Here is a 69,964-nt window from a genome sequence, read left to right on the forward strand (position 1 = left end):
GTAACACTTGTTCAGAAGGAAAGAAAGCACAGAGCCCCAGATTTTATGTTGTCCTGGAGAGCTTGCAGAGCACTGGGGAAAGGCAGGCAGAGAATTCCCTGCTAGCACCTTCTCTGTGCCTGTTCACATTGCTTCGCAGAATCGCTTTTGTGCAGAAAACAGTAACACTTGTTCAGAACGAAAGAAAGCACAGAGCCCCAGATTTGCTGTTGTCCTGGAGAGCTTGCAGAGCACTGGGGAAAGGCAGGCAGAGAATTCCCTGCTAGCACCTTCTCTGTGCCTGGGAAGCAGAAGTGTTCACATTGCTTCGCAGAATCGCTTTTGTGCAGAAAACACTAACACTTGTTCAGAAGGAAAGAAAGCACAGAGCCCCAGATTTTATGTTGTCCTGGAGAGCTTGCAGAGCACTGGGGAAAGGCAGGTAGAGAATTCCCTGCTAGCACCTTCTCTGTGCCTGGGAAGCAGAAGTGTTCACATTGCTTCGCAAGAATCGCTTTTGTGCAGAAAACACTAACACTTGTTCAGAAGGAAAGAAAGCACAGAGCCCCAGATTCTATGTTGTCCTGGAGAGCTTGCAGAGCACTGGGGAAAGGCAGGCAGAGAATTCCGTGATAGCACCTTCTCTGTGCCTGGGAAGCAGAAGTGTTCACATTGCTTCGCAAGAATCGCTTTTGTGCAGAAAACAGTAACACTTGTTCAGAAGGAAAGAAAGCACAGAGCCCCAGATTTTATGTTGTCCTGGAGAGCTTGCAGAGCACTGGGGAAAGGCAGGCAGAGAATTCCCTGATAGCACCTTCTCTGTGCCTGTTCACATTGCTTCGCAGAATCGCTTTTGTGCAGAAAACAGTAACACTTGTTCAGAACGAAAGAAAGCACAGAGCCCCAGATTTTATGTTGTCCTGGAGAGCTTGCAGAGCACTGGGGAAAGGCAGGCAGAGAATTCCCTGCTAGCACCTTCTCTGTGCCTGGGAAGCAGAAGTGTTCACATTGCTTCGCAGAATCGCTTTTGTGCAGAAAACACTAACACTTGTTCAGAAGGAAAGAAAGCACAGAGCCCCAGATTTTATGTTGTCCTGGAGAGCTTGCAGAGCACTGGGGAAAGGCAGGTAGAGAATTCCCTGCTAGCACCTTCTCTGTGCCTGGGAAGCAGAAGTGTTCACATTGCTTCGCAAGAATCGCTTTTGTGCAGAAAACACTAACACTTGTTCAGAAGGAAAGAAAGCACAGAGCCCCAGATTCTATGTTGTCCTGGAGAGCTTGCAGAGCACTGGGGAAAGGCAGGCAGAGAATTCCGTGATAGCACCTTCTCTGTGCCTGGGAAGCAGAAGTGTTCACATTGCTTCGCAAGAATCGCTTTTGTGCAGAAAACAGTAACACTTGTTCAGAACGAAAGAAAGCACAGAGCCCCAGATTTTATGTTGTCCTGGAGAGCTTGCAGAGCACTGGGGAATGGCAGGCAGAGAATTCCCTGATAGCACCTTCTCTGTGCCTGTTCACATTGCTTCGCAGAATCGCTTTTGTGCAGAAAACAGTAACACTTGTTCAGAAGGAAAGAAAGCACAGAGCCCCAGATTTTATGTTGTCCTGGAGAGCTTGCAGAGCACTGGGGAAAGGCAGGCAGAGAATTCCCTGCTAGCACCTTCTCTGTGCCTGTTCACATTGCTTCGCAGAATCGCTTTTGTGCAGAAAACAGTAACACTTGTTCAGAAGGAAAGAAAGCACAGAGCCCCAGATTTTATGTTGTCCTGGAGAGCTTGCAGAGCACTGGGGAAAGGCAGGCAGAGAATTCCCTGCTAGCACCTTCTCTGTGCCTGTTCACATTGCTTCGCAGAATCGCTTTTGTGCAGAAAACAGTAACACTTGTTCAGAACGAAAGAAAGCACAGAGCCCCAGATTTGCTGTTGTCCTGGAGAGCTTGCAGAGCACTGGGGAAAGGCAGGCAGAGAATTCCCTGCTAGCACCTTCTCTGTGCCTGGGAAGCAGAAGTGTTCACATTGCTTCGCAGAATCGCTTTTGTGCAGAAAACACTAACACTTGTTCAGAAGGAAAGAAAGCACAGAGCCCCAGATTTTATGTTGTCCTGGAGAGCTTGCAGAGCACTGGGGAAAGGCAGGTAGAGAATTCCCTGCTAGCACCTTCTCTGTGCCTGGGAAGCAGAAGTGTTCACATTGCTTCGCAAGAATCGCTTTTGTGCAGAAAACACTAACACTTGTTCAGAAGGAAAGAAAGCACAGAGCCCCAGATTCTATGTTGTCCTGGAGAGCTTGCAGAGCACTGGGGAAAGGCAGGCAGAGAATTCCGTGATAGCACCTTCTCTGTGCCTGGGAAGCAGAAGTGTTCACATTGCTTCGCAAGAATCGCTTTTGTGCAGAAAACAGTAACACTTGTTCAGAACGAAAGAAAGCACAGAGCCCCAGATTTTATGTTGTCCTGGAGAGCTTGCAGAGCACTGGGGAAAGGCAGGCAGAGAATTCCCTGATAGCACCTTCTCTGTGCCTGTTCACATTGCTTCGCAGAATCGCTTTTGTGCAGAAAACAGTAACACTTGTTCAGAAGGAAAGAAAGCACAGAGCCCCAGATTTTATGTTGTCCTGGAGAGCTTGCAGAGCACTGGGGAAAGGCAGGCAGAGAATTCCCTGATAGCACCTTCTCTGTGCCTGTTCACATTGCTTCGCAGAATCGCTTTTGTGCAGAAAACAGTAACACTTGTTCAGAACGAAAGAAAGCACAGAGCCCCAGATTTTATGTTGTCCTGGAGAGCTTGCAGAGCACTGGGGAAAGGCAGGCAGAGAATTCCCTGCTAGCACCTTCTCTGTGCCTGTTCACATTGCTTCGCAGAATCGCTTTTGTGCAGAAAACAGTAACACTTGTTCAGAACGAAAGAAAGCACAGAGCCCCAGATTCTATGTTGTCCTGGAGAGCTTGCAGAGCACTGGGGAAAGGCAGGCAGAGAATTCCCTGATAGCACCTTCTCTGTGCCTGTTCACATTGCTTCGCAGAATCGCTTTTGTGCAGAAAACAGTAACACTTGTTCAGAACGAAAGAAAGCACAGAGCCCCAGATTTTATGTTGTCCTGGAGAGCTTGCAGAGCACTGGGGAAAGGCAGGCAGAGAATTCCCTGCTAGCACCTTCTCTGTGCCTGGGAAGCAGAAGTGTTCACATTGCTTCGCAAGAATCGCTTTTGTGCAGAAAACAGTAACACTTGTTCAGAACGAAAGAAAGCACAGAGCCCCAGATTTTATGTTGTCCTGGAGAGCTTGCAGAGCACTGGGGAAAGGCATGCAGAGAATTCCCTGATAGCACCTTCTCTGTGCCTGTTCACATTGCTTCGCAGAATCGCTTTTGTGCAGAAAACAGTAACACTTGTTCAGAAGGAAAGAAAGCACAGAGCCCCAGATTCTATGTTGTCCTGGAGAGCTTGCAGAGCACTGGGGAAAGGCAGGCAGAGAATTCCCTGCTAGCACCTTCTCTGTGCCTGGGAAGCAGAGGTGTTCACATTGCTTCGCAGAATCGCTTTTGTGCAGAAAACACTAACACTTGTTCAGAAGGAAAGAAAGCACAGAGCCCCAGATTTTATGTTGTCCTGGAGAGCTTGCAGAGCACTGGGGAAAGGCAGGTAGAGAATTCCCTGCTAGCACCTTCTCTGTGCCTGGGAAGCAGAAGTGTTCACATTGCTTCGCAAGAATCGCTTTTGTGCAGAAAACACTAACACTTGTTCAGAAGGAAAGAAAGCACAGAGCCCCAGATTCTATGTTGTCCTGGAGAGCTTGCAGAGCACTGGGGAAAGGCAGGCAGAGAATTCCGTGATAGCACCTTCTCTGTGCCTGGGAAGCAGAAGTGTTCACATTGCTTCGCAGAATCGCTTTTGTGCAGAAAACAGTAACACTTGTTCAGAACGAAAGAAAGCACAGAGCCCCAGATTCTATGTTGTCCTGGAGAGCTTGCAGAGCACTGGGGAAAGGCAGGCAGAGAATTCCCTGATAGCACCTTCTCTGTGCCTGTTCACATTGCTTCGCAGAATCGCTTTTGTGCAGAAAACAGTAACACTTGTTCAGAACGAAAGAAAGCACAGAGCCCCAGATTCTATGTTGTCCTGGAGAGCTTGCAGAGCACTCGGGAAAGGCAGGCAGAGAATTCCCTGATAGCACCTTCTCTGTGCCTGTTCACATTGCTTCGCAGAATCGCTTTTGTGCAGAAAACAGTAACACTTGTTCAGAAGGAAAGAGAGCACAGAGCCCCAGATTTTATGTTGTCCTGGAGAGCTTGCAGAGCACTGGGGAAAGGCAGGCAGAGAATTCCCTGATAGCACCTTCTCTGTGCCTGTTCACATTGCTTTGCAGAATCGCTTTTGTGCAGAAAACAGTAACACTTGTTCAGAACGAAAGAAAGCACAGAGCCCCAGATTTGCTGTTGTCCTGGAGAGCTTGCAGAGCACTGGGGAAAGGCAGGCAGAGAATTCCCTGATAGCACCTTCTCTGTGCCTGTTCACATTGCTTCGCAGAATCGCTTTTGTGCAGAAAACAGTAACACTTGTTCAGAAGGAAAGAAAGCACAGAGCCCCAGATTTGCTGTTGTCCTGGAGAGCTTGCAGAGCACTGGGGAAAGGCAGGCAGAGAATTCCCTGCTAGCACCTTCTCTGTGCCTGGGAAGCAGAAGTGTTCACATTGCTTCGCAGAATCGCTTTTGTGCAGAAAACACTAACACTTGTTCAGAAGGAAAGAAAGCACAGAGCCCCAGATTTTATGTTGTCCTGGAGAGCTTGCAGAGCACTGGGGAAAGGCAGGTAGAGAATTCCCTGCTAGCACCTTCTCTGTGCCTGGGAAGCAGAACTGTTCACATTGCTTCGCAAGAATCGCTTTTGTGCAGAAAACACTAACACTTGTTCAGAAGGAAAGAAAGCACAGAGCCCCAGATTCTATGTTGTCCTGGAGAGCTTGCAGAGCACTGGGGAAAGGCAGGCAGAGAATTCCGTGATAGCACCTTCTCTGTGCCTGGGAAGCAGAAGTGTTCACATTGCTTCGCAAGAATCGCTTTTGTGCAGAAAACAGTAACACTTGTTCAGAACGAAAGAAAGCACAGAGCCCCAGATTTTATGTTGTCCTGGAGAGCTTGCAGAGCACTGGGGAAAGGCAGGCAGAGAATTCCCTGCTAGCACCTTCTCTGTGCCTGTTCACATTGCTTCGCAGAATCGCTTTTGTGCAGAAAACAGTAACACTTGTTCAGAAGGAAAGAAAGCACAGAGCCCCAGATTTTATGTTGTCCTGGAGAGCTTGCAGAGCACTGGGGAAAGGCAGGCAGAGAATTTCCTGATAGCACCTTCTCTGTGCCTGTTCACATTGCTTCGCAGAATCGCTTTTGTGCAGAAAACAGTAACACTTGTTCAGAACGAAAGAAAGCACAGAGCCCCAGATTCTATGTTGTCCTGGAGAGCTTGCAGAGCACTGGGGAAAGGCAGGCAGAGAATTCCCTGCTAGCACCTTCTCTGTGCCTGGGAAGCAGAACTGTTCACATTGCTTCGCAAGAATCGCTTTTGTGCAGAAAACAGTAACACTTGTTCAGAAGGAAAGAAAGCACAGAGCCCCAGATTTTATGTTGTCCTGGAGAGCTTGCAGAGCACTGGGGAAAGGCAGGCAGAGAATTCCCTGCTAGCACCTTCTCTGTGCCTGGGAAACAGAAGTGTTCACATTGCTTCGCAGAATCGCTTTTGTGCAGAAAACACTAACACTTGTTCAGAAGGAAAGAAAGCACAGAGCCCCAGATTTTATGTTGTCCTGGAGAGCTTGCAGAGCACTGGGGAAAGGCAGGTAGAGAATTCCCTGCTAGCACCTTCTCTGTGCCTGGGAAGCAGAACTGTTCACATTGCTTCGCAAGAATCGCTTTTGTGCAGAAAACACTAACACTTGTTCAGAAGGAAAGAAAGCACAGAGCCCCAGATTCTATGTTGTCCTGGAGAGCTTGCAGAGCACTGGGGAAAGGCAGGCAGAGAATTCCGTGATAGCACCTTCTCTGTGCCTGGGAAGCAGAAGTGTTCACATTGCTTCGCAAGAATCGCTTTTGTGCAGAAAACAGTAACACTTGTTCAGAACGAAAGAAAGCACAGAGCCCCAGATTTTATGTTGTCCTGGAGAGCTTGCAGAGCACTGGGGAAAGGCAGGCAGAGAATTCCCTGATAGCACCTTCTCTGTGCCTGTTCACATTGCTTCGCAGAATCGCTTTTGTGCAGAAAACACTAACACTTGTTCAGAACGAAAGAAAGCACAGAGCCCCAGATTTTATGTTGTCCTGGAGAGCTTGCAGAGCACTGGGGAAAGGCAGGCAGAGAATTCCCTGCTAGCACCTTCTCTGTGCCTGTTCACATTGCTTCGCAGAATCGCTTTTGTGCAGAAAACAGTAACACTTGTTCAGAAGGAAAGAAAGCACAGAGCCCCAGATTTTATGTTGTCCTGGAGAGCTTGCAGAGCACTGGGGAAAGGCAGGCAGAGAATTCCCTGATAGCACCTTCTCTGTGCCTGTTCACATTGCTTCGCAGAATCGCTTTTGTGCAGAAAACAGTAACACTTGTTCAGAACGAAAGAAAGCACAGAGCCCCAGATTCTATGTTGTCCTGGAGAGCTTGCAGAGCACTGGGGAAAGGCAGGCAGAGAATTCCCTGCTAGCACCTTCTCTGTGCCTGGGAAGCAGAAGTGTTCACATTGCTTCGCAAGAATCGCTTTTGTGCAGAAAACAGTAACACTTGTTCAGAAGGAAAGAAAGCACAGAGCCCCAGATTTTATGTTGTCCTGGAGAGCTTGCAGAGCACTGGGGAAAGGCAGGCAGAGAATTCCCTGATAGCACCTTCTCTGTGCCTGTTCACATTGCTTCGCAGAATCGCTTTTGTGCAGAAAACAGTAACACTTGTTCAGAACGAAAGAAAGCACAGAGCCCCAGATTTGCTGTTGTCCTGGAGAGCTTGCAGAGCACTGGGGAAAGGCAGGCAGAGAATTCCCTGCTAGCACCTTCTCTGTGCCTGGGAAGCAGAAGTGTTCACATTGCTTCGCAAGAATCGCTTTTGTGCAGAAAACACTAACACTTGTTCAGAAGGAAAGAAAGCACAGAGCCCCAGATTCTATGTTGTCCTGGAGAGCTTGCAGAGCACTGCGGAAAGGCAGGCAGAGAATACCCTGCTAGCACCTTCTCTGTGCCTGGGAAGCAGAAGTGTTCACATTGCTTCGCAGAATCGCTTTTGTGCAGAAAACAGTAACACTTGTTCAGAACGAAAGAAAGCACAGAGCCCCAGATTCTATGTTGTCCTGGAGAGCTTGCAGAGCACTGGGGAAAGGCAGGCAGAGAATTCCCTGATAGCACCTTCTCTGTGCCTGTTCACATTGCTTCGCAGAATCGCTTTTGTGCAGTAAACAGTAACACTTGTTCAGAACGAAAGAAAGCACAGAGCCCCAGATTCTATGTTGTCCTGGAGAGCTTGCAGAGCACTGGGGAAAGGCAGGCAGAGAATTCCCTGATAGCACCTTCTCTGTGCCTGTTCACATTGCTTCGCAGAATCGCTTTTGTGCAGAAAACAGTAACACTTATTCAGAAGGAAAGAAAGCACAGAGCCCCAGATTTTATGTTGTCCTGGAGAGCTTGCAGAGCACTGGGGAAAGGCAGGCAGAGAATTCCCTGCTAGCACCTCTCTGTGCCTGTTCACATTGCTTCGCAGAATCGCTTTTGTGCAGAAAACAGTAACACTTGTTCAGAACGAAAGAAAGCACAGAGCCCCAGATTCTATGTTGTCCTGGAGAGCTTGCAGAGCACTGGGGAAAGGCAGGCAGAGAATTCCCTGATAGCACCTTCTCTGTGCCTGTTCACATTGCTTCGCAGAATCGCTTTTGTGCAGTAAACAGTAACACTTGTACAGAACGAAAGAAAGCACAGAGACCCAGATTCTATGTTGTCCTGGAGAGCTTGCAGAGCACTGGGGAAAGGCAGGCAGAGAATTCCCTGATAGCACCTTCTCTGTGCCTGTTCACATTGCTTCGCAGAATCGCTTTTGTGCAGAAAACAGTAACACTTGTTCAGAAGGAAAGAAAGCACAGAGCCCCAGATTTTATGTTGTCCTGGAGAGCTTGCAGAGCACTGGGGAAAGGCAGGCAGAGAATTCCCTGCTAGCACCTCTCTGTGCCTGTTCACATTGCTTCGCAGAATCGCTTTTGTGCAGAAAACAGTAACACTTGTTCAGAAGGAAAGAAAGCACAGAGCCCCAGATTTTATGTTGTCCTGGAGAGCTTGCAGAGCACTGGGGAAAGGCAGGCAGAGAATTCCCTGATAGCACCTTCTCTGTGCCTGTTCACATTGCTTCGCAGAATCGCTTTTGTGCAGAAAACAGTAACACTTGTTCAGAACGAAAGAAAGCACAGAGCCCCAGATTTGCTGTTGTCCTGGAGAGCTTGCAGAGCACTGGGGAAAGGCAGGCAGAGAATTCCCTGCTAGCACCTTCTGTGTGCCTGGGAAGCAGAAGTGTTCACATTGCTTCGCAAGAATCGCTTTTGTGCAGAAAACAGTAACAGTTGTTCAGAAGGAAAGAAAGCACAGAGCCCCAGATTTTATGTTGTCCTGGAGAGCTTGCAGAGCACTGGGGAAAGGCAGGCAGAGAATTCCCTGATAGCACCTTCTCTGTGCCTGTTCACATTGCTTCGCAGAATCGCTTTTGTGCAGAAAACAGTAACACTTGTTCAGAAGGAAAGAAAGCACAGAGCCCCAGATTTGCTGTTGTCCTGGAGAGCTTGCAGAGCACTGGGGAAAGGCAGGCAGAGAATTCCCTGCTAGCACCTTCTCTGTGCCTGGGAAGCAGAAGTGTTCACATTGCTTCGCAAGAATCGCTTTTGTGCAGAAAACACTAACACTTGTTCAGAAGGAAAGAAAGCACAGAGCCCCAGATTCTATGTTGTCCTGGAGAGCTTGCAGAGCACTGGGGAAAGGCAGGCAGAGAATTCCTTGCTAGCACCTTCTCTGTGCCTGTTCACATTGCTTTGCAGAATCGCTTTTGTGCAGAAAACACTAACACTTGTTCAGAACGAAAGAAAGCACAGAGCCCCAGATTCTATGTTGTCCTGGAGAGCTTGCAGAGCACTGGGGAAAGGCAGGCAGAGAATTCCTTGCTAGCACCTTCTCTGTGCCTGGGAAGCAGAAGTGTTCACATTGCTTCGCAAAAATCGCTTCTGTGCAGAAAACAGTAACACTTGTTCAGAAGGAAAGAAAGCACAGAGCCCCAGATTTTATGTTGTCCTGGAGAGCTTGCAGAGCACTGGGGAAAGGCAGGCAGAGAATTCCCTGATAGCACCTTCTCTGTGCCTGGGAAGCAGAACTGTTCACATTGCTTCGAAGAATCGCTTTTGTGCAGAAAACAGTAACACTTGTTCAGAAGGAAAGAAAGCACAGAGCCCCAGATTCTATGTTGTCCTGGAGAGCTTGCAGAGCACTGGGGAAAGGGAGGCAGAGAATTCCCTGCTAGCACCTTCTCTGTGCCTGTTCACATTGCTTCGCAGAATCGCTTTTGTGCAGAAAACACTAACACTTGTTCAGAAGGAAAGAAAGCACAGAGCCCCAGATTTGCTGTTGTCCTGGAGAGCTTGCAGAGCACTGGGGAAAGGCAGGCAGAGAATTCCCTGATAGCACCTTCTCTGTGCCTGTTCACATTGCTTCGCAGAATCGCTTTTGTGCAGAAAACACTAACACTTGTTCAGAACGAAAGAAAGCACAGAGGCCCAGATTCTATGTTGTCCTGGAGAGCTTGCAGAGCACTGGGGAAAGGCAGGCAGAGAATTCCCTGCTAGCACCTTCTCTGTGCCTGGGAAGCAGAAGTGTTCACATTGCTTCGCAGAATCGCTTTTGTGCAGAAAACAGTAACAGTTTTTCAGAACAAAAGAAAGCACAGAGCCCCAGATTTGCTGTTGTCCTGGAGAGCTTGCAGAGCACTGGGGAAAGGCAGGCAGAGAATTCCCTGCTAGCACCTTCTCTGTGCCTGGGAAGCAGAAGTGTTCACATTGCTTCGCAGAATCGCTTTTGTGCAGAAAACACTAACACTTGTTCAGAAGGAAAGAAAGCACAGAGCCCCAGATTCTATGTTGTCCTGGAGAGCTTGCAGAGCACTGCGGAAAGGCAGGCAGAGAATACCCTGCTAGCACCTTCTCTGTGCCTGGGAAGCAGAGGTGTTCACATTGCTTCGCAGAATCGCTTTTGTGCAGAAAACACTAACACTTGTTCAGAAGGAAAGAAAGCACAGAGCCCCAGATTTTATGTTGTCCTGGAGAGCTTGCAGAGCACTGGGGAAAGGCAGGCAGAGAATTCCCTGCTAGCACCTTCTCTGTGCCTGGGAAGCAGAAGTGTTCACATTGCTTCGCAGAATCGCTTTTGTGCAGAAAACAGTAACACTTGTTCAGAACGAAAGAAAGCACAGAGCCCCAGATTCTATGTTGTCCTGGAGAGCTTGCAGAGCACTGGGGAAAGGCAGGCAGAGAATTCCCTGATAGCACCTTCTCTGTGCCTGTTCACATTGCTTCGCAGAATCGCTTTTGTGCAGTAAACAGTAACACTTGTTCAGAATGAAAGAAAGCACAGAGCCCCAGATTCTATGTTGTCCTGGAGAGCTTGCAGAGCACTGGGGAAAGGCAGGCAGAGAATTCCCTGATAGCACCTTCTCTGTGCCTGTTCACATTGCTTCGCAGAATCGCTTTTGTGCAGAAAACAGTAACACTTGTTCAGAAGGAAAGAAAGCACAGAGCCCCAGATTTTATGTTGTCCTGGAGAGCTTGCAGAGCACTGGGGAAAGGCAGGCAGAGAATTCCCTGCTAGCACCTCTCTGTGCCTGTTCACATTGCTTCGCAGAATCGCTTTTGTGCAGAAAACAGTAACACTTGTTCAGAACGAAAGAAAGCACAGAGCCCCAGATTCTATGTTGTCCTGGAGAGCTTGCAGAGCACTGGGGAAAGGCAGGCAGAGAATTCCCTGATAGCACCTTCTCTGTGCCTGTTCACATTGCTTCGCAGAATCGCTTTTGTGCAGTAAACAGTAACACTTGTACAGAACGAAAGAAAGCACAGAGACCCAGATTCTATGTTGTCCTGGAGAGCTTGCAGAGCACTGGGGAAAGGCAGGCAGAGAATTCCCTGATAGCACCTTCTCTGTGCCTGTTCACATTGCTTCGCAGAATCGCTTTTGTGCAGAAAACAGTAACACTTGTTCAGAAGGAAAGAAAGCACAGAGCCCCAGATTTTATGTTGTCCTGGAGAGCTTGCAGAGCACTGGGGAAAGGCAGGCAGAGAATTCCCTGCTAGCACCTCTCTGTGCCTGTTCACATTGCTTCGCAGAATCGCTTTTGTGCAGAAAACAGTAACACTTGTTCAGAAGGAAAGAAAGCACAGAGCCCCAGATTTTATGTTGTCCTGGAGAGCTTGCAGAGCACTGGGGAAAGGCAGGCAGAGAATTCCCTGCTAGCACCTTCTCTGTGCCTGTTCACATTGCTTCGCAGAATCGCTTTTGTGCAGAAAACAGTAACACTTGTTCAGAACGAAAGAAAGCACAGAGCCCCAGATTTGCTGTTGTCCTGGAGAGCTTGCAGAGCACTGGGGAAAGGCAGGCAGAGAATTCCCTGCTAGCACCTTCTGTGTGCCTGGGAAGCAGAAGTGTTCACATTGCTTCGCAAGAATCGCTTTTGTGCAGAAAACAGTAACAGTTGTTCAGAAGGAAAGAAAGCACAGAGCCCCAGATTTTATGTTGTCCTGGAGAGCTTGCAGAGCACTGGGGAAAGGCAGGCAGAGAATTCCCTGATAGCACCTTCTCTGTGCCTGTTCACATTGCTTCGCAGAATCGCTTTTGTGCAGAAAACAGTAACACTTGTTCAGAAGGAAAGAAAGCACAGAGCCCCAGATTTGCTGTTGTCCTGGAGAGCTTGCAGAGCACTGGGGAAAGGCAGGCAGAGAATTCCCTGCTAGCACCTTCTCTGTGCCTGGGAAGCAGAAGTGTTCACATTGCTTCGCAAGAATCGCTTTTGTGCAGAAAACACTAACACTTGTTCAGAAGGAAAGAAAGCACAGAGCCCCAGATTCTATGTTGTCCTGGAGAGCTTGCAGAGCACTGGGGAAAGGCAGGCAGAGAATTCCGTGATAGCACCTTCTCTGTGCCTGGGAAGCAGAAGTGTTCACATTGCTTCGCAAGAATCGCTTTTGTGCAGAAAACAGTAACACTTGTTCAGAACGAAAGAAAGCACAGAGCCCCAGATTTTATGTTGTCCTGGAGAGCTTGCAGAGCACTGGGGAAAGGCAGGCAGAGAATTCCCTGCTAGCACCTTCTCTGTGCCTGTTCACATTGCTTTGCAGAATCGCTTTTGTGCAGAAAACACTAACACTTGTTCAGAACGAAAGAAAGCACAGAGCCCCAGATTCTATGTTGTCCTGGAGAGCTTGCAGAGCACTGGGGAAAGGCAGGCAGAGAATTCCTTGCTAGCACCTTCTCTGTGCCTGGGAAGCAGAAGTGTTCACATTGCTTCGCAAAAATCGCTTCTGTGCAGAAAACAGTAACACTTGTTCAGAAGGAAAGAAAGCACAGAGCCCCAGATTTGCTGTTGTCCTGGAGAGCTTGCAGAGCACTGGGGAAAGGCAGGCAGAGAATTCCCTGATAGCACCTTCTCTGTGCCTGGGAAGCAGAACTGTTCACATTGCTTCGCAGAATCGCTTTTGTGCAGAAAACAGTAACACTTGTTCAGAAGGAAAGAAAGCACAGAGCCCCAGATTCTATGTTGTCCTGGAGAGCTTGCAGAGCACTGGGGAAAGGGAGGCAGAGAATTCCCTGCTAGCACCTTCTCTGTGCCTGTTCACATTGCTTCGCAGAATCGCTTTTGTGCAGAAAACACTAACACTTGTTCAGAAGGAAAGAAAGCACAGAGCCCCAGATTTGCTGTTGTCCTGGAGAGCTTGCAGAGCACTGGGGAAAGGCAGGCAGAGAATTCCCTGATAGCACCTTCTCTGTGCCTGTTCACATTGCTTCGCAGAATCGCTTTTGTGCAGAAAACACTAACACTTGTTCAGAACGAAAGAAAGCACAGAGGCCCAGATTCTATGTTGTCCTGGAGAGCTTGCAGAGCACTGGGGAAAGGCAGGCAGAGAATTCCCTGCTAGCACCTTCTCTGTGCCTGGGAAGCAGAAGTGTTCACATTGCTTCGCAGAATCGCTTTTGTGCAGAAAACAGTAACAGTTTTTCAGAACAAAAGAAAGCACAGAGCCCCAGATTTGCTGTTGTCCTGGAGAGCTTGCAGAGCACTGGGGAAAGGCAGGCAGAGAATTCCCTGCTAGCACCTTCTCTGTGCCTGGGAAGCAGAAGTGTTCACATTGCTTCGCAGAATCGCTTTTGTGCAGAAAACACTAACACTTGTTCAGAAGGAAAGAAAGCACAGAGCCCCAGATTCTATGTTGTCCTGGAGAGCTTGCAGAGCACTGCGGAAAGGCAGGCAGAGAATACCCTGCTAGCACCTTCTCTGTGCCTGGGAAGCAGAGGTGTTCACATTGCTTCGCAGAATCGCTTTTGTGCAGAAAACACTAACACTTGTTCAGAAGGAAAGAAAGCACAGAGCCCCAGATTTTATGTTGTCCTGGAGAGCTTGCAGAGCACTGGGGAAAGGCAGGCAGAGAATTCCCTGCTAGCACCTTCTCTGTGCCTGGGAAGCAGAAGTGTTCACATTGCTTCGCAGAATCGCTTTTGTGCAGAAAACAGTAACACTTGTTCAGAACGAAAGAAAGCACAGAGACCCAGATTCTATGTTGTCCTGGAGAGCTTGCAGAGCACTGGGGAAAGGCAGGCAGAGAATTCCCTGATAGCACCTTCTCTGTGCCTGGGAAGCAGAAGTGTTCACATTGCTTCGCAGAATCGCTTTTGTGCAGAAAACACTAACACTTGTTCAGAACGAAAGAAAGCACAGAGCCCCAGATTCTATGTTGTCCAGGAGAGCTTGCAGAGCACTGGGGAAAGGCAGGCAGAGAATTCCCTGCTAGCACCTTCTCTATGCCTGGGAAGCAGAAATGTTCACATTGCTTCGCAGAATCGCTTTTGTGCAGAAAACAGTAACACTTGTTCAGAAGGAAAGAAAGCACAGAGCCCCAGATTTTATGTTGTCCTGGAGAGCTTGCAGAGCACTGGGGAAAGGCAGGCAGAGAATTCCCTGCTAGCACCTTCTCTGTGCCTGTGAAGCAGAAGTGTTCACATTGCTTCGCAGAATCGCTTTTGTGCAGAAAACACTAACACTTGTTCAGAACGAAAGAAAGCACAGAGCCCCAGATTTTATGTTGTCCTGGAGAGCTTGCAGAGCACTGGGGAAAGGCAGGCAGAGAATTCCCTGCTAGCACCTTCTCTGTGCCTGGGAAGCAGAAGTGTTCACATTGCTTCGCAGAATCGCTTTTGTGCAGAAAACACTAACACTTGTTCAGAACGAAAGAAAGCACAGAGCCCCAGATTTTATGTTGTCCTGGAGAGCTTGCAGAGCACTGGGGAAAGGCAGGCAGAGAATTCCTTGCTAGCACCTTCTCTGTGCCTGTTCACATTGCTTCGCAGAATCGCTTTTGTGCAGAAAACACTAACACTTGTTCAGAACGAAAGAAAGCACAGAGCCCCAGATTTGCTGTTGTCCTGGAGAGCTTGCAGAGCACTGGGGAAAGGCAGGCAGAGAATTCCCTGCTAGCACCTTCTCTGTGCCTGGGAAGCAGAAGTGTTCACATTGCTTCGCAAGAATCGCTTTTGTGCAGAAAACAGTAACACTTGTTCAGAACGAAAGAAAGCACAGAGCCCCAGATTTTATGTTGTCCTGGAGAGCTTGCAGAGCACTGGGGAAAGGCAGGCAGAGAATTCCCTGATAGCACCTTCTCTGTGCCTGTTCACATTGCTTCGCAGAATCGCTTTTGTGCAGAAAACAGTAACACTTGTTCAGAACGAAAGAAAGCACAGAGCCCCAGATTCTATGTTGTCCTGGAGAGCTTGCAGAGCACTGGGGAAAGGCAGGCAGAGAATTCCCTGCTAGCACCTTCTCTGTGCCTGGGAAGCAGAAGTGTTCACATTGCTTCGCAAGAATCGCTTTTGTGCAGAAAACACTAACACTTGTTCAGAAGAAAAGAAAGCACATAGCCCCAGATTTTATGTTGTCCTGGAGAGCTTGCAGAGCACTGGGGAAAGGCAAGCAGAGAATTCCCTGCTAGCACCTTCTCTGTGCCTGTTCACATTGCTTCGCAGAATCGCTTTTGTGCAGAAAACACTAACACTTGTTCAGAAGGAAAGAAAGCACAGAGCCCCAGATTTGCTGTTGTCCTGGAGAGCTTGCAGAGCACTGGGGAAAGGCAGGCAGAGAATTCCCTGATAGCACCTTCTCTGTGCCTGTTCACATTGCTTCGCAGAATCGCTTTTGTGCAGAAAACACTAACACTTGTTCAGAACGAAAGAAAGCACAGAGGCCCAGATTCTATGTTGTCCTGGAGAGCTTGCAGAGCACTGGGGAAAGGCAGGCAGAGAATTCCCTGCTAGCACCTTCTCTGTGCCTGGGAAGCAGAAGTGTTCACATTGCTTCGCAGAATCGCTTTTGTGCAGAAAACAGTAACAGTTTTTCAGAACAAAAGAAAGCACAGAGCCCCAGATTTGCTGTTGTCCTGGAGAGCTTGCAGAGCACTGGGGAAAGGCAGGCAGAGAATTCCCTGCTAGCACCTTCTCTGTGCCTGGGAAGCAGAAGTGTTCACATTGCTTCGCAGAATCGCTTTTGTGCAGAAAACACTAACACTTGTTCAGAAGGAAAGAAAGCACAGAGCCCCAGATTCTATGTTGTCCTGGAGAGCTTGCAGAGCACTGCGGAAAGGCAGGCAGAGAATACCCTGCTAGCACCTTCTCTGTGCCTGGGAAGCAGAAGTGTTCACATTGCTTCGCAGAATCGCTTTTGTGCAGAAAACACTAACACTTGTTCAGAAGGAAAGAAAGCACAGAGCCCCAGATTTTATGTTGTCCTGGAGAGCTTGCAGAGCACTGGGGAAAGGCAGGCAGAGAATTCCCTGCTAGCACCTTCTCTGTGCCTGGGAAGCAGAAGTGTTCACATTGCTTCGCAGAATCGCTTTTGTGCAGAAAACAGTAACACTTGTTCAGAACGAAAGAAAGCACAGAGCCCCAGATTCTATGTTGTCCTGGAGAGCTTGCAGAGCACTGGGGAAAGGCAGGCAGAGAATTCCCTGATAGCACCTTCTCTGTGCCTGTTCACATTGCTTCGCAGAATCGCTTTTGTGCAGTAAACAGTAACACTTGTTCAGAACGAAAGAAAGCACAGAGCCCCAGATTCTATGTTGTCCTGGAGAGCTTGCAGAGCACTGGGGAAAGGCAGGCAGAGAATTCCCTGATAGCACCTTCTCTGTGCCTGTTCACATTGCTTCGCAGAATCGCTTTTGTGCAGAAAACAGTAACACTTGTTCAGAAGGAAAGAAAGCACAGAGCCCCAGATTTTATGTTGTCCTGGAGAGCTTGCAGAGCACTGGGGAAAGGCAGGCAGAGAATTCCCTGCTAGCACCTCTCTGTGCCTGTTCACATTGCTTCGCAGAATCGCTTTTGTGCAGAAAACAGTAACACTTGTTCAGAACGAAAGAAAGCACAGAGCCCCAGATTCTATGTTGTCCTGGAGAGCTTGCAGAGCACTGGGGAAAGGCAGGCAGAGAATTCCCTGATAGCACCTTCTCTGTGCCTGTTCACATTGCTTCGCAGAATCGCTTTTGTGCAGTAAACAGTAACACTTGTACAGAACGAAAGAAAGCACAGAGACCCAGATTCTATGTTGTCCTGGAGAGCTTGCAGAGCACTGGGGAAAGGCAGGCAGAGAATTCCCTGATAGCACCTTCTCTGTGCCTGTTCACATTGCTTCGCAGAATCGCTTTTGTGCAGAAAACAGTAACACTTGTTCAGAAGGAAAGAAAGCACAGAGCCCCAGATTTTATGTTGTCCTGGAGAGCTTGCAGAGCACTGGGGAAAGGCAGGCAGAGAATTCCCTGCTAGCACCTCTCTGTGCCTGTTCACATTGCTTCGCAGAATCGCTTTTGTGCAGAAAACAGTAACACTTGTTCAGAAGGAAAGAAAGCACAGAGCCCCAGATTTTATGTTGTCCTGGAGAGCTTGCAGAGCACTGGGGAAAGGCAGGCAGAGAATTCCCTGCTAGCACCTTCTCTGTGCCTGTTCACATTGCTTCGCAGAATCGCTTTTGTGCAGAAAACAGTAACACTTGTTCAGAACGAAAGAAAGCACAGAGCCCCAGATTTGCTGTTGTCCTGGAGAGCTTGCAGAGCACTGGGGAAAGGCAGGCAGAGAATTCCCTGCTAGCACCTTCTGTGTGCCCGGGAAGCAGAAGTGTTCACATTCCTTCGCAAGAATCGCTTTTGTGCAGAAAACAGTAACAGTTGTTCAGAAGGAAAGAAAGCACAGAGCCCCAGATTTTATGTTGTCCTGGAGAGCTTGCAGAGCACTGGGGAAAGGCAGGCAGAGAATTCCCTGATAGCACCTTCTCTGTGCCTGTTCACATTGCTTCGCAGAATCGCTTTTGTGCAGAAAACAGTAACACTTGTTCAGAAGGAAAGAAAGCACAGAGCCCCAGATTTGCTGTTGTCCTGGAGAGCTTGCAGAGCACTGGGGAAAGGCAGACAGAGAATTCCCTGCTAGCACCTTCTCTGTGCCTGGGAAGCAGAAGTGTTCACATTGCTTCGCAAGAATCGCTTTTGTGCAGAAAACACTAACACTTGTTCAGAAGGAAAGAAAGCACAGAGCCCCAGATTCTATGTTGTCCTGGAGAGCTTGCAGAGCACTGGGGAAAGGCAGGCAGAGAATTCCCTGCTAGCACCTTCTCTGTGCCTGGGAAGCAGAAGTGTTCACATTGCTTCGCAAGAATCGCTTTTGTGCAGAAAACAGTAACACTTGTTCAGAACGAAAGAAAGCACAGAGCCCCAGATTTTATGTTGTCCTGGAGAGCTTGCAGAGCACTGGGGAAAGGCAGGCAGAGAATTCCCTGCTAGCACCTTCTCTGTGCCTGTTCACATTGCTTTGCAGAATCGCTTTTGTGCAGAAAACACTAACACTTGTTCAGAACGAAAGAAAGCACAGAGCCCCAGATTCTATGTTGTCCTGGAGAGCTTGCAGAGCACTGGGGAAAGGCAGGCAGAGAATTCCTTGCTAGCACCTTCTCTGTGCCTGGGAAGCAGAAGTGTTCACATTGCTTCGCAAAAATCGCTTCTGTGCAGAAAACAGTAACACTTGTTCAGAAGGAAAGAAAGCACAGAGCCCCAGATTTTATGTTGTCCTGGAGAGCTTGCAGAGCACTGGGGAAAGGCAGGCAGAGAATTCCCTGATAGCACCTTCTCTGTGCCTGGGAAGCAGAACTGTTCACATTGCTTCGCAGAATCGCTTTTGTGCAGAAAACAGTAACACTTGTTCAGAAGGAAAGAAAGCACAGAGCCCCAGATTCTATGTTGTCCTGGAGAGCTTGCAGAGCACTGGGGAAAGGGAGGCAGAGAATTCCCTGCTAGCACCTTCTCTGTGCCTGTTCACATTGCTTCGCAGAATCGCTTTTGTGCAGAAAACACTAACACTTGTTCAGAAGGAAAGAAAGCACAGAGCCCCAGATTTGCTGTTGTCCTGGAGAGCTTGCAGAGCACTGGGGAAAGGCAGGCAGAGAATTCCCTGATAGCACCTTCTCTGTGCCTGTTCACATTGCTTCGCAGAATCGCTTTTGTGCAGAAAACACTAACACTTGTTCAGAACGAAAGAAAGCACAGAGGCCCAGATTCTATGTTGTCCTGGAGAGCTTGCAGAGCACTGGGGAAAGGCAGGCAGAGAATTCCCTGCTAGCACCTTCTCTGTGCCTGGGAAGCAGAAGTGTTCACATTGCTTCGCAGAATCGCTTTTGTGCAGAAAACAGTAACAGTTTTTCAGAACAAAAGAAAGCACAGAGCCCCAGATTTGCTGTTGTCCTGGAGAGCTTGCAGAGCACTGGGGAAAGGCAGGCAGAGAATTCCCTGCTAGCACCTTCTCTGTGCCTGGGAAGCAGAAGTGTTCACATTGCTTCGCAGAATCGCTTTTGTGCAGAAAACACTAACACTTGTTCAGAAGGAAAGAAAGCACAGAGCCCCAGATTCTATGTTGTCCTGGAGAGCTTGCAGAGCACTGCGGAAAGGCAGGCAGAGAATACCCTGCTAGCACCTTCTCTGTGCCTGGGAAGCAGAGGTGTTCACATTGCTTCGCAGAATCGCTTTTGTGCAGAAAACACTAACACTTGTTCAGAAGGAAAGAAAGCACAGAGCCCCAGATTTTATGTTGTCCTGGAGAGCTTGCAGAGCACTGGGGAAAGGCAGGCAGAGAATTCCCTGCTAGCACCTTCTCTGTGCCTGGGAAGCAGAAGTGTTCACATTGCTTCGCAGAATCGCTTTTGTGCAGAAAACAGTAACACTTGTTCAGAACGAAAGAAAGCACAGAGACCCAGATTCTATGTTGTCCTGGAGAGCTTGCAGAGCACTGGGGAAAGGCAGGCAGAGAATTCCCTGATAGCACCTTCTCTGTGCCTGGGAAGCAGAAGTGTTCACATTGCTTCGCAGAATCGCTTTTGTGCAGAAAACACTAACACTTGTTCAGAACGAAAGAAAGCACAGAGCCCCAGATTCTATGTTGTCCAGGAGAGCTTGCAGAGCACTGGGGAAAGGCAGGCAGAGAATTCCCTGCTAGCACCTTCTCTATGCCTGGGAAGCAGAAATGTTCACATTGCTTCGCAGAATCGCTTTTGTGCAGAAAACAGTAACACTTGTTCAGAAGGAAAGAAAGCACAGAGCCCCAGATTTTATGTTGTCCTGGAGAGCTTGCAGAGCACTGGGGAAAGGCAGGCAGAGAATTCCCTGCTAGCACCTTCTCTGTGCCTGTGAAGCAGAAGTGTTCACATTGCTTCGCAGAATCGCTTTTGTGCAGAAAACACTAACACTTGTTCAGAACGAAAGAAAGCACAGAGCCCCAGATTTTATGTTGTCCTGGAGAGCTTGCAGAGCACTGGGGAAAGGCAGGCAGAGAATTCCCTGCTAGCACCTTCTCTGTGCCTGGGAAGCAGAAGTGTTCACATTGCTTCGCAGAATCGCTTTTGTGCAGAAAACACTAACACTTGTTCAGAACGAAAGAAAGCACAGAGCCCCAGATTTTATGTTGTCCTGGAGAGCTTGCAGAGCACTGGGGAAAGGCAGGCAGAGAATTCCCTGATAGCACCTTCTCTGTGCCTGTTCACATTGCTTCGCAGAATCGCTTTTGTGCAGAAAACACTAACACTTGTTCAGAACGAAAGAAAGCACAGAGCCCCAGATTTGCTGTTGTCCTGGAGAGCTTGCAGAGCACTGGGGAAAGGCAGGCAGAGAATTCCCTGCTAGCACCTTCTCTGTGCCTGGGAAGCAGAAGTGTTCACATTGCTTCGCAAGAATCGCTTTTGTGCAGAAAACAGTAACACTTGTTCAGAACGAAAGAAAGCACAGAGCCCCAGATTTTATGTTGTCCTGGAGAGCTTGCAGAGCACTGGGGAAAGGCAGGCAGAGAATTCCCTGATAGCACCTTCTCTGTGCCTGTTCACATTGCTTCGCAGAATCGCTTTTGTGCAGAAAACAGTAACACTTGTTCAGAACGAAAGAAAGCACAGAGCCCCAGATTCTATGTTGTCCTGGAGAGCTTGCAGAGCACTGGGGAAAGGCAGGCAGAGATTTCCCTGCTAGCACCTTCTCTGTGCCTGGGAAGCAGAAGTGTTCACATTGCTTCGCAAGAATCGCTTTTGTGCAGAAAACACTAACACTTGTTCAGAAGAAAAGAAAGCACATAGCCCCAGATTTTATGTTGTCCTGGAGAGCTTGCAGAGCACTGGGGAAAGGCAAGCAGAGAATTCCCTGCTAGCACCTTCTCTGTGCCTGTTCACATTGCTTCGCAGAATCGCTTTTGTGCAGAAAACAGTAACACTTGTTCAGAAGGAAAGAAAGCACAGAGCCCCAGATTCTATGTTGTCCTGGAGAGCTTGCAGAGCACTGGGGAAAGGCAGGCAGAGAATTCCCTGATAGCACCTTCTCTGTGCCTGTTCACATTGCTTCGCAGAATCGCTTTTGTGCAGAAAACAGTAACACTTGTTCAGAAGGAAAGAAAGCACAGAGCCCCAGATTTTATGTTGTCCTGGAGAGCTTGCAGAGCACTGGGGAAAGGCAGGCAGAGAATTCCCTGCTAGCACCTCTCTGTGCCTGTTCACATTGCTTCGCAGAATCGCTTTTGTGCAGAAAACAGTAACACTTGTTCAGAAGGAAAGAAAGCACAGAGCCCCAGATTCTATGTTGTCCTGGAGAGCTTGCAGAGCACTGGGGAAAGGCAGGCAGAGAATTCCCTGATAGCACCTTCTCTGTGCCTGTTCACATTGCTTCGCAGAATCGCTTTTGTGCAGTAAACAGTAACACTTGTACAGAACGAAAGAAAGCACAGAGACCCAGATTCTATGTTGTCCTGGAGAGCTTGCAGAGCACTGGGGAAAGGCAGGCAGAGAATTCCCTGATAGCACCTTCTCTGTGCCTGTTCACATTGCTTCGCAGAATCGCTTTTGTGCAGAAAACAGTAACACTTGTTCAGAAGGAAAGAAAGCACAGAGCCCCAGATTTTATGTTGTCCTGGAGAGCTTGCAGAGCACTGGGGAAAGGCAGGCAGAGAATTCCCTGCTAGCACCTCTCTGTGCCTGTTCACATTGCTTCGCAGAATCGCTTTTGTGCAGAAAACAGTAACACTTGTTCAGAAGGAAAGAAAGCACAGAGCCCCAGATTTTATGTTGTCCTGGAGAGCTTGCAGAGCACTGGGGAAAGGCAGGCAGAGAATTCCCTGCTAGCACCTTCTCTGTGCCTGTTCACATTGCTTCGCAGAATCGCTTTTGTGCAGAAAACAGTAACACTTGTTCAGAACGAAAGAAAGCACAGAGCCCCAGATTTGCTGTTGTCCTGGAGAGCTTGCAGAGCACTGGGGAAAGGCAGGCAGAGAATTCCCTGCTAGCACCTTCTGTGTGCCTGGGAAGCAGAAGTGTTCACATTGCTTCGCAAGAATCGCTTTTGTGCAGAAAACAGTAACAGTTGTTCAGAAGGAAAGAAAGCACAGAGCCCCAGATTTTATGTTGTCCTGGAGAGCTTGCAGAGCACTGGGGAAAGGCAGGCAGAGAATTCCCTGATAGCACCTTCTCTGTGCCTGTTCACATTGCTTCGCAGAATCGCTTTTGTGCAGAAAACAGTAACACTTGTTCAGAAGGAAAGAAAGCACAGAGCCCCAGATTTGCTGTTGTCCTGGAGAGCTTGCAGAGCACTGGGGAAAGGCAGGCAGAGAATTCCCTGCTAGCACCTTCTCTGTGCCTGGGAAGCAGAAGTGTTCACATTGCTTCGCAAGAATCGCTTTTGTGCAGAAAACACTAACACTTGTTCAGAAGGAAAGAAAGCACAGAGCCCCAGATTCTATGTTGTCCTGGAGAGCTTGCAGAGCACTGGGGAAAGGCAGGCAGAGAATTCCGTGATAGCACCTTCTCTGTGCCTGGGAAGCAGAAGTGTTCACATTGCTTCGCAAGAATCGCTTTTGTGCAGAAAACAGTAACACTTGTTCAGAACGAAAGAAAGCACAGAGCCCCAGATTTTATGTTGTCCTGGAGAGCTTGCAGAGCACTGGGGAAAGGCATGCAGAGAATTCCCTGCTAGCACCTTCTCTGTGCCTGTTCACATTGCTTTGCAGAATCGCTTTTGTGCAGAAAACACTAACACTTGTTCAGAACGAAAGAAAGCACAGAGCCCCAGATTCTATGTTGTCCTGGAGAGCTTGCAGAGCACTGGGGAAAGGCAGGCAGAGAATTCCTTGCTAGCACCTTCTCTGTGCCTGGGAAGCAGAAGTGTTCACATTGCTTCGCAAAAATCGCTTCTGTGCAGAAAACAGTAACACTTGTTCAGAAGGAAAGAAAGCACAGAGCCCCAGATTTTATGTTGTCCTGGAGAGCTTTCAGAGCACTGGGGAAAGGCAGGCAGAGAATTCCCTGATAGCACCTTCTCTGTGCCTGGGAAGCAGAACTGTTCACATTGCTTCGCAGAATCGCTTTTGTGCAGAAAACAGTAACACTTGTTCAGAAGGAAAGAAAGCACAGAGCCCCAGATTCTATGTTGTCCTGGAGAGCTTGCAGAGCACTGGGGAAAGGGAGGCAGAGAATTCCCTGCTAGCACCTTCTCTGTGCCTGTTCACATTGCTTCGCAGAATCGCTTTTGTGCAGAAAACACTAACACTTGTTCAGAAGGAAAGAAAGCACAGAGCCCCAGATTTGCTGTTGTCCTGGAGAGCTTGCAGAGCACTGGGGAAAGGCAGGCAGAGAATTCCCTGATAGCACCTTCTCTGTGCCTGTTCACATTGCTTCGCAGAATCGCTTTTGTGCAGAAAACACTAACACTTGTTCAGAACGAAAGAAAGCACAGAGGCCCAGATTCTATGTTGTCCTGGAGAGCTTGCAGAGCACTGGGGAAAGGCAGGCAGAGAATTCCCTGCTAGCACCTTCTCTGTGCCTGGGAAGCAGAAGTGTTCACATTGCTTCGCAGAATCGCTTTTGTGCAGAAAACAGTAACAGTTTTTCAGAACAAAAGAAAGCACAGAGCCCCAGATTTGCTGTTGTCCTGGAGAGCTTGCAGAGCACTGGGGAAAGGCAGGCAGAGAATTCCCTGCTAGCACCTTCTCTGTGCCTGGGAAGCAGAAGTGTTCACATTGCTTCGCAGAATCGCTTTTGTGCAGAAAACACTAACACTTGTTCAGAAGGAAAGAAAGCACAGAGCCCCAGATTCTATGTTGTCCTGGAGAGCTTGCAGAGCACTGCGGAAAGGCAGGCAGAGAATACCCTGCTAGCACCTTCTCTGTGCCTGGGAAGCAGAGGTGTTCACATTGCTTCGCAGAATCGCTTTTGTGCAGAAAACACTAACACTTGTTCAGAAGGAAAGAAAGCACAGAGCCCCAGATTTTATGTTGTCCTGGAGAGCTTGCAGAGCACTGGGGAAAGGCAGGCAGAGAATTCCCTGCTAGCACCTTCTCTGTGCCTGGGAAGCAGAAGTGTTCACATTGCTTCGCAGAATCGCTTTTGTGCAGAAAACAGTAACACTTGTTCAGAACGAAAGAAAGCACAGAGACCCAGATTCTATGTTGTCCTGGAGAGCTTGCAGAGCACTGGGGAAAGGCAGGCAGAGAATTCCCTGATAGCACCTTCTCTGTGCCTGGGAAGCAGAAGTGTTCACATTGCTTCGCAGAATCGCTTTTGTGCAGAAAACACTAACACTTGTTCAGAACGAAAGAAAGCACAGAGCCCCAGATTCTATGTTGTCCAGGAGAGCTTGCAGAGCACTGGGGAAAGGCAGGCAGAGAATTCCCTGCTAGCACCTTCTCTATGCCTGGGAAGCAGAAATGTTCACATTGCTTCGCAGAATCGCTTTTGTGCAGAAAACAGTAACACTTGTTCAGAAGGAAAGAAAGCACAGAGCCCCAGATTTTATGTTGTCCTGGAGAGCTTGCAGAGCACTGGGGAAAGGCAGGCAGAGAATTCCCTGCTAGCACCTTCTCTGTGCCTGTGAAGCAGAAGTGTTCACATTGCTTCGCAGAATCGCTTTTGTGCAGAAAACACTAACACTTGTTCAGAACGAAAGAAAGCACAGAGCCCCAGATTTTATGTTGTCCTGGAGAGCTTGCAGAGCACTGGGGAAAGGCAGGCAGAGAATTCCCTGCTAGCACCTTCTCTGTGCCTGGGAAGCAGAAGTGTTCACATTGCTTCGCAGAATCGCTTTTGTGCAGAAAACACTAACACTTGTTCAGAACGAAAGAAAGCACAGAGCCCCAGATTTTATGTTGTCCTGGAGAGCTTGCAGAGCACTGGGGAAAGGCAGGCAGAGAATTCCCTGATAGCACCTTCTCTGTGCCTGTTCACATTGCTTCGCAGAATCGCTTTTGTGCAGAAAACACTAACACTTGTTCAGAACGAAAGAAAGCACAGAGCCCCAGATTTGCTGTTGTCCTGGAGAGCTTGCAGAGCACTGGGGAAAGGCAGGCAGAGAATTCCCTGCTAGCACCTTCTCTGTGCCTGGGAAGCAGAAGTGTTCACATTGCTTCGCAAGAATCGCTTTTGTGCAGAAAACAGTAACACTTGTTCAGAACGAAAGAAAGCACAGAGCCCCAGATTTTATGTTGTCCTGGAGAGCTTGCAGAGCACTGGGGAAAGGCAGGCAGAGAATTCCCTGATAGCACCTTCTCTGTGCCTGTTCACATTGCTTCGCAGAATCGCTTTTGTGCAGAAAACAGTAACACTTGTTCAGAACGAAAGAAAGCACAGAGCCCCAGATTCTATGTTGTCCTGGAGAGCTTGCAGAGCACTGGGGAAAGGCAGGCAGAGATTTCCCTGCTAGCACCTTCTCTGTGCCTGGGAAGCAGAAGTGTTCACATTGCTTCGCAAGAATCGCTTTTGTGCAGAAAACACTAACACTTGTTCAGAAGAAAAGAAAGCACATAGCCCCAGATTTTATGTTGTCCTGGAGAGCTTGCAGAGCACTGGGGAAAGGCAAGCAGAGAATTCCCTGCTAGCACCTTCTCTGTGCCTGTTCACATTGCTTCGCAGAATCGCTTTTGTGCAGAAAACAGTAACACTTGTTCAGAAGGAAAGAAAGCACAGAGCCCCAGATTCTATGTTGTCCTGGAGAGCTTGCAGAGCACTGGGGAAAGGCAGGCAGAGAATTCCCTGCTAGCACCTTCTCTGTGCCTGGGAAGCAGAAGTGTTCACATTGCTTCGCAGAATCGCTTTTGTGCAGAAAACAGTAACAGTTGTTCAGAACAAAAGAAAGCACAGAGCCCCAGATTTGCTGTTGTCCTGGAGAGCTTGCAGAGCACTGGGGAAAGGCAGGCAGAGAATTCCCTGCTAGCACCTTCTCTGTGCCTGGGAAGCAGAAGTGTTCACATTGCTTCGCAGAATCGCTTTTGTGCAGAAAACAGTAACACTTGTTCAGAACGAAAGAAAGCACAGAGCCCCAGATTTGCTGTTGTCCTGGAGAGCTTGCAGAGCACTGGGGAAAGGCAGGCAGAGAATTCCCTGATAGCACCTTCTCTGTGCCTGTTCACATTGCTTCGCAGAATCGCTTTTGTGCAGAAAACACTAACACTTGTTCAGAAGGAAAGAAAGCACAGAGCCCCAGATTCTATGTTGTCCTGGAGAGCTTGCAGAGCACTGGGGAAAGGCAGGCAGAGAATTCCCTGCTAGCACCTTCTCTGTGCCTGGGAAGCAGTAGTGTTCACATTGCTTCGCAGAATCGCTTTTGTGCAGAAAACAGTAACACTTGTTCAGAACGAAAGAAAGCACAGAGCCCCAGATTCTATGTTGTCCTGGAGAGCTTGCAGAGCACTGGGGAAAGGCAGTCAGAGAATTCCCTGCTAGCACCTTCTCTGTGCCTGTTCACATTGCTTCGCAGAATCGCTTTTGTGCAGAAAACACTAACACTTGTTCAGAAGGAAAGAAAGCACAGAGCCCCAGATTTGCTGTTGTCCTGGAGAGCTTGCAGAGCACTGGGGAAAGGCAGGCAGAGATTTCCCTGCTAGCACCTTCTCTGTGCCTGGGAAGCAGAAGTGTTCACATTGCTTCGCAAGAATCGCTTTTGTGCAGAAAACACTAACACTTGTTCAGAAGAAAAGAAAGCACATAGCCCCAGATTTTATGTTGTCCTGGAGAGCTTGCAGAGCACTGGGGAAAGGCAAGCAGAGAATTCCCTGCTAGCACCTTCTCTGTGCCTGTTCACATTGCTTCGCAGAATCGCTTTTGTGCAGAAAACAGTAACACTTGTTCAGAAGGAAAGAAAGCACAGAGCCCCAGATTCTATGTTGTCCTGGAGAGCTTGCAGAGCACTGGGGAAAGGCAGGCAGAGAATTCCCTGCTAGCACCTTCTCTGTGCCTGGGAAGCAGAAGTGTTCACATTGCTTCGCAGAATCGCTTTTGTGCAGAAAACAGTAACAGTTGTTCAGAACAAAAGAAAGCACAGAGCCCCAGATTTGCTGTTGTCCTGGAGAGCTTGCAGAGCACTGGGGAAAGGCAGGCAGAGAATTCCCTGCTAGCACCTTCTCTGTGCCTGGGAAGCAGAAGTGTTCACATTGCTTCGCAGAATCGCTTTTGTGCAGAAAACAGTAACACTTGTTCAGAACGAAAGAAAGCACAGAGCCCCAGATTTGCTGTTGTCCTGGAGAGCTTGCAGAGCACTGGGGAAAGGCAGGCAGAGAATTCCCTGATAGCACCTTCTCTGTGCCTGTTCACATTGCTTCGCAGAATCGCTTTTGTGCAGAAAACACTAACACTTGTTCAGAAGGAAAGAAAGCACAGAGCCCCAGATTCTATGTTGTCCTGGAGAGCTTGCAGAGCACTGGGGAAAGGCAGGCAGAGAATTCCCTGCTAGCACCTTCTCTGTGCCTGGGAAGCAGTAGTGTTCACATTGCTTCGCAGAATCGCTTTTGTGCAGAAAACAGTAACACTTGTTCAGAACGAAAGAAAGCACAGAGCCCCAGATTCTATGTTGTCCTGGAGAGCTTGCAGAGCACTGGGGAAAGGCAGTCAGAGAATTCCCTGCTAGCACCTTCTCTGTGCCTGTTCACATTGCTTCGCAGAATCGCTTTTGTGCAGAAAACAGTAACACTTGTTCAGAAGGAAAGAAAGCACAGAGCCCCAGATTCTATGTTGTCCTGGAGAGCTTGCAGAGCACTGGGGAAAGGCAGGCAGAGAATTCCCTGATAGCACCTTCTCTGTGCCTGTTCACATTGCTTCGCAGAATCGCTTTTGTGCAGAAAACACTAACACTTGTTCAGAACGAAAGAAAGCACAGAGCCCCAGATTTGCTGTTGTCCTGGAGAGCTTGCAGAGCACTGGGGAAAGGCAGGCAGAGAATTCCCTGCTAGCACCTTCTCTGTGCCTGGGAAGCAGAAGTGTTCACATTGCTTCGCAAGAATCGCTTTTGTGCAGAAAACAGTAACACTTGTTCAGAACGAAAGAAAGCACAGAGCCCCAGATTTTATGTTGTCCTGGAGAGCTTGCAGAGCACTGGGGAAAGGCAGGCAGAGAATTCCCTGATAGCACCTTCTCTGTGCCTGTTCACATTGCTTCGCAGAATCGCTTTTGTGCAGAAAACAGTAACACTTGTTCAGAACGAAAGAAAGCACAGAGCCCCAGATTCTATGTTGTCCTGGAGAGCTTGCAGAGCACTGGGGAAAGGCAGGCAGAGATTTCCCTGCTAGCACCTTCTCTGTGCCTGGGAAGCAGAAGTGTTCACATTGCTTCGCAAGAATCGCTTTTGTGCAGAAAACACTAACACTTGTTCAGAAGAAAAGAAAGCACATAGCCCCAGATTTTATGTTGTCCTGGAGAGCTTGCAGAGCACTGGGGAAAGGCAAGCAGAGAATTCCCTGCTAGCACCTTCTCTGTGCCTGTTCACATTGCTTCGCAGAATCGCTTTTGTGCAGAAAACAGTAACACTTGTTCAGAAGGAAAGAAAGCACAGAGCCCCAGATTCTATGTTGTCCTGGAGAGCTTGCAGAGCACTGGGGAAAGGCAGGCAGAGAATTCCCTGCTAGCACCTTCTCTGTGCCTGGGAAGCAGAAGTGTTCACATTGCTTCGCAGAATCGCTTTTGTGCAGAAAACAGTAACAGTTGTTCAGAACAAAAGAAAGCACAGAGCCCCAGATTTGCTGTTGTCCTGGAGAGCTTGCAGAGCACTGGGGAAAGGCAGGCAGAGAATTCCCTGCTAGCACCTTCTCTGTGCCTGGGAAGCAGAAGTGTTCACATTGCTTCGCAGAATCGCTTTTGTGCAGAAAACAGTAACACTTGTTCAGAACGAAAGAAAGCACAGAGCCCCAGATTTGCTGTTGTCCTGGAGAGCTTGCAGAGCACTGGGGAAAGGCAGGCAGAGAATTCCCTGATAGCACCTTCTCTGTGCCTGTTCACATTGCTTCGCAGAATCGCTTTTGTGCAGAAAACACTAACACTTGTTCAGAAGGAAAGAAAGCACAGAGCCCCAGATTCTATGTTGTCCTGGAGAGCTTGCAGAGCACTGGGGAAAGGCAGGCAGAGAATTCCCTGCTAGCACCTTCTCTGTGCCTGGGAAGCAGTAGTGTTCACATTGCTTCGCAGAATCGCTTTTGTGCAGAAAACAGTAACACTTGTTCAGAACGAAAGAAAGCACAGAGCCCCAGATTCTATGTTGTCCTGGAGAGCTTGCAGAGCACTGGGGAAAGGCAGTCAGAGAATTCCCTGCTAGCACCTTCTCTGTGCCTGTTCACATTGCTTCGCAGAATCGCTTTTGTGCAGAAAACAGTAACACTTGTTCAGAAGGAAAGAAAGCACAGAGCCCCAGATTCTATGTTGTCCTGGAGAGCTTGCAGAGCACTGGGGAAAGGCAGGCAGAGAATTCCCTGATAGCACCTTCTCTGTGCCTGTTCACATTGCTTCGCAGAATCGCTTTTGTGCAGAAAACAGTAACTCTTGTTCAGAACGAAAGAAAGCACAGAGCCCCAGATTCTATGTTGTCCTGGAGAGCTTGCAGAGCACTGGGGAAAGGCAGGCAGAGAATTCCCTGCTAGCACCTTCTCTGTGCCTGGGAAGCAGAAGTGTTCACATTGCTTCGCAAGAATCGCTTTTGTGCAGAAAACAGTAACACTTGTTCAGAAGGAAAGAAAGCACAGAGCCCCAGATTTTATGTTGTCCTGGAGAGCTTGCAGAGCACTGGGGAAAGGCAGGCAGAGAATTCCCTGATAGCACCTTCTCTGTGCCTGTTCACATTGCTTCGCAGAATCGCTTTTGTGCAGAAAACAGTAACACTTGTTCAGAACGAAAGAAAGCACAGAGCCCCAGATTTGCTGTTGTCCTGGAGAGCTTGCAGAGCACTGGGGAAAGGCAGGCAGAGAATTCCCTGCTAGCACCTTCTCTGTGCCTGGGAAGCAGAAGTGTTCACATTGCTTCGCAGAATCGCTTTTGTGCAGAAAACACTAACACTTGTTCAGAAGGAAAGAAAGCACAGAGCCCCAGATTCTATGTTGTCCTGGAGAGCTTGCAGAGCACTGCGGAAAGGCAGGCAGAGAATACCCTGCTAGCACCTTCTCTGTGCCTGGGAAGCAGAAGTGTTCACATTGCTTCGCAGAATCGCTTTTGTGCAGAAAACACTAACACTTGTTCAGAACGAAAGAAAGCACAGAGCCCCAGATTCTATGTTGTCCTGGAGAGCTTGCAGAGCACTGGGGAAAGGCAGGCAGAGAATTCCCTGATAGCACCTTCTCTGTGCCTGTTCACATTGCTTCGCAGAATCGCTTTTGTGCAGTAAACAGTAACACTTGTTCAGAACGAAAGAAAGCACAGAGCCCCAGATTCTATGTTGTCCTGGAGAGCTTGCAGAGCACTGGGGAAAGGCAGGCAGAGAATTCCCTGATAGCACCTTCTCTGTGCCTGTTCACATTGCTTCGCAGAATCGCTTTTGTGCAGAAAACACTAACACTTGTTCAGAAGGAAAGAAAGCACAGAGCCCCAGATTTTATGTTGTCCTGGAGAGCTTGCAGAGCACTGGGGAAAGGCAGGCAGAGAATTCCCTGCTAGCACCTTCTCTGTGCCTGTTCACATTGCTTCGCAGAATCGCTTTTGTGCAGAAAACAGTAACACTTGTTCAGAAGGAAAGAAAGCACAGAGCCCCAGATTTTATGTTGTCCTGGAGAGCTTGCAGAGCACTGGGGAAAGGCAGGCAGAGAATTCCCTGCTAGCACCTTCTCTGTGCCTGTTCACATTGCTTCGCAGAATCGCTTTTGTGCAGAAAACAGTAACACTTGTTCAGAACGAAAGAAAGCACAGAGCCCCAGATTTGCTGTTGTCCTGGAGAGCTTGCAGAGCACTGGGGAAAGGCAGGCAGAGAATTCCCTGCTAGCACCTTCTGTGTGCCTGGGAAGCAGAAGTGTTCACATTGCTTCGCAAGAATCGCTTTTGTGCAGAAAACAGTAACAGTTGTTCAGAAGGAAAGAAAGCACAGAGCCCCAGATTTTATGTTGTCCTGGAGAGCTTGCAGAGCACTGGGGAAAGGCAGGCAGAGAATTCCCTGATAGCACCTTCTCTGTGCCTGTTCACATTGCTTCGCAGAATCGCTTTTGTGCAGAAAACAGTAACACTTGTTCAGAAGGAAAGAAAGCACAGAGCCCCAGATTTGCTGTTGTCCTGGAGAGCTTGCAGAGCACTGGGGAAAGGCAGGCAGAGAATTCCCTGCTAGCACCTTCTCTGTGCCTGGGAAGCAGAAGTGTTCACATTGCTTCGCAAGAATCGCTTTTGTGCAGAAAACACTAACACTTGTTCAGAAGGAAAGAAAGCACAGAGCCCCAGATTCTATGTTGTCCTGGAGAGCTTGCAGAGCACTGGGGAAAGGCAGGCAGAGAATTCCGTGATAGCACCTTCTCTGTGCCTGGGAAGCAGAAGTGTTCACATTGCTTCGCAAGAATCGCTTTTGTGCAGAAAACAGTAACACTTGTTCAGAAGGAAAGAAAGCACAGAGCCCCAGATTTTATGTTGTCCTGGAGAGCTTGCAGAGCACTGGGGAAAGGCAGGCAGAGAATTCCCTGCTAGCACCTTCTCTGTGCCTGTTCACATTGCTTCGCAGAATCGCTTTTGTGCAGAAAACACTAACACTTGTTCAGAACGAAAGAAAGCACAGAGCCCCAGATTCTATGTTGTCCTGGAGAGCTTGCAGAGCACTGGGGAAAGGCAGGCAGAGAATTCCTTGCTAGCACCTTCTCTGTGCCTGGGAAGCAGAAGTGTTCACATTGCTTCGCAAAAATCGCTTCTGTGCAGAAAACAGTAACACTTGTTCAGAAGGAAAGAAAGCACAGAGCCCCAGATTTTATGTTGTCCTGGAGAGCTTGCAGAGCACTGGGGAAAGGCAGGCAGAGAATTCCCTGCTAGCACCTTCTCTGTGCCTGGGAAGCAGAACTGTTCACATTGCTTCGCAGAATCGCTTTTGTGCAGAAAACAGTAACACTTGTTCAGAAGGAAAGAAAGCACAGAGCCCCAGATTCTATGTTGTCCTGGAGAGCTTGCAGAGCACTGGGGAAAGGGAGGCAGAGAATTCCCTGCTAGCACCTTCTCTGTGCCTGTTCACATTGCTTCGCAGAATCGCTTTTGTGCAGAAAACACTAACACTTGTTCAGAACGAAAGAAAGCACAGAGCCCCAGATTTGCTGTTGTCCTGGAGAGCTTGCAGAGCACTGGGGAAAGGCAGGCAGAGAATTCCCTGATAGCACCTTCTCTGTGCCTGTTCACATTGCTTCGCAGAATCGCTTTTGTGCAGAAAACACTAACACTTGTTCAGAACGAAAGAAAGCACAGAGCCCCAGATTTGCTGTTGTCCTGGAGAGCTTGCAGAGCACTGGGGAAAGGCAGGCAGAGAATTCCCTGCTAGCACCTTCTCTGTGCCTGGGAAGCAGAAGTGTTCACATTGCTTCGCAAGAATCGCTTTTGTGCAGAAAACAGTAACACTTGTTCAGAACGAAAGAAAGCACAGAGCCCCAGATTTTATGTTGTCCTGGAGAGCTTGCAGAGCACTGGGGAAAGGCAGGCAGAGAATTCCCTGATTGCACCTTCTCTGTGCCTGTTCACATTGCTTCGCAGAATCGCTTTTGTGCAGAAAACACTAACACTTGTTCAGAACGAAAGAAAGCACAGAGCCCCAGATTTTATGTTGTCCTGGAGAGCTTGCAGAGCACTGGGGAAAGGCAGTCAGAGAATTCCCTGATAGCACCTTCTCTGTGCCTGTTCACATTGCTTCGCAGAATCGCTTTTGTGCAGAAAACAGTAACACTTGTTCAGAAGGAAAGAAAGCACAGAGCCCCAGATTTTATGTTGTCCTGGAGAGCTTGCAGAGCACTGGGGAAAGGCAGGCAGAGAATTCCCTGATAGCACCTTCTCTGTGCCTGTTCACATTGCTTCGCAGAATCGCTTTTGTGCAGAAAACAGTAACACTTGTTCAGAACGAAAGAAAGCACAGAGCCCCAGATTCTATGTTGTCCTGGAGAGCTTGCAGAGCACTGGGGAAAGGCAGGCAGAGAATTCCCTGCTAGCACCTTCTCTGTGCCTGGGAAGCAGAAGTGTTCACATTGCTTCGCAAGAATCGCTTTTGTGCAGAAAACAGTAACACTTGTTCAGAAGGAAAGAAAGCACAGAGCCCCAGATTTTATGTTGTCCTGGAGAGCTTGCAGAGCACTGGGGAAAGGCAGGCAGAGAATTCCCTGATAGCACCTTCTCTGTGCCTGTTCACATTGCTTCGCAGAATCGCTTTTGTGCAGAAAACAGTAACACTTGTTCAGAACGAAAGAAAGCACAGAGCCCCAGATTTGCTGTTGTCCTGGAGAGCTTGCAGAGCACTGGGGAAAGGCAGGCAGAGAATTCCCTGCTAGCACCTTCTCTGTGCCTGGGAAGCAGAAGTGTTCACATTGCTTCGCAAGAATCGCTTTTGTGCAGAAAACACTAACACTTGTTCAGAAGGAAAGAAAGCACAGAGCCCCAGATTCTATGTTGTCCTGGAGAGCTTGCAGAGCACTGCGGAAAGGCAGGCAGAGAATACCCTGCTAGCACCTTCTCTGTGCCTGGGAAGCAGAAGTGTTCACATTGCTTCGCAGAATCGCTTTTGTGCAGAAAACACTAACACTTGTTCGGAACGAAAGAAAGCACAGAGCCCCAGATTCTATGTTGTCCTGGAGAGCTTGCAGAGCACTGGGGAAAGGCAGGCAGAGAATTCCCTGATAGCACCTTCTCTGTGCCTGTTCACATTGCTTCGCAGAATCGCTTTTGTGCAGTAAACAGTAACACTTGTTCAGAACGAAAGAAAGCACAGAGCCCCAGATTCTATGTTGTCCTGGAGAGCTTGCAGAGCACTGGGGAAAGGCAGGCAGAGAATTCCCTGATAGCACCTTCTCTGTGCCTGTTCACATTGCTTCGCAGAATCGCTTTTGTGCAGAAAACAGTAACACTTGTTCAGAAGGAAAGAAAGCACAGAGCCCCAGATTTTATGTTGTCCTGGAGAGCTTGCAGAGCACTGGGGAAAGGCAGGCAGAGAATTCCCTGCTAGCACCTTCTCTGTGCCTGTTCACATTGCTTCGCAGAATCGCTTTTGTGCAGAAAACAGTAACACTTGTTCAGAAGGAAAGAAAGCACAGAGCCCCAGATTTTATGTTGTCCTGGAGAGCTTGCAGAGCACTGGGGAAAGGCAGGCAGAGAATTCCCTGATAGCACCTTCTCTGTGCCTGTTCACATTGCTTCGCAGAATCGCTTTTGTGCAGAAAACAGTAACACTTGTTCAGAACGAAAGAAAGCACAGAGCCCCAGATTTGCTGTTGTCCTGGAGAGCTTGCAGAGCACTGGGGAAAGGCAGGCAGAGAATTCCCTGCTAGCACCTTCTGTGTGCCTGGGAAGCAGAAGTGTTCACATTGCTTCGCAAGAATCGCTTTTGTGCAGAAAACAGTAACAGTTGTTCAGAAGGAAAGAAAGCACAGAGCCCCAGATTTTATGTTGTCCTGGAGAGCTTGCAGAGCACTGGGGAAAGGCAGGCAGAGAATTCCCTGATAGCACCTTCTCTGTGCCTGTTCACATTGCTTCGCAGAATCGCTTTTGTGCAGAAAACAGTAACACTTGTTCAGAAGGAAAGAAAGCACAGAGCCCCAGATTTGCTGTTGTCCTGGAGAGCTTGCAGAGCACTGGGGAAAGGCAGGCAGAGAATTCCCTGCTAGCACCTTCTCTGTGCCTGGGAAGCAGAAGTGTTCACATTGCTTCGCAAGAATCGCTTTTGTGCAGAAAACACTAACACTTGTTCAGAAGGAAAGAAAGCACAGAGCCCCAGATTCTATGTTGTCCTGGAGAGCTTGCAGAGCACTGGGGAAAGGCAGGCAGAGAATTCCTTGCTAGCACCTTCTCTGTGCCTGGGAAGCAGAAGTGTTCACATTGCTTCGCAAAAATCGCTTCTGTGCAGAAAACAGTAACACTTGTTCAGAAGGAAAGAAAGCACAGAGCCCCAGATTTTATGTTGTCCTGGAGAGCTTGCAGAGCACTGGGGAAAGGCAGGCAGAGAATTCCCTGATAGCACCTTCTCTGTGCCTGTTCACATTGCTTCGCAGAATCGCTTTTGTGCAGAAAACACTAACACTTGTTCAGAACGAAAGAAAGCACAGAGCCCCAGATTTGCTGTTGTCCTGGAGAGCTTGCAGAGCACTGGGGAAAGGCAGGCAGAGAATTCCCTGATAGCACCTTCTCTGTGCCTGTTCACATTGCTTCGCAGAATCGCTTTTGTGCAGAAAACACTAACACTTGTTCAGAACGAAAGAAAGCACAGAGGCCCAGATTCTATGTTGTCCTGGAGAGCTTGCAGAGCACTGGGGAAAGGCAGGCAGAGAATTCCCTGCTAGCACCTTCTCTGTGCCTGGGAAGCAGAAGTGTTCACATTGCTTCGCAGAATCGCTTTTGTGCAGAAAACACTAACACTTGTTCAGAACGAAAGAAAGCACAGAGCCCCAGATTCTATGTTGTCCTGGAGAGCTTGCAGAGCACTGCGGAAAGGCAGGCAGAGAATACCCTGCTAGCACCTTCTCTGTGCCTGGGAAGCAGAGGTGTTCACATTGCTTCGCAGAATCGCTTTTGTGCAGAAAACAGTAACACTTGTTCAGAAGGAAAGAAAGCACAGAGCCCCAGATTCTATGTTGTCCTGGAGAGCTTGCAGAGCACTGGGGAAAGGGAGGCAGAGAATTCCCTGCTAGCACCTTCTCTGTGCCTGTTCACATTGCTTCGCAGAATCGCTTTTGTGCAGAAAACACTAACACTTGTTCAGAACGAAAGAAAGCACAGAGCCCCAGATTTGCTGTTGTCCTGGAGAGCTTGCAGAGCACTGGGGAAAGGCAGGCAGAGAATTCCCTGATAGCACCTTCTCTGTGCCTGTTCACATTGCTTCGCAGAATCGCTTTTGTGCAGAAAACAGTAACACTTGTTCAGAAGGAAAGAAAGCACAGAGCCCCAGATTTTATGTTGTCCTGGAGAGCTTGCAGAGCACTGGGGAAAGGCAGGCAGAGAATTCCCTGCTAGCACCTTCTCTGTGCCTGGGAAGCAGAAGTGTTCACATTGCTTCGCAGAATCGCTTTTGTGCAGAAAACAGTAACACTTGTTCAGAACGAAAGAAAGCACAGAGCCCCAGATTTTATGTTGTCCTGGAGAGCTTGCAGAGCACTGGGGAAAGGCAGGCAGAGAATTCCCTGCTAGCACCTTCTCTGTGCCTGGGAAGCAGAAGTGTTCACATTGCTTCGCAAGAATCGCTTTTGTGCAGAAAACAGTAACAGTTGTTCAGAAGGAAAGAAAGCACAGAGCCCCAGATTTTATGTTGTCCTGGAGAGCTTGCAGAGCACTGGGGAAAGGCAGGCAGAGAATTCCTTGCTAGCACCTTCTCTGTGCCTGTTCACATTGCTTCGCAGAATCGCTTTTGTGCAGAAAACACTAACACTTGTTCAGAACGAAAGAAAGCACAGAGCCCCAGATTTTATGTTGTCCTGGAGAGCTTGCAGAGCACTGGGGAAAGGCAGGCAGAGAATTCCCTGATAGCACCTTCTCTGTGCCTGGGAAGCAGAAGTGTTCACATTGCTTCGCAAGAATCGCTTTTGTGCAGAAAACAGTAACAGTTGTTCAGAAGGAAAGAAAGCACAGAGCCCCAGATTTTATGTTGTCCTGGAGAGCTTGCAGAGCACTGGGGAAAGGCATGCAGAGAATTCCCTGATAGCACCTTCTCTGTGCCTGTTCACATTGCTTCGCAGAATCGCTTTTGTGCAGAAAACAGTAACACTTGTTCAGAACGAAAGAAAGCACAGAGCCCCAGATTTGCTGTTGTCCTGGAGAGCTTGCAGAGCACTGGGGAAAGGCAGGCAGAGAATTCCCTGATAGCACCTTCTCTGTGCCTGTTCACATTGCTTCGCAGAATCGCTTTTGTGCAGAAAACAGTAACACTTGTTCAGAAGGAAAGAAAGCACAGAGCCCCAGATTTTATGTTGTCCTGGAGAGCTTGCAGAGCACTGGGGAAAGGCAGGCAGAGAATTCCCTGCTAGCACCTTCTCTGTGCCTGGGAAGCAGAAGTGTTCACATTGCTTCGCAGAATCGCTTTTGTGCAGAAAACACTAACACTTGTTCAGAACGAAAGAAAGCACAGAGCCCCAGATTTTATGTTGTCCTGGAGAGCTTGCAGAGCACTGGGGAAAGGCAGGCAGAGAATTCCCTGCTAGCACCTTCTCTGTGCCTGGGAAGCAGAAGTGTTCACATTGCTTCGCAGAATCGCTTTTGTGCAGAAAACAGTAACACTTGTTCAGAAGGAAAGAAAGCACAGAGCCCCAGATTTTATGTTGTCCTGGAGAGCTTGCAGAGCACTGGGGAAAGGCAGGCAGAGAATTCCCTGCTAGCACCTTCTCTGTGCCTGGGAAGCAGAACTGTTCACATTGCTTCGCAGAATCGCTTTTGTGCAGAAAACACTAACACTTGTTCAGAAGGAAAGAAAGCACAGAGCCCCAGATTCTATGTTGTCCTGGAGAGCTTGCAGAGCACTGGGGAAAGGGAGGCAGAGAATTCCCTGCTAGCACCTTCTCTGTGCCTGTTCACATTGCTTCGCAGAATCGCTTTTGTGCAGAAAACACTAACACTTGTTCAGAACGAAAGAAAGCACAGAGCCCCAGATTCTATGTTGTCCTGGAGAGCTTGCAGAGCACTGGGGAAAGGCAGGCAGAGAATTCCCTGATAGCACCTTCTCTGTGCCTGGGAAGCAGAAGTGTTCACATTGCTTCGCAGAATCGCTTTTGTGCAGAAAACACTAACACTTGTTCAGAACGAAAGAAAGCACAGAGCCCCAGATTTTATGTTGTCCTGGAGAGCTTGCAGAGCACTGGGGAAAGGCAGGCAGATAATTCCCTGCTAGCACCTTCTCTGTGCCTGGGAAGCAGAAGTGTTCACATTGCTTCGCAGAATCGCTTTTGTGCAGAAAACACTAACACTTGTTCAGAACGAAAGAAAGCACAGAGCACCAGATTTTATGTTGTCCTGGAGAGCTTGCAGAGCACTGGGGAAAGGCAGGCAGAGAATTCCCTGCTAGCACCTTCTCTGTGCCTGGGAAGCAGAAGTGTTCACATTGCTTCGCAAGAATCGCTTTTGTGCAGAAAACACTAACACTTGTTCAGAACGAAAGAAAGCACAGAGCCCCAGATTTTATGTTGTCCTGGAGAGCTTGCAGAGCACTGGGGAAAGGCAGGCAGAGAATTCCTTGCTAGCACCTTCTCTGTGCCTGGGAAGCAGAAGTGTTCACATTGCTTCGCAGAATCGCTTTTGTGCAGAAAACACTAACACTTGTTCAGAAGGAAAGAAAGCACAGAGCCCCAGATTTGCTGTTGTCCTGGAGAGCTTGCAGAGCACTGGGGAAAGGCAGGCAGAGAATTCCTTGCTAGCACCTTCTCTGTGCCTGTTCACATTGCTTCGCAGAATCGCTTTTGTGCAGAAAACACTAACACTTGTTCAGAACGAAAGAAAGCACAGAGGCCCAGATTTTATGTTGTCCTGGAGAGCTTGCAGAGCACTGGGGAAAGGCAGGCAGAGAATTCCCTGCTAGCACCTTCTCTGTGCCTGGGAAGCAGAAGTGTTCACATTGCTTCGCAAGAATCGCTTTTGTGCAGAAAACAGTAACACTTGTTCAGAACGAAAGAAAGCACAGAGCCCCAGATTCTATGTTGTCCTGGAGAGCTTGCAGAGCACTGGGGAAAGGCAGGCAGAGATTTCCCTGCTAGCACCTTCTCTGTGCCTGGGAAGCAGAAGTGTTCACATTGCTTCGCAAGAATCGCTTTTGTGCAGAAAACACTAACACTTGTTCAGAAGAAAAGAAAGCACATAGCCCCAGATTTTATGTTGTCCTGGAGAGCTTGCAGAGCACTGGGGAAAGGCAAGCAGAGAATTCCCTGCTAGCACCTTCTCTGTGCCTGTTCACATTGCTTCGCAGAATCGCTTTTGTGCAGAAAACAGTAACACTTGTTCAGAACGAAAGAAAGCACAGAGCCCCAGATTTGCTGTTGTCCTGGAGAGCTTGCAGAGCACTGGGGAAAGGCAGGCAGAGAATTCCCTGCTAGCACCTTCTCTGTGCCTGGGAAGCAGAAGTGTTCACATTGCTTCGCAGAATCGCTTTTGTGCAGAAAACAGTAACACTTGTTCAGAACAAAAGAAAGCACAGAGCCCCAGATTTGCTGTTGTCCTGGAGAGCTTGCAGAGCACTGGGGAAAGGCAGGCAGAGAATTCCCTGCTAGCACCTTCTCTGTGCCTGGGAAGCAGAAGTGTTCACATTGCTTCGCAGAATCGCTTTTGTGCAGAAAACAGTAACACTTGTTCAGAACGAAAGAAAGCACAGAGCCCCAGATTCTATGTTGTCCTGGAGAGCTTGCAGAGCACTGGGGAAAAGCAGGCAGAGAATTCCCTGCTAGCACCTTCTCTGTGCCTGGGAAGCAGAAGTGTTCACATTGCTTCGCAGAATCGCTTTTGTGCAGAAAACACTAACACTTGTTCAGAACGAAAGAAAGCACAGAGCCCCAGATTTGCTGTTGTCCTGGAGAGCTTGCAGAGCACTGGGGAAAGGCAGGCAGAGAATTCCCTGCTAGCACCTTCTCTGTGCCTGGGAAGCAGAAGTGTTCACATTGCTTCGCACAATCGCTTTTGTGCAGAAAACACTAACACTTGTCCAGAACGAAAGAAAGCACAGAGCCCCAGATTTGCTGTTGTCCTGGAGAGCTTGCAGAGCACTGGGGAAAGGCAGGCAGAGAATTCCCTGCTAGCACCTTCTCTGTGCCTCTTCACATTGCTTCGCAGAATCGCTTTTGTGCAGAAAACAGTAACACTTGTTCAGAACGAAAGAAAGCACAGAGCCCCAGATTTGCTGTTGTCCTGGAGAGCTTGCAGAGCACTGGGGAAAGGCAAGCAGAGAATTCCCTGCTAGCACCTTCTCTGTGCCTGTTCACATTGCTTTGCAGAATCGCTTTTGTGCAGAAAACACTAACACTTGTTCAGAAGGAAAGAAAGCACAGAGCCCCAGATTTGCTGTTGTCCTGGAGAGCTTGCAGAGCACTGGGGAAAGGCAGGCAGAGAATTCCCTGATAGCACCTTCTCTGTGCCTGTTCACATTGCTTCGCAGAATCGCTTTTGTGCAGAAAACAGTAACAGTTTTTCAGAACAAAAGAAAGCACAGAGCCCCAGATTTGCTGTTGTCCTGGAGAGCTTGCAGAGCACTGGGGAAAGGCAGGCAGAGAATTCCCTGCTAGCACCTTCTCTGTGCCTGGGAAGCAGAAGTGTTCACATTGCTTCGCAGAATCGCTTTTGTGCAGAAAACACTAACACTTGTTCAGAACGAAAGAAAGCACAGAGCCCCAGATTCTATGTTGTCCTGGAGAGCTTGCAGAGCACTGGGGAAAGGCAGGCAGAGAATTCCCTGCTAGCACCTTCTCTGTGCCTGGGAAGCAGAAGTGTTCACATTGCTTCGCAGAATCGCTTTTGTGCAGAAAACAGTAACACTTGTTCAGAACGAAAGAAAGCACAGAGCCCCAGATTCTATGTTGTCCTGGAGAGCTTGCAGAGCACTGGGGAAAGGCAGGCAGAGAATTCCCGGCTAGCACCTTATCTGTGCCTGGGAAGCAGAAGTGTTCACATTGCTTCGCAGAATCGCTTTTGTGCAGAAAACACTAACACTTGTTCAGAACGAAAGAAAGCACAGAGCCCCAGATTCTATGTTGTCCTGGAGAGCTTGCAGAGCACTGGGGAAAGGCAGGCAGAGAATTCCCTGCTAGCACCTTCTCTGTGCCTGTTCACATTGCTTCGCAGAATCGCTTTTGTGCAGAAAACAGTAACACTTGTTCAGAACGAAAGAAAGCACAGAGCCCCAGATTCTATGTTGTCCAGGAGAGCTTGCAGAGCACTGGGGAAAGGCAGGCAGAGAATTCCCTGCTAGCACCTTCTCTATGCCTGGGAAGCAGAAATGTTCACATTGCTTCGCAGAATCGCTTTTGTGCAGAAAACAGTAACACTTGTTCAGAAGGAAAGAAAGCACAGAGCCCCAGATTTTATGTTGTCCTGGAGAGCTTGCAGAGCACTGGGGAAAGGCAGGCAGAGAATTCCCTGCTAGCACCTTCTCTGTGCCTGGGAAGCAGAAGTGTTCACATTGCTTCGCAGAATCGCTTTTGTGCAGAAAACACTAACACTTGTTCAGAATGAAAGAAAGCACAGAGCCCCAGATTTTATGTTGTCCTGGAGAGCTTGCAGAGCACTGGGGAAAGGCAGGCAGAGAATTCCCTGCTAGCACCTTCTCTGTGCCTGTTCACATTGCTTCGCACAATCGCTTTTGTGCAGAAAACAGTAACAGTTGTTCAGAAGGAAAGAAAGCACAGAGCCCCAGATTTGCTGTTGTCCTGGAGAGCTTGCAGAGCACTGGGGAAAGGCAGGCAGAGAATTCCCTGCTAGCACCTTCTCTGTGCCTGGGAAGCAGAAGTGTTCACATTGCTTCGCAAGAATCGCTTTTGTGCAGAAAACAGTAACACTTGTTCAGAACGAAAGAAAGCACAGAGCCCCAGATTTTATGTTGTCCTGGAGAGCTTGCAGAGCACTGGGGAAAGGCAGGCAGAGAATTCCCTGCTAGCACCTTCTCTGTGCCTGGGAAGCAGAAGTGTTCACATTGCTTCGCAAGAATCGCTCTTGTGCAGAAAACACTAACACTTGTTCAGAAGGAAAGAAAGCACAGAGCCCCAGATTTTATGTTGTCCTGGAGAGCTTGCAGAGCACTGGGGAAAGGCAGGCAGAGAATTCCTTGCTAGCACCTTCTCTGTGCCTGGGAAGCAGAAGTGTTCACATTGCTTCGCAGAATCGCTTTTGTGCAGAAAACACTAACACTTGTTCAGAAGGAAAGAAAGCACAGAGCCCCAGATTTTATGTTGTCCTGGAGAGCTTGCAGAGCACTGGGGAAAGGCAGGCAGAGAATTCCCTGATAGCACCTTCTCTGTGCCTGTTCACATTGCTTCGCAGAATCGCTTTTGTGCAGAAAACAGTAACACTTGTTCAGAAGGAAAGAAAGCACAGAGCCCCAGATTTTATGTTGTCCTGGAGAGCTTGCAGAGCACTGGGGAAAGGCAGGCAGAGAATTCCCTGCTAGCACCTTCTCTGTGCCTGGGAAGCAGAAGTGTTCACATTGCTTCGCAGAATCGCTTTTGTGCAGAAAACAGTAACACTTGTTCAGAACGAAAGAAAGCACAGAGCCCCAGATTTTATGTTGTCCTGGAGAGCTTGCAGAGCACTGGGGAAAGGCAGGCAGAGAATTCCCTGCTAGCACCTTCTCTGTGCCTGGGAAGCAGAAGTGTTCACATTGCTTCGCAGAATCGCTTTTGTGCAGAAAACACTAACACTTGTTCAGAACGAAAGAAAGCACAGAGCACCAGATTCTATGTTGTCCTGGAGAGCTTGCAGAGCACTGGGGAAAGGCAGGCAGAGAATTCCCTGATAGCACCTTCTCTGTGCCTGGGAAGCAGAAGTGTTCACATTGCTTCGCAAGAATCGCTTTTGTGCAGAAAACACTAACACTTGTTCAGAACGAAAGAAAGCACAGAGCCCCAGATTCTATGTTGTCCTGGAGAGCTTGCAGAGCACTGGGGAAAGGCAGGCAGAGAATTCCCTGCTAGCACCTTCTCTGTGCCTGGGAAGCAGAAGTGTTCACATTGCTTCGCAAGAATCGCTTTTGTGCAGAAAACAGTAACACTTGTTCAGAAGGAAAGAAAGCACAGAGCCCCAGATTTTATGTTGTCCTGGAGAGCTTGCAGAGCACTGGGGAAAGGCAGGCAGAGAATTCCCTGATAGCACCTTCTCTGTGCCTGTTCACATTGCTTCGCGGAATCGCTTTTGTGCAGAAAACAGTAACACTTGTTCAGAAGGAAAGAAAGCACAGAGCCCCAGATTTTATGTTGTCCTGGAGAGCTTGCAGAGCACTGGGGAAAGGCAGGCAGAGAATTCCCTGCTAGCAACTTCTCTGTGCCTGGGAAGCAGAAGTGTTCACATTGCTTCGCGGAATCGCTTTTGTGCAGAAAACAGTAACACTTGTTCAGAAGGAAAGAAAGCACAGAGCCCCAGATTTTATGTTGTCCTGGAGAGCTTGCAGAGCACTGGGGAAAGGCAGGCAGAGAATTCCTTGCTAGCACCTTCTCTGTGCCTGGGAAGCAGAAGTGTTCACATTGCTTCGCAAGAATCGCTTTTGTGCAGAAAACAGTAACACTTGTTCAGAAGGAAAGAAAGCACAGAGCCCCAGATTTTATGTTGTCCTGGAGAGCTTGCAGAGCACTGGGGAAAGGCAGGCAGAGAATTCCCTGCTAGCACCTTCTCTGTGCCTGTTCACATTGCTTCGCAGAATCGCTTTTGTGCAGAAAACAGTAACACTTGTTCAGAACGAAAGAAAGCACAGAGCCCCAGATTCTATGTTGTCCTGGAGAGCTTGCAGAGCACTGGGGAAAGGCAGGCAGAGAATTCCCTGCTAGCACCTTCTCTGTGCCTGGGAAGCAGAAGTGTTCACATTGCTTCGCAAGAATCGCTTTTGTGCAGAAAACACTAACACTTGTTCAGAAGGAAAGAAAGCACAGAGCCCCAGATTTTATGTTGTCTTGGAGAGCTTGCAGAGCACTGGGGAAAGGCAAGCAGAGAATTCCCTGCTAGCACCTTCTCTGTGCCTGTTCACATTGCTTCGCAGAATCGCTTTTGTGCAGAAAACAGTAACACTTGTTCAGAACGAAAGAAAGCACAGAGCCCCAGATTTGCTGTTGTCCTGGAGAGCTTGCAGAGCACTGGGGAAAGGCAGGCAGAGAATTCCCTGCTAGCACCTTCTCTGTGCCTGTTCACATTGTTTCGCAGAACCGCTTTTGTGCAGAAAACACTAACACTTGTTCAGAACGAAAGAAAGCACAGAGCCCCAGATTTGCTGTTGTCCTGGAGAGCTTGCAGAGCACTGGGGAAAGGCAGGCAGAGAATTCCCTGATAGCACCTGCTCTGTGCCTGTTCACATTGCTTCGCAGAATCGCTTTTGTGCAGAAAACAGTAACAGTTGTTCAGAAGGAAAGAAAGCACAGAGGCCCAGATTCTATGTTGTCCTGGAGAGCTTGCAGAGCACTGGGGAAAGGCAGGCAGAGAATTCCCTGCTAGCAACTTCTCTGTGCCTGGGAAGCAGAAGTGTTCACATTGCTTCGTGGAATCGCTTTTGTGCAGAAAACAGTAACAGTTGTTCAGAAGGAAAGAAAGCACAGAGCCCCAGATTTTATGTTGTCCTGGAGAGCTTGCAGAGCACTGGGGAAAGGAAGGCAGAGAATTCCCTGCTAGCACCTTCTCTGTGCCTGTTCACATTGCTTCGCAGAATCGCTTTTGTGCAGAAAACACTAACACTTGTTCAGAACGAAAGAAAGCACAGAGCCCCAGATTCTATGTTGTCCTGGAGAGCTTGCAGAGCACTGGGGAAAGGCAGGCAGAGAATTCCCGGCTAGCACCTTATCTGTGCCTGGGAAGCAGAAGTGTTCACATTGCTTCGCAGAATCGCTTTTGTGCAGAAAACACTAACACTTGTTCAGAACGAAAGAAAGCACAGAGCCCCAGATTCTATGTTGTCCTGGAGAGCTTGCAGAGCACTGGGGAAAGGCAGGCAGAGAATTCCCTGATAGCACCTTCTCTGTGCCTGGGAAGCAGAAGTGTTCACATTGCTTCGCAGAATCGCTTTTGTGCAGAAAACACTAACACTTGTTCAGAACGAAAGAAAGCACAGAGCACCAGTTTCTATGTTGCCTTGGAGAGCTTGCAGAGCACTGGGGAAAGGCAGGCAGAGAATTCCCTGATAGCACCTTCTCTGTGCCTGGGAAGCAGAAGTGTTCACATTGCTTCGCAAGAATCGCTTTTGTGCAGAAAACACTAACACTTGTTCAGAACGAAAGAAAGCACAGAGCCCCAGATTCTATGTTGTCCTGGAGAGCTTGCAGAGCACTGGGGAAAGGCAGGCAGAGAATTCCCTGCTAGCACCTTCTCTGTGCCTGGGAAGCAGAAGTGTTCACATTGCTTCGCACAATCGCTTTTGTGCAGAAAACACTAACACTTGTCCAGAACGAAAGAAAGCACAGAGCCCCAGATTTGCTGTTGTCCTGGAGAGCTTGCAGAGCACTGGGGAAAGGCAGGCAGAGAATTCCCTGCTAGCACCTTCTCTGTGCCTCTTCACATTGCTTCGCAGAATCGCTTTTGTGCAGAAAACAGTAACACTTGTTCAGAACGAAAGAAAGCACAGAGCCCCAGATTTGCTGTTGTCCTGGAGAGCTTGCAGAGCACTGGGGAAAGGCAAGCAGAGAATTCCCTGCTAGCACCTTCTCTGTGCCTGTTCACATTGCTTTGCAGAATCGCTTTTGTGCAGAAAACACTAACACTTGTTCAGAAGGAAAGAAAGCACAGAGCCCCAGATTTGCTGTTGTCCTGGAGAGCTTGCAGAGCACTGGGGAAAGGCAGGCAGAGAATTCCCTGCTAGCACCTTCTCTGTGCCTGGGAAGCAGAAGTGTTCACATTGCTTCGCAGAATCGCTTTTGTGCAGAAAACACTAACACTTGTTCAGAACGAAAGAAAGCACAGAGCCCCAGATTCTATGTTGTCCTGGAGAGCTTGCAGAGCACTGGGGAAAGGCAGGCAGAGAATTCCCTGCTAGCACCTTCTCTGTGCCTGGGAAGCAGAAGTGTTCACATTGCTTCGCAGAATCGCTTTTGTGCAGAAAACAGTAACACTTGTTCAGAACGAAAGAAAGCACAGAGCCCCAGATTCTATGTTGTCCTGGAGAGCTTGCAGAGCACTGGGGAAAGGCAGGCAGAGAATTCCCGGCTAGCACCTTATCTGTGCCTGGGAAGCAGAAGTGTTCACATTGCTTCGCAGAATCGCTTTTGTGCAGAAAACACTAACACTTGTTCAGAACGAAAGAAAGCACAGAGCCCCAGATTCTATGTTGTCCTGGAGAGCTTGCAGAGCACTGGGGAAAGGCAGGCAGAGAATTCCCTGCTAGCACCTTCTCTGTGCCTGTTCACATTGCTTCGCAGAATCGCTTTAGTGCAGAAAACACTAACACTTGTTCAGAACGAAAGAAAGCACAGAGCCCCAGATTCTATGTTGTCCAGGAGAGCTTGCAGAGCACTGGGGAAAGGCAGGCAGAGAATTCCCTGCTAGCACCTTCTCTATGCCTGGGAAGCAGAAATGTTCACATTGCTTCGCAGAATCGCTTTTGTGCAGAAAACAGTAACACTTGTTCAGAAGGAAAGAAAGCACAGAGCCCCAGATTTTATGTTGTCCTGGAGAGCTTGCAGAGCACTGGGGAAAGGCAGGCAGAGAATTCCCTGCTAGCACCTTCTCTGTGCCTGGGAAGCAGAAGTGTTCACATTGCTTCGCAGAATCGCTTTTGTGCAGAAAACACTAACACTTGTTCAGAATGAAAGAAAGCACAGAGCCCCAGATTTTATGTTGTCCTGGAGAGCTTGCAGAGCACTGGGGAAAGGCAGGCAGAGAATTCCCTGCTAGCACCTTCTCTGTGCCTGTTCACATTGCTTCGCACAATCGCTTTTGTGCAGAAAACAGTAACAGTTGTTCAGAAGGAAAGAAAGCACAGAGCCCCAGATTTGCTGTTGTCCTGGAGAGCTTGCAGAGCACTGGGGAAAGGCAGGCAGAGAATTCCCTGATAGCACCTTCTCTGTGCCTGTTCACATTGCTTCGCAGAATCGCTTTTGTGCAGAAAACAGTAACACTTGTTCAGAACGAAAGAAAGCACAGAGCCCCAGATTTGCTGTTGTCCTGGAGAGCTTGCAGAGCACTGGGGAAAGGCAGGCAGAGAATTCCTTGCTAGCACCTTCTCTGTGCCTGGGAAGCAGAAGTGTTCACATTGCTTCGCAAGAATCGCTTTTGTGCAGAAAACAGTAACACTTGTTCAGAAGGAAAGAAAGCACAGAGCCCCAGATTTTATGTTGTCCTGGAGAGCTTGCAGAGCACTGGGGAAAGGCAGGCAGAGAATTCCCTGCTAGCACCTTCTCTGTGCCTGGGAAGCAGAAGTGTTCACATTGCTTCGCAAGAATCGCTCTTGTGCAGAAAACACTAACACTTGTTCAGAAGGAAAGAAAGCACAGAGCCCCAGATTTTATGTTGTCCTGGAGAGCTTGCAGAGCACTGGGGAAAGGCAGGCAGAGAATTCCTTGCTAGCACCTTCTCTGTGCCTGGGAAGCAGAAGTGTTCACATTGCTTCGCAGAATCGCTTTTGTGCAGAAAACACTAACACTTGTTCAGAAGGAAAGAAAGCACAGAGCCCCAGATTTTATGTTGTCCTGGAGAGCTTGCAGAGCACTGGGGAAAGGCAGGCAGAGAATTCCCTGCTAGCACCTTCTCTGTGCCTGGGAAGCAGAAGTGTTCACATTGCTTCGCAAGAATCGCTCTTGTGCAGAAAACACTAACACTTGTTCAGAAGGAAAGAAAGCACAGAGCCCCAGATTTTATGTTGTCCTGGAGAGCTTGCAGAGCACTGGGGAAAGGCAGGCAGAGAATTCCTTGCTAGCACCTTCTCTGTGCCTGGGAAGCAGAAGTGTTCACATTGCTTCGCAGAATCGCTTTTGTGCAGAAAACACTAACACTTGTTCAGAAGGAAAGAAAGCACAGAGCCCCAGATTTTATGTTGTCCTGGAGAGCTTGCAGAGCACTGGGGAAAGGCAGGCAGAGAATTCCCTGATAGCACCTTCTCTGTGCCTGTTCACATTGCTTCGCAGAATCGCTTTTGTGCAGAAAACAGTAACACTTGTTCAGAACGAAAGAAAGCACAGAGCCCCAGATTTTATGTTGTCCTGGAGAGCTTGCAGAGCACTGGGGAAAGGCAGGCAGAGAATTCCCTGCTAGCACCTTCTCTGTGCCTGGGAAGCAGAAGTGTTCACATTGCTTCGCAGAATCGCTTTTGTGCAGAAAACACTAACACTTGTTCAGAACGAAAGAAAGCACAGAGCACCAGATTCTATGTTGCCTTGGAGAGCTTGCAGAGCACTGGGGAAAGGCAGGCAGAGAATTCCCTGATAGCACCTTCTCTGTGCCTGGGAAGCAGAAGTGTTCACATTGCTTCGCAAGAATCGCTTTTGTGCAGAAAACACTAACACTTGTTCAGAACGAAAGAAAGCACAGAGCCCCAGATTCTATGTTGTCCTGGAGAGCTTGCAGAGCACTGGGGAAAGGCAGGCAGAGAATTCCCTGCTAGCACCTTCTCTGTGCCTGGGAAGCAGAAGTGTTCACATTGCTTCGCAAGAATCGCTTTTGTGCAGAAAACAGTAACACTTGTTCAGAAGGAAAGAAAGCACAGAGCCCCAGATTTTATGTTGTCCTGGAGAGCTTGCAGAGCACTGGGGAAAGGCAGGTAGAGAATTCCCTGATAGCACCTTCTCTGTGCCTGTTCACATTGCTTCGCAGAATCGCTTTTGTGCAGAAAACAGTAACAGTTGTTCAGAAGGAAAGAAAGCACAGAGGCCCAGATTCTATGTTGTCCTGGAGAGCTTGCAGAGCACTGGGGAAAGGCAGGCAGAGAATTCCCTGCTAGCAACTTCTCTGTGCCTGGGAAGCAGAAGTGTTCACATTGCTTCGCGGAATCGCTTTTGTGCAGAAAACAGTAACACTTGTTCAGAAGGAAAGAAAGCACAGAGCCCCAGATTTTATGTTGTCCTGGAGAGCTTGCAGAGCACTGGGGAAAGGCAGGCAGAGAATTCCTTGCTAGCACCTTCTCTGTGCCTGGGAAGCAGAAGTGTTCACATTGCTTCGCAAGAATCGCTTTTGTGCAGAAAACAGTAACACTTGTTCAGAAGGAAAGAAAGCACAGAGCCCCAGATTTTATGTTGTCCTGGAGAGCTTGCAGAGCACTGGGGAAAGGCAGGCAGAGAATTCCCTGCTAGCACCTTCTCTGTGCCTGTTCACATTGCTTCGCAGAATCGCTTTTGTGCAGAAAACAGTAACACTTGTTCAGAACGAAAGAAAGCACAGAGCCCCAGATTCTATGTTGTCCTGGAGAGCTTGCAGAGCACTGGGGAAAGGCAGGCAGAGAATTCCCTGCTAGCACCTTCTCTGTGCCTGGGAAGCAGAAGTGTTCACATTGCTTCGCAAGAATCGCTTTTGTGCAGAAAACACTAACACTTGTTCAGAAGGAAAGAAAGCACAGAGCCCCAGATTTTATGTTGTCTTGGAGAGCTTGCAGAGCACTGGGGAAAGGCAAGCAGAGAATTCCCTGCTAGCACCTTCTCTGTGCCTGTTCACATTGCTTCGCAGAATCGCTTTTGTGCAGAAAACAGTAACACTTGTTCAGAACGAAAGAAAGCACAGAGCCCCAGATTTGCTGTTGTCCTGGAGAGCTTGCAGAGCACTGGGGAAAGGCAGGCAGAGAATTCCCTGCTAGCACCTTCTCTGTGCCTGTTCACATTGTTTCGCAGAACCGCTTTTGTGCAGAAAACACTAACACTTGTTCAGAACGAAAGAAAGCACAGAGCCCCAGATTTGCTGTTGTCCTGGAGAGCTTGCAGAGCACTGGGGAAAGGCAGGCAGAGAATTCCCTGATAGCACCTGCTCTGTGCCTGTTCACATTGCTTCGCAGAATCGCTTTTGTGCAGAAAACAGTAACAGTTGTTCAGAAGGAAAGAAAGCACAGAGCCCCAGATTTTATGTTGTCCTGGAGAGCTTGCAGAGCACTGGGGAAAGGAAGGCAGAGAATTCCCTGCTAGCACCTTCTCTGTGCCTGTTCACATTGCTTCGCAGAATCGCTTTTGTGCAGAAAACACTAACACTTGTTCAGAACGAAAGAAAGCACAGAGCCCCAGATTCTATGTTGTCCTGGAGAGCTTGCAGAGCACTGGGGAAAGGCAGGCAGAGAATTCCCTGCTAGCACCTTCTCTGTGCCTGGGAAGCAGAAGTGTTCACATTGCTTCGCAGAATCGCTTTTGTGCAGAAAACAGTAACACTTGTTCAGAACGAAAGAAAGCACAGAGCCCCAGATTCTATGTTGTCCTGGAGAGCTTGCAGAGCACTGGGGAAAGGCAGGCAGAGAATTCCCTGCTAGCACCTTCTCTGTGCCTGGGAAGCAGAAGTGTTCACATTGCTTCGCAGAATCGCTTTTGTGCAGAAAACACTAACACTTGTTCAGAACGAAAGAAAGCACAGAGCACCAGATTCTATGTTGCCTTGGAGAGCTTGCAGAGCACTGGGGAAAGGCAGGCAGAGAATTCCCTGATAGCACCTTCTCTGTGCCTGGGAAGCAGAAGTGTTCACATTGCTTCGCAAGAATCGCTTTTGTGCAGAAAACACTAACACTTGTTCAGAACGAAAGAAAGCACAGAGCCCCAGATTCTATGTTGTCCTGGAGAGCTTGCAGAGCACTGGGGAAAGGCAGGCAGAGAATTCCCTGCTAGCACCTTCTCTGTGCCTGGGAAGCAGAAGTGTTCACATTGCTTCGCAAGAATCGCTTTTGTGCAGAAAACAGTAACAGTTGTTCAGAAGGAAAGAAAGCACAGAGCCCCAGATTTTATGTTGTCCTGGAGAGCTTGCAGAGCACTGGGGAAAGGCAGGCAGAGAATTCCCTGCTAGCACCTTCTCTGTGCCTGTTCACATTGCTTCGCAGAATCGCTTTTGTGCAGAAAACAGTAACACTTGTTCAGAAGGAAAGAAAGCACAGAGCCCCAGATTTTATGTTGTCCTGGAGAGCTTGCAGAGCACTGGGGAAATGCAGGCAGAGAATTCCCTGCTAGCAACTTCTCTGTGCCTGGGAAGCAGAAGTGTTCACATTGCTTCGCGGAATCGCTTTTGTGCAGAAAACAGTAACACTTGTTCAGAAGGAAAGAAAGCACAGAGCCCCAGATTTTATGTTGTCCTGGAGAGCTTGCAGAGCACTGGGGAAAGGCAGGCAGAGAATTCCTTGCTAGCACCTTCTCTGTGCCTGGGAAGCAGAGGTGTTCACATTGCTTCGCAAGAATCGCTTTTGTGCAGAAAACAGTAACAGTTGTTCAGAAGGAAAGAAAGCACAGAGCCCCAGATTTTATGTTGTCCTGGAGAGCTTGCAGAGCACTGGGGAAAGGAAGGCAGAGAATTCCCTGCTAGCACCTTCTCTGTGCCTGTTCACATTGCTTCGCAGAATCGCTTTTGTGCAGAAAACAGTAACACTTGTTCAGAACGAAAGAAAGCACAGAGCCCCAGATTCTATGTTGTCCTGGAGAGCTTGCAGAGCACTGGGGAAAGGCAGGCAGAGAATTCCCTGCTAGCACCTTCTCTGTGCCTGGGAAGCAGAAGTGTTCACATTGCTTCGCAAGAATCGCTTTTGTGCAGAAAACACTAACACTTGTTCAGAAGGAAAGAAAGCACAGAGCCCCAGATTTTATGTTGTCTTGGAGAGCTTGCAGAGCACTGGGGAAAGGCAAGCAGAGAATTCCCTGCTAGCACCTTCTCTGTGCCTGTTCACATTGCTTCGCAGAATCGCTTTTGTGCAGAAAACAGTAACACTTGTTCAGAACGAAAGAAAGCACAGAGCCCCAGATTCTATGTTGTCCTGGAGAGCTTGCAGAGCACTGGGGAAAGGCAGGCAGAGAATTCCCTGCTAGCACCTTCTCTGTGCCTGTTCACATTGCTTCGCAGAACCGCTTTTGTGCAGAAAACAGTAACACTTGTTCAGAACGAAAGAAAGCACAGAGCCCCAGATTCTATGTTGTCCTGGAGAGCTTGCAGAGCACTGGGGAAAGGCAGGCAGAGAATTCCCTGCTAGCACCTTCTCTGTGCCTGGGAAGCAGAAGTGTTCACATTGCTTCGCAGAATCGCTTTTGTGCAGAAAACACTAACACTTGTTCAGAACGAAAGAAAGCACAGAGCACCAGATTCTATGTTGCCTTGGAGAGCTTGCAGAGCACTGGGGAAAGGCAGGCAGAGAATTCCCTGATAGCACCTTCTCTGTGCCTGGGAAGCAGAAGTGTTCACATTGCTTCGCAAGAATCGCTTTTGTGCAGAAAACACTAACACTTGTTCAGAACGAAAGAAAGCACAGAGCCCCAGATTTTATGTTGTCCTGGAGAGCTTGCAGAGCACTGGGGAAAGGCAGGCAGAGAATTCCCTGCTAGCACCTTCTCTGTGCCTGTTCACATTGCTTCGCAGAATCGCTTTTGTGCAGAAAACAGTAACACTTGTTCAGAAGGAAAGAAAGCACAGAGCCCCAGATTTTATGTTGTCCTGGAGAGCTTGCAGAGCACTGGGGAAATGCAGGCAGAGAATTCCCTGCTAGCAACTTCTCTGTGCCTGGGAAGCAGAAGTGTTCACATTGCTTCGCGGAATCGCTTTTGTGCAGAAAACAGTAACACTTGTTCAGAAGGAAAGAAAGCACAGAGCCCCAGATTTTATGTTGTCCTGGAGAGCTTGCAGAGCACTGGGGAAAGGCAGGCAGAGAATTCCTTGCTAGCACCTTCTCTGTGCCTGGGAAGCAGAGGTGTTCACATTGCTTCGCAAGAATCGCTTTTGTGCAGAAAACAGTAACAGTTGTTCAGAAGGAAAGAAAGCACAGAGCCCCAGATTTTATGTTGTCCTGGAGAGCTTGCAGAGCACTGGGGAAAGGAAGGCAGAGAATTCCCTGCTAGCACCTTCTCTGTGCCTGTTCACATTGCTTCGCAGAATCGCTTTTGTGCAGAAAACAGTAACACTTGTTCAGAACGAAAGAAAGCACAGAGCCCCAGATTCTATGTTGTCCTGGAGAGCTTGCAGAGCACTGGGGAAAGGCAGGCAGAGAATTCCCTGCTAGCACCTTCTCTGTGCCTGGGAAGCAGAAGTGTTCACATTGCTTCGCAAGAATCGCTTTTGTGCAGAAAACACTAACACTTGTTCAGAAGGAAAGAAAGCACAGAGCCCCAGATTTTATGTTGTCTTGGAGAGCTTGCAGAGCACTGGGGAAAGGCAAGCAGAGAATTCCCTGCTAGCACCTTCTCTGTGCCTGTTCACATTGCTTCGCAGAATCGCTTTTGTGCAGAAAACAGTAACACTTGTTCAGAACGAAAGAAAGCACAGAGCCCCAGATTCTATGTTGTCCTGGAGAGCTTGCAGAGCACTGGGGAAAGGCAGGCAGAGAATTCCCTGCTAGCACCTTCTCTGTGCCTGTTCACATTGCTTCGCAGAACCGCTTTTGTGCAGAAAACACTAACACTTGTTCAGAACGAAAGAAAGCACAGAGCCCCAGATTTGCTGTTATCCTGGAGAGCTTGCAGAGCACTGGGGAAAGGCAAGCAGAGAATTCCCTGCTAGCACCTTCTCTGTGCCTGTTCACATTGCTTTGCAGAATCGCTTTTGTGCAGAAAACACTAACACTTGTTCAGAACGAAAGAAAGCACAGAGCCCCAGATTTGCTGTTGTCCTGGAGAGCTTGCAGAGCACTGGGGAAAGGCAGGCAGAGAATTCCCTGATAGCACCTTCTCTGTGCCTGTTCACATTGCTTCGCAGAATCGCTTTTGTGCAGAAAACAGTAACAGTTGTTCAGAAGGAAAGAAAGCACAGAGGCCCAGATTCTATGTTGTCCTGGAGAGCTTGCAGAGCACTGGGGAAAGGCAGGCAGAGAATTCCCTGCTAGCACCTTCTCTGTGCCTGGGAAGCAGAAGTGTTCACATTGCTTCGCAGAATCGCTTTTGTGCAGAAAACAGTAACACTTGTTCAGAAGGAAAGAAAGCACAGAGCCCCAGATTTTATGTTGTCCTGGAGAGCTTGCAGAGCACTGGGGAAAGGCAGGCAGAGAATTCCCTGATAGCACCTTCTCTGTGCCTGTTCACATTGCTTCGCAGAATCGCTTTTGTGCAGAAAACAGTAACAGTTGTTCAGAAGGAAAGAAAGCACAGAGGCCCAGATTCTATGTTGTCCTGGAGAGCTTGCAGAGCACTGGGGAAAGGCAGGCAGAGAATTCCCTGCTAGCAACTTCTCTGTGCCTGGGAAGCAGAAGTGTTCACATTGCTTCGCGGAATCGCTTTTGTGCAGAAAACAGTAACACTTGTTCAGAAGGAAAGAAAGCACAGAGCCCCAGATTTTATGTTGTCCTGGAGAGCTTGCAGAGCACTGGGGAAAGGCAGGCAGAGAATTCCTTGCTAGCACCTTCTCTGTGCCTGGGAAGCAGAAGTGTTCACATTGCTTCGCAAGAATCGCTTTTGTGCAGAAAACAGTAACACTTGTTCAGAAGGAAAGAAAGCACAGAGCCCCAGATTTTATGTTGTCCTGGAGAGCTTGCAGAGCACTGGGGAAAGGCAGGCAGAGAATTCCCTGCTAGCACCTTCTCTGTGCCTGTTCACATTGCTTCGCAGAATCGCTTTTGTGCAGAAAACAGTAATACTTGTTCAGAACGAAAGAAAGCACAGAGCCCCAGATTCTATGTTGTCCTGGAGAGCTTGCAGAGCACTGGGGAAAGGCAGGCAGAGAATTCCCTGCTAGCACCTTCTCTGTGCCTGGGAAGCAGAAGTGTTCACATTGCTTCGCAAGAATCGCTTTTGTGCAGAAAACAGTAACACTTGTTCAGAACGAAAGAAAGCACAGAGCCCCAGATTTGCTGTTGTCCTGGAGAGCTTGCAGAGCACTGGGGAAAGGCAGGCAGAGAATTCCCTGCTAGCACCTTCTCTGTGCCTGTTCACATTGCTTCGCAGAATCGCTTTTGTGCAGAAAACACTAACACTTGTTCAGAACGAAAGAAAGCACAGAGCCCCAGATTTGCTGTTGTCCTGGAGAGCTTGCAGAGCACTGGGGAAAGGCAAGCAGAGAATTCCCTGCTAGCACCTTCTCTGTGCCTGTTCACATTGCTTTGCAGAATCGCTTTTGTGCAGAAAACACTAACACTTGTTCAGAACGAAAGAAAGCACAGAGCCCCAGATTTGCTGTTGTCCTGGAGAGCTTGCAGAGCACTGGGGAAAGGCAGGCAGAGAATTCCCTGATAGCACCTTCTCTGTGCCTGTTCACATTGCTTCGCAGAATCGCTTTTGTGCAGAAAACAGTAACAGTTGTTCAGAAGGAAAGAAAGCACAGAGGCCCAGATTCTATGTTGTCCTGGAGAGCTTGCAGAGCACTGGGGAAAGGCAGGCAGAGAATTCCCTGCTAGCAACTTCTCTGTGCCTGGGAAGCAGAAGTGTTCACATTGCTTCGTGGAATCGCTTTTGTGCAGAAAACAGTAACAGTTGTTCAGAAGGAAAGAAAGCACAGAGCCCCAGATTTTATGTTGTCCTGGAGAGCTTGCAGAGCACTGGGGAAAGGAAGGCAGAGAATTCCCTGCTAGCACCTTCTCTGTGCCTGTTCACATTGCTTCGCAAGAATCGCTTTTGTGCAGAAAACAGTAACACTTGTTCAGAACGAAAGAAAGCACAGAGCCCCAGATTCTATGTTGTCCTGGAGAGCTTGCAGAGCACTGGGGAAAGGCAGGCAGAGAATTCCCTGCTAGCACCTTCTCTGTTCCTGGGAAGCAGAAGTGTTCACATTGCTTCGCAGAATCGCTTTTGTGCAGAAAACAGTAACACTTGTTCAGAACGAAAGAAAGCACAGAGCCCCAGATTCTATGTTGTCCTGGAGAGCTTGCAGAGCACTGGGGAAAGGCAGGCAGAGAATTCCCTGCTAGCACCTTCTCTGTGCCTGGGAAGCAGAAGTGTTCACATTGCTTCGCAGAATCGCTTTTGTGCAGAAAACACTAACACTTGTTCAGAACGAAAGAAAGCACAGAGCACCAGATTCTATGTTGCCTTGGAGAGCTTGCAGAGCACTGGGGAAAGGCAGGCAGAGAATTCCCTGATAGCACCTTCTCTGTGCCTGGGAAGCAGAAGTGTTCACATTGCTTCGCAAGAATCGCTTTTGTGCAGAAAACACTAACACTTGTTCAGAACGAAAGAAAGCACAGAGCCCCAGATTCTATGTTGTCCTGGAGAGCTTGCAGAGCACTGGGGAAAGGCAGGCAGAGAATTCCCTGCTAGCACCTTCTCTGTGCCTGGGAAGCAGAAGTGTTCACATTGCTTCGCAAGAATCGCTTTTGTGCAGAAAACAGTAACAGTTGTTCAGAAGGAAAGAAAGCACAGAGCCCCAGATTTTATGTTGTCCTGGAGAGCTTGCAGAGCACTGGGGAAAGGCAGGCAGAGAATTCCCTGATAGCACCTTCTCTGTGCCTGTTCACATTGCTTCGCGGAATCGCTTTTGTGCAGAAAACAGTAACACTTGTTCAGAAGGAAAGAAAGCACAGAGCCCCAGATTTTATGTTGTCCTGGAGAGCTTGCAGAGCACTGGGGAAATGCAGGCAGAGAATTCCCTGCTAGCAACTTCTCTGTGCCTGGGAAGCAGAAGTGTTCACATTGCTTCGCGGAATCGCTTTTGTGCAGAAAACAGTAACACTTGTTCAGAAGGAAAGAAAGCACAGAGCCCCAGATTTTATGTTGTCCTGGAGAGCTTGCAGAGCACTGGGGAAAGGCAGGCAGAGAATTCCTTGCTAGCACCTTCTCTGTGCCTGGGAAGCAGAAGTGTTCACATTGCTTCGCAAGAATCGCTTTTGTGCAGAAAACAGTAACAGTTGTTCAGAAGGAAAGAAAGCACAGAGCCCCAGATTTTATGTTGTCCTGGAGAGCTTGCAGAGCACTGGGGAAAGGAAGGCAGAGAATTCCCTGCTAGCACCTTCTCTGTGCCTGTTCACATTGCTTCGCAGAATCGCTTTTGTGCAGAAAACAGTAACACTTGTTCAGAACGAAAGAAAGCACAGAGCCCCAGATTCTATGTTGTCCTGGAGAGCTTGCAGAGCACTGGGGAAAGGCAGGCAGAGAATTCCCTGCTAGCACCTTCTCTGTGCCTGGGAAGCAGAAGTGTTCACATTGCTTCGCAAGAATCGCTTTTGTGCAGAAAACACTAACACTTGTTCAGAAGGAAAGAAAGCACAGAGCCCCAGATTTTATGTTGTCTTGGAGAGCTTGCAGAGCACTGGGGAAAGGCAAGCAGAGAATTCCCTGCTAGCACCTTCTCTGTGCCTGTTCACATTGCTTCGCAGAATCGCTTTTGTGCAGAAAACAGTAACACTTGTTCAGAACGAAAGAAAGCACAGAGCCCCAGATTTGCTGTTGTCCTGGAGAGCTTGCAGAGCACTGGGGAAAGGCAGGCAGAGAATTCCCTGCTAGCACCTTCTCTGTGCCTGTTCACATTGCTTCGCAGAACCGCTTTTGTGCAGAAAACACTAACACTTGTTCAGAACGAAAGAAAGCACAGAGCCCCAGATTTGCTGTTGTCCTGGAGAGCTTGCAGAGCACTGGGGAAAGGCAAGCAGAGAATTCCCTGCTAGCACCTTCTCTGTGCCTGTTCACATTGCTTTGCAGAATCGCTTTTGTGCAGAAAACACTAACACTTGTTCAGAACGAAAGAAAGCACAGAGCCCCAGATTTGCTGTTGTCCTGGAGAGCTTGCAGAGCACTGGGGAAAGGCAGGCAGAGAATTCCCTTATAGCACCTTCACTGTGCCTGTTCACATTGCTTCGCAGAATCGCTTTTGTGCAGAAAACAGTAACAGTTGTTCAGAAGGAAAGAAAGCACAGAGGCCCAGATTCTATGTTGTCCTGGAGAGCTTGCAGAGCACTGGGGAAAGGCAGGCAGAGAATTCCCTGCTAGCACCTTCTCTGTGCCTGGGAAGCAGAAGTGTTCACATTGCTTCGCAGAATCGCTTTTGTGCAGAAAACACTAACACTTGTTCAGAACGAAAGAAAGCACAGAGCCCCAGATTCTATGTTGTCCTGGAGAGCTTGCAGAGCACTGCGGAAAGGCAGGCAGAGAATTCCCTGCTAGCACCTTCTCTGTGCCTGGGAAGCAGAGGTGTTCACATTGCTTCGCAGAATCGCTTTTGTGCAGAAAACACTAACACTTGTTCAGAACGAAAGAAAGCACAGAGCCCCAGATTTTATGTTGTCCTGGAGAGCTTGCAGAGCACTGGGGAAAGGCAGGCAGAGAATTCCCTGCTAGCACCTTCTCTGTGCCTGGGAAGCAGAGGTGTTCACATTGCTTCGCAGAATCGCTTTTGTGCAGAAAACAGTAACACTTGTTCAGAACGAAAGAAAGCACAGAGCCCCAGATTCTATGTTGTCCTGGAGAGCTTGCAGAGCACTGGGGAAAGGCAGGCAGAGAATTCCCGGCTAGCACCTTATCTGTGCCTGGGAAGCAGAAGTGTTCACATTGCTTCGCAGAATCGCTTTTGTGCAGAAAACACTAACACTTGTTCAGAACGAAAGAAAGCACAGAGCCCCAGATTCTATGTTGTCCTGGAGAGCTTGCAGAGCACTGGGGAAAGGCAGGCAGAGAATTCCCTGATAGCACCTTCTCTGTGCCTGGGAAGCAGAAGTGTTCACATTGCTTCGCAGAATCGCTTTTGTGCAGAAAACAGTAACACTTGTTCAGAACAAAAGAAAGCACAGAGCCCCAGATTTTATGTTGTCCTGGAGAGCTTGCAGAGCACTGGGGAAAGGCAGGCAGAGAATTCCCTGCTAGCACCTTCTCTGTGCCTGGGAAGCAGAAGTGTTCACATTGCTTCGCAGAATCGCTTTTGTGCAGAAAACACTAACACTTGTTCAGAACGAAAGAAAGCACAGAGCACCAGATTCTATGTTGCCTTGGAGAGCTTGCAGAGCACTGGGGAAAGGCAGGCAGAGAATTCCCTGATAGCACCTTCTCTGTGCCTGGGAAGCAGAAGTGTTCACATTGCTTCGCAAGAATCGCTTTTGTGCAGAAAACAGTAACACTTGTTCAGAACGAAAGAAAGCACAGAGCCCCAGATTTTATGTTGTCCTGGAGAGCTTGCAGAGCACTGGGGAAAGGCAGGCAGAGAATTCCCTGCTAGCACCTTCTCTGTGCCTGGGAAGCAGAAGTGTTCACATTGCTTCGCAAGAATCGCTTTTGTGCAGAAAACAGTAACACTTGTTCAGAAGGAAAGAAAGCACAGACCCCCAGATTTTATGTTGTCCTGGAGAGCTTGCAGAGCACTGGGGAAAGGCAGGCAGAGAATTCCCTGATAGCACCTTCTCTGTGCCTGTTCACATTGCTTCGCAGAATCGCTTTTGTGCAGAAAACAGTAACACTTGTTCAGAAGGAAAGAAAGCACAGAGCCCCAGATTTTATGTTGTCCTGGAGAGCTTGCAGAGCACTGGGGAAAGGCAGGCAGAGAATTCCCTGATAGCACCTTCTCTGTGCCTGGGAAGCAGAAGTGTTCACATTGCTTCGCGGAATCGCTTTTGTGCAGAAAACAGTAACACTTGTTCAGAAGGAAAGAAAGCACAGAGCCCCAGATTTTATGTTGTCCTGGAGAGCTTGCAGAGCACTGGGGAAAGGCAGGCAGAGAATTCCTTGCTAGCACCTTCTCTGTGCCTGGGAAGCAGAAGTGTTCACATTGCTTCGCAAGAATCGCTTTTGTGCAGAAAACAGTAACACTTGTTCAGAAGGAAAGAAAGCACAGAGCCCCAGATTTGCTGTTGTCCTGGAGAGCTTGCAGAGCACTGGGGAAAGGCAGGCAGAGAATTCCCTGCTAGCACCTTCTCTGTGCCTGTTCACATTGCTTCGCAGAATCGCTTTTGTGCAGAAAACAGTAACACTTGTTCAGAACGAAAGAAAGCACAGAGCCCCAGATTCTATGTTGTCCTGGAGAGCTTGCAGAGCACTGGGGAAAGGCAGGCAGAGAATTCCCTGCTAGCACCTTCTCTGTGCCTGGGAAGCAGAAGTGTTCACATTGCTTCGCAAGAATCGCTTTTGTGCAGAAAACACTAACACTTGTTCAGAAGGAAAGAAAGCACAGAGCCCCAGATTTTATGTTGTCTTGGAGAGCTTGCAGAGCACTGGGGAAAGGCAAGCAGAGAATTCCCTGCTAGCACCTTCTCTGTGCCTGTTCACATTGCTTCGCAGAATCGCTTTTGTGCAGAAAACAGTAACACTTGTTCAGAACGAAAGAAAGCACAGAGCCCCAGATTCTATGTTGTCCTGGAGAGCTTGCAGAGCACTGGGGAAAGGCAGGCAGAGAATTCCCTGCTAGCACCTTCTCTGTGCCTGTTCACATTGCTTCGCAGAACCGCTTTTGTGCAGAAAACACTAACACTTGTTCAGAACGAAAGAAAGCACAGAGCCCCAGATTTGCTGTTGTCCTGGAGAGCTTGCAGAGCACTGGGGAAAGGCAGGCAGAGAATTCCCTGCTAGCACCTTCTCTGTGCCTGTTCACATTGTTTCGCAGAACCGCTTTTGTGCAGAAAACACTAACACTTGTTCAGAACGAAAGAAAGCACAGAGCCCCAGATTTGCTGTTGTCCTGGAGAGCTTGCAGAGCACTGGGGAAAGGCAGGCAGAGAATTCCCTGATAGCACCTTCTCTGTGCCTGTTCACATTGCTTCGCAGAATCGCTTTTGTGCAGAAAACAGTAACAGTTGTTCAGAAGGAAAGAAAGCACAGAGGCCCAGATTCTATGTTGTCCTGGAGAGCTTGCAGAGCACTGGGGAAAGGCAGGCAGAGAATTCCCTGCTAGCAACTTCTCTGTGCCTGGGAAGCAGAAGTGTTCACATTGCTTCGTGGAATCGCTTTTGTGCAGAAAACAGTAACAGTTGTTCAGAAGGAAAGAAAGCACAGAGCCCCAGATTTTATGTTGTCCTGGAGAGCTTGCAGAGCACTGGGGAAAGGAAGGCAGAGAATTCCCTGCTAGCACCTTCTCTGTGCCTGTTCACATTGCTTCGCAGAATCGCTTTTGTGCAGAAAACAGTAACACTTGTTCAGAACGAAAGAAAGCACAGAGCCCCAGATTCTATGTTGTCCTGGAGAGCTTGCAGAGCACTGGGGAAAGGCAGGCAGAGAATTCCCTGCTAGCACCTTCTCTGTGCCTGGGAAGCAGAAGTGTTCACATTGCTTCGCAGAATCGCTTTTGTGCAGAAAACAGTAACACTTGTTCAGAACGAAAGAAAGCACAGAGCCCCAGATTCTATGTTGTCCTGGAGAGCTTGCAGAGCACTGGGGAAAGGCAGGCAGAGAATTCCCTGCTAGCACCTTCTCTGTGCCTGGGAAGCAGAAGTGTTCACATTGCTTCGCAGAATCGCTTTTGTGCAGAAAACACTAACACTTGTTCAGAACGAAAGAAAGCACAGAGCACCAGATTCTATGTTGCCTTGGAGAGCTTGCAGAGCACTGGGGAAAGGCAGGCAGAGAATTCCCTGATAGCAGCTTCTCTGTGCCTGGGAAGCAGAAGTGTTCACATTGCTTCGCAAGAATCGCTTTTGTGCAGAAAACACTAACACTTGTTCAGAACGAAAGAAAGCACAGAGCCCCAGATTCTATGTTGTCCTGGAGAGCTTGCAGAGCACTGGGGAAAGGCAGGCAGAGAATTCCCTGCTAGCACCTTCTCTGTGCCTGGGAAGCAGAAGTGTTCACATTGCTTCGCAGAATCGCTTTTGTGCAGAAAACAGTAACAGTTGTTCAGAAGGAAAGAAAGCACAGAGCCCCAGATTTTATGTTGTCCTGGAGAGCTTGCAGAGCACTGGGGAAAGGAAGGCAGAGAATTCCCTGCTAGCACCTTCTCTGTGCCTGTTCACATTGCTTCGCAGAATCGCTTTTGTGCAGAAAACAGTAACACTTGTTCAGAACGAAAGAAAGCACAGAGCCCCAGATTCTATGTTGTCCTGGAGAGCTTGCAGAGCACTGGGGAAAGGCAGGCAGAGAATTCCCTGCTAGCACCTTCTCTGTGCCTGGGAAGCAGAAGTGTTCACATTGCTTCGCAGAATCGCTTTTGTGCAGAAAACAGTAACACTTGTTCAGAACGAAAGAAAGCACAGAGCCCCAGATTCTATGTTGTCCTGGAGAGCTTGCAGAGCACTGGGGAAAGGCAGGCAGAGAATTCCCTGCTAGCACCTTCTCTGTGCCTGGGAAGCAGAAGTGTTCACATTGCTTCGCAGAATCGCTTTTGTGCAGAAAACACTAACACTTGTTCAGAATGAAAGAAAGCACAGAGCACCAGATTCTATGTTGCCTTGGAGAGCTTGCAGAGCACTGGGGAAAGGCAGGCAGAGAATTCCCTGATAGCACCTTCTCTGTGCCTGGGAAGCAGAAGTGTTCACATTGCTTCGCAAGAATCGCTTTTGTGCAGAAAACACTAACACTTGTTCAGAACGAAAGAAAGCACAGAGCCCCAGATTCTATGTTGTCCTGGAGAGCTTGCAGAGCACTGGGGAAAGGCAGGCAGAGAATTCCCTGCTAGCACCTTCTCTGTGCCTGGGAAGCAGAAGTGTTCACATTGCTTCGCAAGAATCGCTTTTGTGCAGAAAACAGTAACAGTTGTTCAGAAGGAAAGAAAGCACAGAGCCCCAGATTTTATGTTGTCCTGGAGAGCTTGCAGAGCACTGGGGAAAGGCAGGCAGAGAATTCCCTGCTAGCACCTTCTCTGTGCCTGTTCACATTGCTTCGCAGAATCGCTTTTGTGCAGAAAACAGTAACACTTGTTCAGAAGGAAAGAAAGCACAGAGCCCCAGATTTTATGTTGTCCTGGAGAGCTTGCAGAGCACTGGGGAAATGCAGGCAGAGAATTCCCTGCTAGCAACTTCTCTGTGCCTGGGAAGCAGAAGTGTTCACATTGCTTCGCGGAATCGCTTTTGTGCAGAAAACAGTAACACTTGTTCAGAAGGAAAGAAAGCACAGAGCCCCAGATTTTATGTTGTCCTGGAGAGCTTGCAGAGCACTGGGGAAAGGCAGGCAGAGAATTCCTTGCTAGCACCTTCTCTGTGCCTGGGAAGCAGAAGTGTTCACATTGCTTCGCAAGAATCGCTTTTGTGCAGAAAACAGTAACAGTTGTTCAGAAGGAAAGAAAGCACAGAGCCCCAGATTTTATGTTGTCCTGGAGAGCTTGCAGAGCACTGGGGAAAGGAAGGCAAAGAATTCCCTGCTAGCACCTTCTCTGTGCCTGTTCACATTGCTTCGCAGAATCGCTTTTGTGCAGAAAACAGTAACACTTGTTCAGAACGAAAGAAAGCACAGAGCCCCAGATTCTATGTTGTCCTGGAGAGCTTGCAGAGCACTGGGGAAAGGCAGGCAGAGAATTCCCTGCTAGCACCTTCTCTGTGCCTGGGAAGCAGAAGTGTTCACATTGCTTCGCAAGAATCGCTTTTGTGCAGAAAACACTAACACTTGTTCAGAAGGAAAGAAAGCACAGAGCCCCAGATTTTATGTTGTCTTGGAGAGCTTGCAGAGCACTGGGGAAATGCAAGCAGAGAATTCCCTGCTAGCACCTTCTCTGTGCCTGTTCACATTGCTTCGCAGAATCGCTTTTGTGCAGAAAACAGTAACACTTGTTCAGAACGAAAGAAAGCACAGAGCCCCAGATTCTATGTTGTCCTGGAGAGCTTGCAGAGCACTGGGGAAAGGCAGGCAGAGAATTCCCTGCTAGCACCTTCTCTGTGCCTGTTCACATTGCTTCGCAGAACCGCTTTTGTGCAGAAAACACTAACACTTGTTCAGAACGAAAGAAAGCACAGAGCCCCAGATTTGCTGTTGTCCTGGAGAGCTTGCAGAGCACTGGGGAAAGGCAGGCAGAGAATTCCCTGCTAGCACCTTCTCTGTGCCTGTTCACATTGTTTCGCAGAACCGCTTTTGTGCAGAAAACACTAACACTTGTTCAGAACGAAAGAAAGCACAGAGCCCCAGATTTGCTGTTGTCCTGGAGAGCTTGCAGAGCACTGGGGAAAGGCAGGCAGAGAATTCCCTGCTAGCACCTTCTCTGTGCCTGTTCACATTGCTTCGCAGAATCGCTTTTGTGCAGAAAACAGTAACAGTTGTTCAGAAGGAAAGAAAGCACAGAGGCCCAGATTCTATGTTGTCCTGGAGAGCTTGCAGAGCACTGGGGAAAGGCAGGCAGAGAATTCCCTGCTAGCAACTTCTCTGTGCCTGGGAAGCAGAAGTGTTCACATTGCTTCGTGGAATCGCTTTTGTGCAGAAAACAGTAACAGTTGTTCAGAAGGAAAGAAAGCACAGAGCCCCAGATTTTATGTTGTCCTGGAGAGCTTGCAGAGCACTGGGGAAAGGAAGGCAGAGAATTCCCTGCTAGCACCTTCTCTGTGCCTGTTCACATTGCTTCGCAGAATCGCTTTTGTGCAGAAAACAGTAACACTTGTTCAGAACGAAAGAAAGCACAGAGCCCCAGATTCTATGTTGTCCTGGAGAGCTTGCAGAGCACTGGGGAAAGGCAGGCAGAGAATTCCCTGCTAGCACCTTCTCTGTGCCTGGGAAGCAGAAGTGTTCACATTGCTTCGCAGAATCGCTTTTGTGCAGAAAACAGTAACACTTGTTCAGAACGAAAGAAAGCACAGAGCCCCAGATTCTATGTTGTCCTGGAGAGCTTGCAGAGCACTGGGGAAAGGCAGGCAGAGAATTCCCTGCTAGCACCTTCTCTGTGCCTGGGAAGCAGAAGTGTTCACATTGCTTCGCAGAATCGCTTTTGTGCAGAAAACACTAACACTTGTTCAGAACGAAAGAAAGCACAGAGCACCAGATTCTATGTTGCCTTGGAGAGCTTGCAGAGCACTGGGGAAAGGCAGGCAGAGAATTCCCTGATAGCACCTTCTCTGTGCCTGGGAAGCAGAAGTGTTCACATTGCTTCGCAAGAATCGCTTTTGTGCAGAAAACACTAACACTTGTTCAGAACGAAAGAAAGCACAGAGCCCCAGATTCTATGTTGTCCTGGAGAGCTTGCAGAGCACTGGGGAAAGGCAGGCAGAGAATTCCCTGCTAGCACCTTCTCTGTGCCTGGGAAGCAGAAGTGTTCACATTGCTTCGCAAGAATCGCTTTTGTGCAGAAAACAGTAACAGTTGTTCAGAAGGAAAGAAAGCACAGAGCCCCAGATTTTATGTTGTCCTGGAGAGCTTGCAGAGCACTGGGGAAAGGCAGGCAGAGAATTCCCTGATAGCACCTTCTCTGTGCCTGTTCACATTGCTTCGCGGAATCGCTTTTGTGCAGAAAACAGTAACACTTGTTCAGAAGGAAAGAAAGCACAGAGCCCCAGATTTTATGTTGTCCTGGAGAGCTTGCAGAGCACTGGGGAAATGCAGGCAGAGAATTCCCTGCTAGCAACTTCTCTGTGCCTGGGAAGCAGAAGTGTTCACATTGCTTCGCGGAATCGCTTTTGTGCAGAAAACAGTAACACTTGTTCAGAAGGAAAGAAAGCACAGAGCCCCAGATTTTATGTTGTCCTGGAGAGCTTGCAGAGCACTGGGGAAAGGCAGGCAGAGAATTCCTTGCTAGCACCTTCTCTGTGCCTGGGAAGCAGAAGTGTTCACATTGCTTCGCAAGAATCGCTTTTGTGCAGAAAACAGTAACAGTTGTTCAGAAGGAAAGAAAGCACAGAGCCCCAGATTTTATGTTGTCCTGGAGAGCTTGCAGAGCACTGGGGAAAGGCAGGCAGAGAATTCCCTGCTAGCACCTTCTCTGTGCCTGTTCACATTGCTTCGCAGAATCGCTTTTGTGCAGAAAACAGTAACACTTGTTCAGAACGAAAGAAAGCACAGAGCCCCAGATTCTATGTTGTCCTGGAGAGCTTGCAGAGCACTGGGGAAAGGCAGGCAGAGAATTCCCTGCTAGCACCTTCTCTGTGCCTGGGAAGCAGAAGTGTTCACATTGCTTCGCAAGAATCGCTTTTGTGCAGAAAACACTAACACTTGTTCAGAAGGAAAGAAAGCACAGAGCCCCAGATTTTATGTTGTCTTGGAGAGCTTGCAGAGCACTGGGGAAAGGCAAGCAGAGAATTCCCTGCTAGCACCTTCTCTGTGCCTGTTCACATTGCTTCGCAGAATCGCTTTTGTGCAGAAAACACTAACACTTGTTCAGAACGAAAGAAAGCACAGAGCCCCAGATTCTATGTTGTCCTGGAGAGCTTGCAGAGCACTGGGGAAAGGCAGGCAGAGAATTCCCTGCTAGCACCTTCTCTGTGCCTGGGAAGCAGAAGTGTTCACATTGCTTCGCAGAATCGCTTTTGTGCAGAAAACAGTAACACTTGTTCAGAACGAAAGAAAGCACAGAGCCCCAGATTCTATGTTGTCCTGGAGAGCTTGCAGAGCACTGGGGAAAGGCAGGCAGAGAATTCCCTGCTAGCACCTTCTCTGTGCCTGTTCACATTGCTTCGCAGAACCGCTTTTGTGCAGAAAACACTAACACTTGTTCAGAACGAAAGAAAGCACAGAGCCCCAGATTTGCTGTTGTCCTGGAGAGCTTGCAGAGCACTGGGGAAAGGCAAGCAGAGAATTCCCTGCTAGCACCTTCTCTGTGCCTGTTCACATTGCTTCGCAGAATCGCTTTTGTGCAGAAAACACTAACACTTGTTCAGAACGAAAGAAAGCACAGAGCCCCAGATTTGCTGTTGTCCTGGAGAGCTTGCAGAGCACTGGGGAAAGGCAGGCAGAGAATTCCCTGATAGCACCTTCTCTGTGCCTGTTCACATTGCTTCGCAGAATCGCTTTTGTGCAGAAAACAGTAACAGTTGTTCAGAAGGAAAGAAAGCACAGAGGCCCAGATTCTATGTTGTCCTGGAGAGCTTGCAGAGCACTGGGGAAAGGCAGGCAGAGAATTCCCTGCTAGCACCTTCTCTGTGCCTGGGAAGCAGAAGTGTTCACATTGCTTCGCAGAATCGCTTTTGTGCAGAAAACAGTAACACTTGTTCAGAAGGAAAGAAAGCACAGAGCCCCAGATTTTATGTTGTCCTGGAGAGCTTGCAGAGCACTGGGGAAAGGCAGGCAGAGAATTCCCTGATAGCACCTTCTCTGTGCCTGTTCACATTGCTTCGCAGAATCGCTTTTGTGCAGAAAACAGTAACAGTTGTTCAGAAGGAAAGAAAGCACAGAGGCCCAGATTCTATGTTGTCCTGGAGAGCTTGCAGAGCACTGGGGAAAGGCAGGCAGAGAATTCCCTGCTAGCAACTTCTCTGTGCCTGGGAAGCAGAAGTGTTCACATTGCTTCGCGGAATCGCTTTTGTGCAGAAAACAGTAACACTTGTTCAGAAGGAAAGAAAGCACAGAGCCCCAGATTTTATGTTGTCCTGGAGAGCTTGCAGAGCACTGGGGAAAGGCAGGCAGAGAATTCCTTGCTAGCACCTTCTCTGTGCCTGGGAAGCAGAAGTGTTCACATTGCTTCGCAAGAATCGCTTTTGTGCAGAAAACATTAACACTTGTTCAGAAGGAAAGAAAGCACAGAGCCCCAGATTTTATGTTGTCCTGGAGAGCTTGCAGAGCACTGGGGAAAGGCAGGCAGAGAATTCCCTGCTAGCACCTTCTCTGTGCCTGTTCACATTGCTTCGCAGAATCGCTTTTGTGCAGAAAACAGTAACACTTGTTCAGAACGAAAGAAAGCACAGAGCCCCAGATTCTATGTTGTCCTGGAGAGCTTGCAGAGCACTGGGGAAAGGCAGGCAGAGAATTCCCTGCTAGCACCTTCTCTGTGCCTGGGAAGCAGAAGTGTTCACATTGCTTCGCAAGAATCGCTTTTGTGCAGAAAACAGTAACAGTTGTTCAGAAGGAAAGAAAGCACAGAGCCCCAGATTTTATGTTGTCCTGGAGAGCTTGCAGAGCACTGGGGAAAGGCAGGCAGAGAATTCCCTGCTAGCACCTTCTCTGTGCCTGTTCACATTGCTTCGCAGAATCGCTTTTGTGCAGAAAACAGTAACACTTGTTCAGAAGGAAAGAAAGCACAGAGCCCCAGATTTTATGTTGTCCTGGAGAGCTTGCAGAGCACTGGGGAAATGCAGGCAGAGAATTCCCTGCTAGCAACTTCTCTGTGCCTGGGAAGCAGAAGTGTTCACATTGCTTCGCGGAATCGCTTTTGTGCAGAAAACAGTAACACTTGTTCAGAAGGAAAGAAAGCACAGAGCCCCAGATTTTATGTTGTCCTGGAGAGCTTGCAGAGCACTGGGGAAAGGCAGGCAGAGAATTCCTTGCTAGCACCTTCTCTGTGCCTGGGAAGCAGAAGTGTTCACATTGCTTCGCAAGAATCGCTTTTGTGCAGAAAACAGTAACAGTTGTTCAGAAGGAAAGAAAGCACAGAGCCCCAGATTTTATGTTGTCCTGGAGAGCTTGCAGAGCACTGGGGAAAGGAAGGCAGAGAATTCCCTGCTAGCACCTTCTCTGTGCCTGTTCACATTGCTTCGCAGAATCGCTTTTGTGCAGAAAACAGTAACACTTGTTCAGAACGAAAGAAAGCACAGAGCCCCAGATTCTATGTTGTCCTGGAGAGCTTGCAGAGCACTGGGGAAAGGCAGGCAGAGAATTCCCTGCTAGCACCTTCTCTGTGCCTGGGAAGCAGAAGTGTTCACATTGCTTCGCAAGAATCGCTTTTGTGCAGAAAACACTAACACTTGTTCAGAAGGAAAGAAAGCACAGAGCCCCAGATTTTATGTTGTCTTGGAGAGCTTGCAGAGCACTGGGGAAAGGCAAGCAGAGAATTCCCTGCTAGCACCTTCTCTGTGCCTGTTCACATTGCTTCGCAGAATCGCTTTTGTGCAGAAAACAGTAACACTTGTTCAGAACGAAAGAAAGCACAGAGCCCCAGATTCTATGTTGTCCTGGAGAGCTTGCAGAGCACTGGGGAAAGGCAGGCAGAGAATTCCCTGCTAGCACCTTCTCTGTGCCTGTTCACATTGTTTCGCAGAACCGCTTTTGTGCAGAAAACACTAACACTTGTTCAGAACGAAAGAAAGCACAGAGCCCCAGATTTGCTGTTGTCCTGGAGAGCTTGCAGAGCACTGGGGAAAGGCAGGCAGAGAATTCCCTGATAGCACCTTCTCTGTGCCTGTTCACATTGCTTCGCAGAATCGCTTTTGTGCAGAAAACAGTAACAGTTGTTCAGAAGGAAAGAAAGCACAGAGGCCCAGATTCTATGTTGTCCTGGAGAGCTTGCAGAGCACTGGGGAAAGGCAGGCAGAGAATTCCCTGCTAGCAACTTCTCTGTGCCTGGGAAGCAGAAGTGTTCACATTGCTTCGTGGAATCGCTTTTGTGCAGAAAACAGTAACAGTTGTTCAGAAGGAAAGAAAGCACAGAGCCCCAGATTTTATATTGTCCTGGAGAGCTTGCAGAGCACTGGGGAAAGGAAGGCAGAGAATTCCCTGCTAGCACCTTCTCTGTGCCTGTTCACATTGCTTCGCAGAATCGCTTTTGTGCAGAAAACAGTAACACTTGTTCAGAACGAAAGAAAGCACAGAGCCCCAGATTCTATGTTGTCCTGGAGAGCTTGCAGAGCACTGGGGAAAGGCAGGCAGAGAATTCCCTGCTAGCACCTTCTCTGTGCCTGGGAAGCAGAAGTGTTCACATTGCTTCGCAGAATCGCTTTTGTGCAGAAAACAGTAACACTTGTTCAGAACGAAAGAAAGCACAGAGCCCCAGATTCTATGTTGTCCTGGAGAGCTTGCAGAGCACTGGGGAAAGGCAGGCAGAGAATTCCCTGCTAGCACCTTCTCTGTGCCTGGGAAGCAGAAGTGTTCACATTGCTTCGCAGAATCGCTTTTGTGCAGAAAACACTAACACTTGTTCAGAACGAAAGAAAGCACAGAGCACCAGATTCTATGTTGCCTTGGAGAGCTTGCAGAGCACTGGGGAAAGGCAGGCAGAGAATTCCCTGATAGCACCTTCTCTGTGCCTGGGAAGCAGAAGTGTTCACATTGCTTCGCAAGAATCGCTTTTGTGCAGAAAACACTAACACTTGTTCAGAACGAAAGAAAGCACAGAGCCCCAGATTCTATGTTGTCCTGGAGAGCTTGCAGAGCACTGGGGAAAGGCAGGCAGAG

The sequence above is a fragment of the Strix aluco genome, chromosome 28, assembly GCF_031877795.1.
Source record: "Strix aluco isolate bStrAlu1 chromosome 28, bStrAlu1.hap1, whole genome shotgun sequence".
Classification (NCBI taxonomy): domain Eukaryota; kingdom Metazoa; phylum Chordata; class Aves; order Strigiformes; family Strigidae; genus Strix; species Strix aluco.